At 31.5% G+C, this 72,089-nt stretch overlaps 4 protein-coding genes, 1 long non-coding RNA gene, 1 other non-coding gene and 3 pseudogenes across 11 annotated transcripts in view; 6 read left to right on the plus strand and 3 right to left on the minus strand.

The window, feature by feature from the left end:
• The first annotated feature begins 5,205 nt into the window (after positions 1-5,205).
• LOC111287733 (cellulose synthase-like protein D1) lies at positions 5,206-10,087 on the plus strand (annotated as a pseudogene). The gene is made up of 8 exons (XR_016341885.1): positions 5,206-5,999; positions 6,895-7,325; positions 7,450-7,801; positions 8,117-8,142; positions 8,294-8,669; positions 8,938-9,051; positions 9,094-9,338; positions 9,568-10,087. The product of XR_016341885.1 is annotated as a cellulose synthase-like protein D1 (transcript).
• An 8,438-nt stretch (positions 10,088-18,525) lies between these two features.
• On the plus strand, positions 18,526-21,930 carry LOC111288708 (putative vesicle-associated membrane protein 726). The gene is made up of 6 exons (XM_089759760.1): positions 18,526-18,663; positions 18,837-19,043; positions 20,698-20,839; positions 20,920-21,040; positions 21,226-21,288; positions 21,537-21,930. The coding sequence occupies exons 2-6, from the start codon at positions 18,854-18,856 to the stop codon at positions 21,678-21,680; spliced, it is 660 nt and encodes a 219-aa protein (XP_089615886.1). The 5' UTR covers positions 18,526-18,663; positions 18,837-18,853; the 3' UTR covers positions 21,681-21,930.
• Positions 21,931-22,867: 937 nt separating this feature from the next.
• LOC149519245 (U6 spliceosomal RNA) lies at positions 22,868-22,973 on the minus strand. Its single transcript, XR_016341962.1, has one exon. It is a non-coding gene; the product is annotated as a U6 spliceosomal RNA (small nuclear RNA).
• A 123-nt stretch (positions 22,974-23,096) lies between these two features.
• Positions 23,097-25,176, minus strand: LOC111288935 (protein SULFUR DEFICIENCY-INDUCED 2 pseudogene; annotated as a pseudogene).
• On the plus strand, positions 25,177-28,985 carry LOC149519246 (uncharacterized). 2 transcript variants are annotated; one of them, XR_016341633.1, is made up of 4 exons: positions 25,177-27,206; positions 27,298-27,379; positions 27,579-28,288; positions 28,730-28,985. It is a non-coding gene; the product is annotated as an uncharacterized LOC149519246 (long non-coding RNA). The 2 variants fall into 2 exon arrangements; XR_016341632.1 differs by lacking the exon at positions 27,579-28,288 and having other exon boundaries at positions 25,908-27,206.
• Positions 28,986-36,767: 7,782 nt separating this feature from the next.
• LOC111288709 (uncharacterized) lies at positions 36,768-38,170 on the plus strand. 4 transcript variants are annotated; one of them, XM_089760355.1, is made up of 5 exons: positions 36,768-37,057; positions 37,157-37,248; positions 37,329-37,491; positions 37,582-37,734; positions 37,946-38,170. In XM_089760355.1, exons 3-4 carry the CDS (start codon positions 37,351-37,353, stop codon positions 37,732-37,734), a joined length of 294 nt encoding a protein of 97 aa, XP_089616481.1. In that variant the 5' UTR covers positions 36,768-37,057; positions 37,157-37,248; positions 37,329-37,350; the 3' UTR covers positions 37,946-38,170. The 4 variants fall into 4 exon arrangements, with proteins under 4 accessions (XP_089616481.1, XP_022735447.1, XP_089616480.1 ...); XM_022879712.2 differs by having other exon boundaries at positions 37,582-37,730; XM_089760356.1 differs by having other exon boundaries at positions 36,783-37,057; positions 37,577-37,730.
• A 2,240-nt stretch (positions 38,171-40,410) lies between these two features.
• On the plus strand, positions 40,411-43,285 carry LOC111287661 (amino acid transporter AVT1H-like). The gene is made up of 3 exons (XM_022878334.2): positions 40,411-40,828; positions 41,191-41,798; positions 42,483-43,285. Exons 1-3 carry the CDS (start codon positions 40,573-40,575, stop codon positions 43,020-43,022), a joined length of 1,404 nt encoding a protein of 467 aa, XP_022734069.2. The 5' UTR covers positions 40,411-40,572; the 3' UTR covers positions 43,023-43,285.
• An 11,642-nt stretch (positions 43,286-54,927) lies between these two features.
• On the minus strand, positions 54,928-56,743 carry LOC149519247 (uncharacterized; annotated as a pseudogene).
• Positions 56,744-71,606: 14,863 nt separating this feature from the next.
• LOC111288182 (uncharacterized) overlaps positions 71,607-72,089 on the plus strand; it is a 1,362-nt gene continuing 879 nt past the window's right edge. Inside the window, exon 1 of the mRNA XM_022878957.2 lies at positions 71,607-72,089. This exon is cut by the window's right edge and continues 333 nt beyond it. The gene's annotated coding sequence lies outside the window, so the exon portion shown is untranslated.

The raw sequence follows: 72,089 nt of genomic DNA on the forward strand, positions 1-72,089 counted from the left end.
TATCGATAATCAACTAAGGTTCTTTAAAAATAGTGTCATTGTCCCCACATAAGAGGACGTTGAGGCTGTGTAGAAGTGGCTACCATATGTTTTTTGAGCTGAGATACATGGAAAGTAGGATATACTTTAGAGCCAGATGGAAGTTATAACTTATATGCAACTTATCCAATGTTTTCCAAATTTTGAATCAGGCTAAAATATTTAGCAGATAATATCAAAAACCTCTTGTTAACAATTGATTTCTGTTGATAGGGTTGTAACTTAACATAAATCCAATTACTAATGTTAAACTCTCTTTGGCCTCTTTTTATCTGCCAAGTTCTTCATTTTTACTTGTGCCATTTGAAGATAAAACTTAAGCATGTTAATAGCTGACTCTCTAGCTTGTGAACTTAGATCAACAGAACCAACCAAAGAGTCTCCAACTAAATAAGGTGAATGAACAGAAGCAGGTTGGCCATAAATAATTCCATAGGAGTGGTGTGAATGGTAGAATGGTAATTAATGTCATACCACCACTTCGCAAGGGCTAGCCATTTACTCTCTCAAGGCTTCTCGTTGGTCATGCAATGCAAGTAAGTCTTAAGATATCTGTTGACTGCCTCAGTTTTCCCATTGGTCTACGGATGGTAAGCTGTAAAGTGGTTCAAAATTGTGCCATGGCTCCTGAACAATTCCTGCCAAAATGTACTCACAAACACCTTGTCTCTGTCTGACACAATACTATTGGGCGTCTCATGAAGTCTATAAATTTGGTCCATAAAAACTTAAGACACTGATAAGACTATAAAGGGATAAGCTAAAGCTATAAAATGTGCATATTTACTAAGTTTGTCAACTACCACCAATATCGCATTCTTCCCATAAGAGTTAGGAAGCCCTTCAATAAAATCAAGGGATATGTCAGACCACACTCTTTTAGGAATAGGAAGTGGCTGAAGTAAGCTGGGCTGGCTGTATTGTCATATTTCTGCTGTTGGCATAAAAACACTCTCAAACAAATCTTCTAACTTGTTTCTTCAGGCCTTTCCAATAAAGCACGCTAGAAATCTAGTTCATGGTGGCTTGCACTCCACAATGACTCGCAGTGGGACTACCAGGGAAATAGTGTATAAGTTCCAACAACAATTCGAGTTCATTTCCCACCACAATTTTGCCTTTTCTTTTTAACAATTCTTCATGCCAGACAATTCAATATTGGCCTTGTTAGACGTTTGTACCTCAGCAAGGATTTTCCATATCTGCTGATCCTACACCGAAGTCTACTTTATTCTTTCTAGCAAAATTGTCTTCAAGGTAGACATAGCTATTAAACTGGGTTTTCGCTACCTTGGCTTCCTGGAAAGTAAATCAACAACGGTATTAGTAACACCTCTTTTATATTTTACCTCATAACCAAATCTCATTATCTTAGAGACCAAAGCTGCTGAGTTGGAGTGATGGCTTGTTGATTGAAGAGGAACTTTAGGCTCTGGTGATTTGTTGTAATTATAAAGTGTATCTTTATAAGGTATGTACTCCACTTCTTAATTGCTATAAGGACTGTAAGCATTTGCTTTTCATATATGGACATTGCCCAATGCTTAACTAATAATGCCTTGTTGAGATGTGATATTGGTCTACCTCCTTTCGAAAGCACAGCCCTTGTGCCAATCCCTGAAGCATCTGTTTCAATAACAAAGTCTTTGGAAAAATTAAGGAGAGTAAGGACAGGAGCTAATGTAATAGCCAACTTGAGCTAATCAAACGCAACTTGTGCCTCATCATTCCACCCACAAGCCTCTTTTCTAGAAAGATCAATTAAAGGCAATCTCTCCATAATCCTTAATAAACCTCTTATAATAACCAGTGAGCTCGAAGAACCCCGAAATTCCTCTAGTGAAGCAGGCTATGGCCAATCCAGCACGCATTGGATTTTTTTCTTACACATAGACACCTCATTTCCTGAAATGACATGCCCTAAATACTTAATCTCCTATGCCCCAAACTCACACTTGCTCATTTTTAAGTAAAGCTGCTTGTGTTTAAAAATCTGAAAAATTGTCTTCGAGAGGCTTGAATTGTGAACTCCATTCAGGCGAATATATTAGTATGTCATAAAAAAAACCAACACAAGCCTCCTCAAATAAGGTTTAAAAATGTTGTTCATTAAGCTTTGAAAAGTTGAAGGTGCATTGGTCAAACCAAAGGGCATAATTAAGAACTCGTAATGACCTTAATGTGTTCTGAATGTAGTTTTGTGCCCGTTAGCTTCATACATACGAACTTGATAATATCCAAACCTTAAATCGAGCTTGGAAAATACTTGAGCACCAGCCAACTCATCTAACAACTCCTCCACCAGTGGAATAAGGAATTTGTCCTTGATAGTCAACAAATTCAATTGTCTGTAATCCACACACAACCTCCATAAACCATCATTCTTTTTAACCGTAATTACAGGGGAAGCAAATGAGATGTTATTGTCCCTTATCATTCCATTGCCCAACATCTCCTTAATCATTTTTTCTAACCCATCCTTTTGGATGGTTGGATATTTGTAAGGTCTGACTCATACAGTCCGGTTTTCATCCTTCAATAGAATTTTATGGTTATGGATTCTATTAGGAGGTAAACCTATAGTAGGTCAAACAAAGTCTCATAAGATAGTAGTAGCTACTGAAGTTTGTTGCTGTCATAAACATTTCCTTGCTGTGAACTGGTAATCATATTCAGCTGAGTCTGACAACCTTCAGATATCAGTAAAGTACAGGGCTTTAAGTGGTTATGTACTAACAACGATTGCAGAAGTTTCATAGCTTGTTTTTCATTCACCAGCTGCATCCCCCAGGTTGAATCCCTTGTAACGGTTTCCATGATTTCCCACATATGATCTGCATGGTAAGATTATGAAAATCCCTTAAAATGGGTCCCAGTGTAACCATCCATTGAACTCCCAAAAGCCCATCACACTCTTTCAAAGGTAACATCACAAATTTGGCTTTAACATCTCCATTCTGTTCTGTCCAACATACTTCTTGACATTAAATTTCTTTCAGTTAATAAACTTTCCCTATTACCAACAGTAACTTTTCTTCTACCATTATATTTTGCTATCAACACCAAGGACTTCACAACTGCGCAAATATCGATAAAATTGTGGGTACTACCCGAATCATTAAGCATAATTATTGGTTGACCATTAATGACCCCTTGTATCCTCATGGTTCGATAACCTGTTGTACCACAATGGCATGTAATGTAATTACAGGCTCTTCACTACTTTCAGCTTCAGTAGCCAACACTTTTAGATTGTCCAAGGAATCAGAGAAGACTTCTAATTCATTCTCATCCTCCACAATCTCAGTCAACACCTGGTATAATTGAGATTTCATACATTTGTGCCCAGGGACATATTTGGCAAAGCACCAATAACACAGTCCCTTTTTCCTCCTTTCTTTCATCTCCATGGGTGTAGGTCTCTTCGAAATAGGTTTAGTTTGGTTGTTTAGTGAGTGGGAACTGTTATTTTTAAGGTTGGTTAAGCCCATGGCTTAGGATGGTTGAGGTTTAAGAATTTTGGATTAGAAGGTGCTTTCGGAGTTGGTAGTAAGAGAGGTAAAATATGTGGTTTTGTAAAAAGATTTTGGTTGATAGTGTTTGTAACTGGTTAGGTGCTTTTGTTAGTTGTAAGTGTTTTCTAAGGAACAATATAAATAATGGATTCAAGCTGTTTAGCCAAGTGTAAAGCTTGATTCAAGCTGCTAGGTTTAAAAAGTTTGACAAACTTAGAAATATCCCGCTTCATATTACTAACAAACACACTTTAAGGCATAAGAATCAATAAGCTGTAACAGGTTTAATATTCCAATGAAATCTTCATAATACCGTTCAATAGTACCTATTTGCCTGAGTTTTACCAATTCATCCGTGAACTCGTCTGAAGCGTCAAAACCCCCTTGCGATTTGGAGTAATGCTGATGCCACTGAAAGGTTTTTCCTTTCAGATTTAACATAGCCACCCTCACCTTTGACTCCTAAGGCGCATGCTCAGCTTTAAAGTACTGCTCCATTTTCAAATACCAACCCTTAAAATACTCTGTTCAGGCATTCCATCCTAAAAAATCTCAGATGATCATAACTCAGAGGTCAGTGGTTGCTGGGAACTCTAAGCTTGATTATTGGTGTTCCCTGTCTGAAGGAATGCACTCTTTGATACAAGGAGTCTCCCCACCAGGACTCTTAACATCTCATTCTGCTAAAAACTCCATCAGCATCTTCTTGAAATCAAATTTCATCTCCAACAAGCATCCAGACAACTCTTCCTTCATTTCTAATTGAAGACCCCACCAACTATCCTCCATAGTTTTTCTAGCCGATGAATTGATATCCTGCAACTTAGCCACAGGAAGTTGAGTTTGGTTGATATCCTTCTGAAGTCGAGTGGTAACATTGTCTGCCATGGAGAGTCAATGCTAGGAAACAAGCTCCGATGCCACTGATGCAAGTCCTTTTGAATCAATGGTACAAGAGAGAATCCAGAGAAGAATTTAGAAAAAGATAGAAGGATGAAGATGAGAGAATTCCTTGATTTCCTAGAATGCCTAACAATCTTGCAGCTTTGTTCATTTGTATTGTCAGTAATAGACAATATCGTGACATTTAGAAATATCTGGACTATCCTCAAATGAGCTAAGAACGTGATTCTAACTTAAAATACAATCGGCCCAATTAAACCAATAATTATTTAAATAGACTAAAAACAGTAATAACAGAATTATAAAAGGGCATGCTTCAGTTTTTCATGAGTTGGTGAGTGTTTTAAATTTGGAGGGTTTAAGCTTTGATCTTTTTTTTTTTATTTATCAAATTTGATTTCTGGGTTTGTTTCAAAGTTTGTTTGTTACGTGGAACACCCATCACTATCAAGAAATTAAAGCAACATTTAACTCCCAATAATCCAATTTTAATGTGAAACAAAATAGAATTGCTCTTTTTTTTTTTCCTAACTGTGAATATTGTTTCAATCTATTAGAAATTTTCCATCATTTTTTTTTTTTCATCTTATCAAGTAATGAACTATACACATAGAGGGAATTAAATTTACATAGAAACTGAATTAAAAGGGCCAACTTAAAGTGAAGGAGTAAAGTTCGTTGCACCATTCACTCAAAAAAGAAATCATGTCGTAAACTATTCAACTCGTCAACGAAATTTCTTCACCGTTTCCTTTCTTCAACTCAAAAAAGAAATCATGTTGTAAACTATTCGACTCGTCAACAAAAGCAATTCCATTTTATTCCATTATTCCCGATTTTGGTTCTAACATGAAAATAATTCAAAGAAAAAATATATTTTACATGTTAAAACAAAGCACGCATGGATAAGCTAGTTAAAGCAAATCAAAACAACATAAAAAATGGCAACATCCATTCCAAACAAATCTTCATCCAATGCTGGCCGGCCACCTCATGCAGTAAAATTTACCCGCAGGACATCAAGCGGTCGAGTGTTGAGCTTATCCAGGGACGATGTTATAGACATCTCTGGTGATTTATCAAACCAAAATGACTATATCAATTACACTGTTCTTATGCCACCATCACCCGATAACCAACCAGGGTGAGGGCCCTCTAACGACTCTAAACCTGATGGGCAACAAGTCACATATGGGACATCTCGGTTCACCTCAGACTCACAACGGATAAGTAGGCAAGGAGGAGAGGATGAAGGTGGCGTGAACGAGCCTGGATGAGAGGCAAAATTAAATAGAAGGATGTCAGTAATGAAGTCAGCGAATAATAAGTCCATGTTGTTAAGGAGCCAGACAGGGGATTTTGATCATAATCTTTGGCTGTTTGAGTCAAAAGCAAGGTATAGGATTGGAAATGCGTTTTGGCAAGAGGATGATGATGATCAATATGGAACAGATGGTGGAGTTACAATGTCGGATTTTAGGGACAAGCCATGGAAGCCACTCACTAGGAAGGTTAAGGTTCCGCCTGGCATTCTTAGCCCTTACAGCTGCACAACTTAATTGGACATCTACTTTCATAAATATATATATATATATATATATATATATTAAAAACTATATCTAAATTGAATTATTGATAGATGATTCGTATCAAACAATTTATACATTATGAAGCCTTTTTGCTCATTTAAGGTAGTATATCAATATCAAACAAATTGTGTTTGCTCCTCTTCTTAAAGGAGTTAAACTCTTGAATAAACTCAAATTGCAACAAATTGTGGAGGAGTATACGAGTTTTTTTCATTTTTGGCCTATGGATATTAGTTCCCTTTGGTCCATTAGCATAAGAAGAAGCCAATATCCATAATGAGTAGGTAAAAATAAAATGTTTATAGGTGCAGTGTAATAAATTCTTTTGCAATTTTCTTATGTTGTCCTAAAATAAACTAAAATGTATAGAAAGAAGTCAAATAAGCAGAACTTTCAACCACTTTTTAATTGATAATGAGTAATATGAAGCTTTAAAAAAAATTTAAAAATCTTTATATTTGTGTTATAAATTATGAAATGGTCAAACATTTTTATTTGGTACAACATAGTCATATGATAGCAAATATATTTGATTAAAATGTTAAATTCAATATACATTCAAATATAATTATTTTCTATAAAAATAAAACTATGCATTTTATTATTTCAAAGATTCGCATTAAATGAACTTAACTGTTAATTTATATAATAAGTTTGGACTCAAATTTTAGCATTTTAGCATTGATAAGTTTTTTTATCTTTAAATTACCATTTATTTGTTAAAAAAAAAAGTTAAATTTTTATTTCTTTAAATATACGTATTTCTTTTGTTTCAATATGCCATACCTTGGACCTCCTGCCTAACTTATTTTCATACGAATAGTTAAGATGGCCTTCGCTCTCTATCAATAGATTGTTGATAGTGATCCGTTTGGTAGCTCTATTTCTTTTCCTCGCATGACGTTGGAGAAACCCAATTCTGATGCAGTGTGGCTCTGAGCTATTTCGATTGTTTGAGTGTTGGTTTGCCTTTTCTTGGCTCCTTGACAACCTTCCTAAGCTGAATCCTATCAACCGAGCCACCGACCTTGCTGCCCTCCGTGACAAGTTTGACCAGCCTTCCCCTTCCAACCCAACTGGCCTCTCGGACCTATCCGGCGTCGACGTCTTCGTCTATACCGCTGACCCTGAAAAGGAACCTCCCCTTGTCACTGCCAACACCATTTTATCCATCCCGGCTGCTAACTATCCTGTGGAAAAACTCTGTTGCTATATTTCAGATGATGGTGGTGCAATACTCACATCTGAGGCCCTGGCCGAGGCAGTTCGTTTTGCTGAGGTAAATGGTTACTACTTTTTATGTCAATTTTTTTTTCCAATGATAAAACCCATTTATGTCTTTTTTTTTTTTATCAGTTTGCTTAACGGGTCTTTTTTTTTTTTTTTTAATTATATACAAACAGTTGTGGGTGCCTTTTTGCAGAAAACATGACATTGAGCCAAGGAATCCAGACAGCTACTTCAGCTTGAAAACTGATCCAACCAAGAATAAGAAACGACCTGATTTCGTGAAGGACCGCTGCTGGATCAAGAGAGAGTACGATGAGTTCAAGGTAAGGATCAATGATCTCCCTGAGGCCATACGTAAAACGAGTGATATGTACAACTCCAGGGAGGCAACGAAGGAGAAAAGGCTTGCCAAAGAGAAGAATGGTGGCTCACTGCCACCAGATTTCAATGTCGAGAAGGCCACCTGGATGGCCGATGGAACCCACTGGCCTGGGACATGGTTCGATCCAACTGTTGATCATTCCGAGGGAGTGTTAGGGATCACTATAGCTCTGATACAAGTTGTTAATCAAATAATGAATCAAATACATAAGAGACAATAATTTAACGTGATTTGATTTAACTGATTTATGTGCACAGATAAAAAACAAGATCTACTAGTTGTAAAGAATTACAAATATACATTAAAATATATCAAACTTACCTATTAAGAATTTTTTTCTCTTAGAATTTTTTTTTTGCAAGTCTTATTAACCATCAAATAATATCTAATAAATTTCAAACATATCTCTAATAAATCTCGAACAAATATCTTACGGGATTTGAATAATTATTTCTAATAAGGAGACCATGTTGGAATTGTGCAGGTAATTAATCTGAATAATTTTTTCCTTGAAATTTATTGGTACTTTTCTTTTTTAATCAAACTAATGAAACCAAGTTTTGTGAAAACATTTCTTTTTTTGAGGATTGTTTAATTTTGAACTGTACCAACCTGAATTATGGAATTTGTCATAGGTGTTGAGTCAAGTCCCAGAATATGAGCCAGTGATGGGTCATCCAGATGAGAAAAAGTTGGACTTCACAGGGGTAGACATCAGGATACCGATGTTCTCGTACATTTCAAGAGAGAAGCGGCCAGGTTTTGACCACAACAAGAAGGCTGAAGCCATGAATGGACTGGTCAGAGCTTCAGCAATACTGTCTAATGGACCATTTATACTGAATTTGGATTGTGACCATTACATCTATAATTCTCAATCCATAAAAGAAGGAATGTGCTTCATGATGGACCGTGGCGGTGACCGCATTTGTTACATTCAGTTTCCACAGAAATTTGAAGGGATTGATCCATCAGATCGATATGCGAATCATAACACTGTCTTCTTTGATGGTAATGTTCATAATTACTATATTTTATTCTTATACTCTGCTTGATTTCCAGAAAAATAGAAGACATTTTAATTTGGATAACCTTCTTTATAATACTGACTATATAGGATCAAACAATCAATGGATTCCCTTGTGGTAGCTAGTACTGAAAACTTTAAATTTGGTATCCTCTCTAAACTTTTGACGTCTACTCAATTTACTGTTCTTTCACCTTACAAGTTCTCACTGTGGCTTCTTACTGAATTTTGACCTCTTTTTGGTCACAACAGGAAGTATGAGAGCGCTTGATGGTCTTCAAGGCCCGGTGTATGTTGGAACTGGATGCATGTTCCGACGTTATGCACTCCATGGATTCCATCCACCAAGGGCAAGTGAGTATTTAGGCATGTTTGGGCAAATCAAGTCTCCAGCTCCAAATGTTCCAGCTAAGCCACATTCAGAAGATGATGAATCGCAGCCCTTAAATGTGCATCCTGACCTGCACCTTCCCCAGAAGTTTGGTAATTCAATCATGTTCGCAGAAAGCATAGCCGTGGCTGAGTTCCAAGGACGTCCCCTTGCTGATCATGCTTCTGTGAAGAATGGTCGACCTCCAGGTGCATTGCTTGTTCCACGCCAACCGCTTGATGCACCAACTGTTGCTGAAGCAGTTTGCTGTCATTTCCTGCTGGTACGCCCTTGCTTTCTGATTGCCTTTACTTGTTTATGCTTGTTTTGTTTATGTGCTTTGTTTACTTGTTTATGCTTGTGTTGTTTATGTACTTTGTATGATTATTAAGGTTGAAAACAATCAATTTGTTGATCATATTCAAAATTTTCATCCATTTTCAAAGAAAAAGTTATATAATTGTATACATTGTAATTTGACTGATTTTTTTTTTTTTTATTTCATCTGTCAGGTATGAAGATAAGACCGATTGGGGAGGGAAAATAGGTTGGATTTATGGCTCTGTGTCAGAGGATGTGGTGCCAGGATACAGGATGCACAATCGTGGATGGCGGTCTGTATACTGCGTCACAAAGCGTGATGCATTTAAAGGAACTGCACCAATCAACCTAACTAATCGCCTTCACCAGGTCCTTAGATGGGCTACTGGTTCAGTGGAAATCTTCTTCTCCAGAAACAATCCTTTGCTTGCAACTCGGCGCCTTAAGTTCCTACAACGCATTACATATCTTAATGTTGGCTTCTACCCGTTCACCTCTATCTTCTTCGTTACTTACTGCTTCCTCCCAGCACTTTCTCTCTTCTCAGGGAAGTTCATTGTCCAGGGCCTAAATGTTGCATTCCTTTTTTACCTCCTCATCGTCACTTTAACACTCACCTTCATTTCCCTTCTTGAAGTGAAGTGGTCGGGCATTGGCCTTGAGGAATGGTGGCGAAATAAGCAACTCTGGGTCATTGGTGGCACAAGATAGTTATATGAACCATTTGAGTTGAGTTCCGAATTCAATTAGATTAACTTTTTAATGCCTTTTATTTATAGAAAAAGAAAGCTTGTAAATTTTCCACCTTGTAGCAAGTCAGCTAATGTACTATAAAGAATAACAAGAGACTAAGCTTACAGTGAGCACCTATGAAGAAAAGAGCATAAAGAAAGATGGGGGAAGACTGAAAATTGACATGAAACATTCTGCTACATTCTTATAGCCTGAAATTATTGATGAAAAGGTAGCATCATAATGTTGTTAACCAAAGAAAAAATGGGAATGCAACACAATACTGTGTAAATCACCCCTTTCATCGTAACCAATGAGTTAGTGACCCTATCATTTTAATGCACCATTCATGACATGACCACTCAACCAGGTATTCTACCAGTCAATTACTCATTATCTACATAGTCTAAAGATACGAACAACTCACCTCTTCATTTTGATAAAAGGAAGCTAAATGATTTGGAAATTACCTCATTAAATTTAAATAACAGAATCCTGAGAACCTTTGCTGCTTGGTTTTCTAAACCTGGATTACTATTAGACGAAATGATCAGCAAATAAAAAAGACATACCAGATGAAATTTCTTCATCAATTGGCATTAAACCTACATTTGCAACAGTTATGACTTATGATCAAGACTAATATGCCGACATAATAGTCTCATTCTGATATCAACAGCTATATACAACTGCAAGAGAAAGGATTGGGGGAAGACAGCTAAAGAAACCAGGGAATTTGGTGAGAGTTAAGAAAAAGTGTGTCTAATGCAGAAACGAAACGGTGAGATCGAGATCAATAAGAGTAACCTTCAAATAGATGTTGACTTCAACTTAACCCCGATACTCAATCATCTAGAAAATAAATGCTTCAAAGTCTAATGGCACTAGAGGATGGGTCATAATTTATAAGGCCAACATTCATAGCAAAGAAATAGCAATAATATCAAGTTTAAATAACGTGGACAAATCGTCACTGTAGGAGTAGATTTGGCAATTTATGTATTTATGTTATATCTATTTCATATCAAATATAAAATACAATTTTTGGTTTTTACCAAACCCATATATGATTTTTGTAAAAAATTAAGTATAGCTTTTGTCTTTGTTTTTTTTTTTTTGGTATGGTACGACCGTATCTAGCTTAAAAACACCAAATCTACACATGAGCCAGGGTTTTGTTCTCAAAACTTTTACCAAACTTAACAAAACAATAAAAAAAAATAATAATAATGAAACTGTGGAGGCACTAGGATAACCTTGCCTTGTATTGGATATATTCTTCACATTTTCAGAGTTCTTCTCGCCTGCACCTGCATTCTCGTCAATAGGTTTATCAGATTTTGCTCCACTAGCCCTTTCCCAATGAAGTCCTGGTCTCCATTGCTGCATCCATCTGTTCTATGCACAGATTTTCCGGTGCTTACTTGCAAAATCTTTTGCTTCGCGACCTGAAATCAGAATCAGCTATGAAAACAGGCGCAACTCACATCACAATATAACAAGTTTTTATTCGTAAATAAATTTTCTATTTAATAAAAAAAAAAAGAAAAAATTTGGAAGAATATAACATTGCATTCACCAGTCAAAGAGATTTCAAGTCTAGAGTGGAAATAAGGAACCAGAAAAATATGCCCAAATGCTCAAATATCTAAATCCATGAAAATGGCACCTAACACTGGTTCTAAGTCTTAAATTCTCATTATTAATTTGTTCTACTTTAAACTCTTTTATCATGAGCATATCCATAATTTTTCTCATAAAACAGGGAACCTTACAAAAAAATTATAGGCAACCTACAACGTTTCAAAAGTGACAAAACTGGAACATCAGTGTTCCATCAAATAGCTATGTCTTTACAATAAATACATGTTTTGTTTCACTGGCTAGCTAGGAAAAACAAATATGCTGAAGCACGTCCATCACATCAAGTACATCAAATCTTTGAGATCCATAATATTAATTTTACTTTACTTTGTTTTTATTTTTATATATTTAATAAATATTTTTAAATATTTAAATATTTTAATCTTTTTATACTAAAAATATGTCATTTTTTATTTTTTATTAATATTTTTAAAAAACTTTAATTTATTTCTTATGGAACCCATTTATTGTTAAAGATACGTCACATTTTTTTCTTTTTTTATTATTATTTTTTTCATATATTTAATAAATATTTTTTTGTTTGATATATCAAAGGTACTCATGTTAGGAATCGTGAGGTTCAGCCTCGTTCCATTTGGTATTGGCCAATTAAAGGGGCTTTTTGTTTAAGTCAACCAAGCTTAACTTTAAAACAAAAAGCAGGGGTTTTTGGCATGAATCAGAGTGGCACTAAAAAGGGAAAAAGAAAAATCAGAAAAGATAGAGAAAAAAAGGATAAGGGAGAGTTGCTAGTTGAATAGAAGTTGATTCGTTATTCAATTGAGTTAAAATTTTATCAGTAAATTTATGATTCAATGTTTTATATTCTAAATGATAAAGATCATGTTTGAAATTATCTATGAACAAATTTATGGCATATTTGTTAAGTCGTTTGTTTGTTAAGATTTCTCCAATTATCTTTTTAGTTGTTAATTAGCTTTAATTTTAGCTAGAGAAAACTTCGTATTTATTATTTGATAGTAAAGTTTTTTTATGGTCATTGATTTTTTTCCCTCTATATTGGAGGGTTTTTCATATAAATCTTAATCTACTTTATTTTTTTCATTGTTAATTATTGATTGTTGTCTGTTGTTGTGCAATTATTACGATATATTACTTTTGCGTTATTGTGTTTGTCGCTTCAGGTCCAACAAGTGATATTAAGGCCTTGTTACTTTGAGATATTGATACAAAAGCAGCCTATGACATAAATAAATTTTGTTTGAGATCGGAAGGTGATACAGGTTCTATGATAAATTGACAGCATCAAATTATTCAATTTGAAAGCCTATGATAAAAGATTATTTATAGTACAAAGATTTGTATGAATCAGTATTAGGTGATTAAGCTAAGCCAGCAAATACAAAAGATGAAAATTAAAAGAAGCTAGGCAAAAAGATGTTTGCCATAATAAAAAAATAAATTGATATCAGCATGTTCTATCATGTAGCATAAGAGATAGATGCTCACATCATTTGAGAAAAATTGACAACATTGTATAAGAGAAAAATAGACATGAATAAAATTATGCTTGTTAAAAAAGCTTGCAACTTTACAGTATAAGGATAACCGATCGATTACAAAGCACTTAAGTGATTTTCGAAACATATTCCATCGGATGACTACTATGAAGCTTAAAATGGATGATGAAATGAAAGCATTATTTTTTTTTTTAGGTTCATTACCAACAGCTGAAATACTCTAATTGTGATTATTTTTAATTTAGTTTTTTATTACAAGTTAACATTAAAGATGGTAAAAGATAATCTGTTTAATGAAGAAGCAAGGTGAAAAGATTCAAACTTGGAGAATCAAGCTCTTGTCATAGAGAACAGGATTAAAAATATCAACAAATGTCATAACTCAAAATATCGTAATAAATCTAAACATAGATCCAAATCCAAAGATAAAATGAAGTGCTACCATTATGGTAAACCATGTCATATAAAGTGATATTGCAAAATCTTGAAACAAGAGTAAAAAGATGAAAAAAAAAAGAGTTTAAATGATAACAATGTTATGAAAATGAATTCAGATAGTGATTCAGTTAATTTGATTTGTACACATGATAATTGTAATCATGTTGTTGATCCTGGCATTGAGTGGATAATTGACACAAGAGTAACATATCATTATGTTCCAAAGAGGGAATTGTTTGCATAAGATTAGACATGAGATAACAAAACTTAGAACATCATAGCATAATAGTATAGTTGAAAGGATGAATAGCACCATTTGTGAAAAAAGTCAAATATATACTAAGGATGATAAAATTACTAAAGTCATTCTAGGATGAAGCAGTCAACACAGCCTACTATTTGCTTAATAGATCACTAACAGCTCCTTTGAGCTTTGAAATTTCAAAAAGAGTGTGGACAGGAAAACATATTTCATACTCTTACTTGAAAGCTTTTTGGTATAAAGTATATGTACCAAAAGAGCAAAGGTCAAAACTTCACAGTAAAATTACACAGTGTGTGCTTATAGGATATGGTGATGAAGAATATGGCTACAGGATATGAAATCCAATAAAAAGAAACATAGTCAGAAGCAAACATGTAGTCTTTTATGAAAAAAATAACAAACTTTGAGAAAAAAAAAAGAAGACTACATGAATTACTATTAAGTGTGATGTTTCAACACTGACAAAAGTTTCACTGAAAAGAACCATAGATAGTAAAAATGAGCAAGAGACAAAACTTAGAGATATGAATAATCCAACCCTAGTTAGTGATGAGTCAGATATAATCAATTTTGAGTAGAAAAAGTAATCTTCTCTACCAAAGAGTATTGAGCATGAGGAGTTACCTTTGGCATCAAGTAGTGTAAAGTCTTAGCCTAAGAGATCTACCAAAGAGCACAGGTCATCTATCAGATATCTAAGTTTAGATTTTAGTTTAGTTACTAATAAAAGGGAGCCAAAAAGCTTTCAAGATATATAAACTACTTCGGATAAAGAGCAATAGTTAAAAGCAGTGAAAGAAAAACTTAAGCCATTGTGAAAAAATGGTACATATGATCTTGTTAAACTTTCGAAAAAGAGGAAACCATTGAAAAATAAATGGGTGTTTAAGTTGAAAAAAAATGATGACAAGCTAGTAAGGTAAAAAGCCCGATTGTGGTAAAAAGTTTTTTTTAGAAGCCTGATATCAATTTTGATGAGATCTTTTTTTTAGTTGTGAAAATGAGTTTCATTCGAGCGGTATTGGGATTAGTAACTAGTTTGAATCTTAAGCTTAAGCAACTTAATGTCAAAATCGCATTCTTGCATTATGACTTACATGAAGACATTTATACGGATCAGCTTAAGGGTTTTGAAGTGAAAGAAAAAAGCACTTGTTTGTAAATTGAAGAAAAACTTGTATAGCTTAAAACAGGCTCCGCGATAGTGGTACAAAAAGTTTGTTTCTTTTATAGTGAGTCACAGCTATAAAAGAACAGTAGTGGATTTTTTTGTATATGTAAAAAAATTCTCTAATGATAACTTCATATTATCTTATTATATGTTGATGATATATTGATTGTAGGATAAAATAATATATGATTCGCAAGTTGAAAGAATAATTATCTAAATCCTTTGACATAAAATATTTAGGTCTAGCAAAACAGATTTCGATATGAATATTATTCGGGATAAGAGAGCTAGAAAACTGTAGTTATCACAGAAAAGTATATTGAAAAGGTGCTTAGTAAATTCAATATGCAATATACTAAATCAGTTAGTAATTAACTTGCCAACTATTTTCATTTAAGTAAGAAATCATGTTTGGTGACTAAGGAAATACAACTAGCTATGTCTAGTATTTCTTATTCTTATGCAATCAATTTTTTGATGTATCTTATAGTTTACACACAATATGACATTGCTCAAACAATTGGTGTAGTAAGCAGATTTTTTTATAATCCAAGAAAGGTTCATTGGGAAGTAATAAAATAAATTTTCAGATATTTAAGGGGTATTTTAAAAATATACTTGAGTTATGGAACTATATAACCAATTCTAGAAAGGTTTATTAATGCTGATATAGCATGTGATTTTGATAATACAAAATCTGCTTCAAGGTATTTGTTCACTTTTATAAAATGAGTTGTGTCTTGGTAGTCTAAATTGTAAAAAATTATTATTTTTTATTTTTTAATTTGATAACTTCTTAAGAAAAAGATATTACGAATATGTCAACATTTCATTCGGATTTAATATTTTGTCATTTCTTTCAAATTTTTTATGCTTTTTTAAATCCATGATATAAAAATTGCAAAAAAAAAAAAATCATCACTTATATATATATATATATCTATTATATTAATAATATTATTATTTAATACTTTACTTTAAGAAATCTATGTGCCATTTTCATTTGTTTTCATTTTTTCTCGTTGTTTTTTTTTTAAATTTTTTAATTAAATAAATGATGCAAAAAAAAAATTAATAGATGTATAAATGACAAAACAACTCATATTTTACAAGTTTCGATTTGATTTGATCCAATATATGCGGTTTTTTAAAAATTTGAGATTAAGTCGAAGTTTTTTCTTTTTTAAATGCAATTTTTGGTTTCTCCATCTTGCCTTAAGTGTGTGTATATATATTTATAATTATTTTTTAATTATTTATTTTATTATATATATATGCATTCGTCAATTTTTTTTAAAAACTTAGTATTAAATGGGTCTCACACACAAAAAATTAAAATAAAGAAAAATTATTTCTTATAAAATATATTTTATAAGAATAAGATGGCAATTTATAAATCTACATGTCACTCTTATTTAGGTTTTTTTTTTTTGTATCTTTTGTCTTTTTTTCTCTTTTTCCTAAATTTAAGTAAAATTTTTAACAAAAAATAATGAATAGAAGTAGCAAAACGTAAATATTTTGACTTATAGCAACGTGCAGATGTCACAGGTCGAGACTTAAGCTTCGAACCTGTGCAGGTCTGGGACCTGGGCATTCACCCTTCCAGCATCCCAGATCAGCCTAACCGTCACGGTTCGCACCTTTGAGAGGTATTGTTCGCTCTGACCCCCTCTGATCTCACAATTTTGTCCTACAAAAAGTACCTCACAAGACGGAGGTGGTGTGAACCCTTTATACCCCAGTGACCCTCCTATTATGTTCGATGTGAGATTCATGACTCTTCTTTAGGTCCGTGACACAAACACCCATCTAACTAAATATTTGGCAATTTAAAAAAAATATTTGGCGATAGCAACGTTATTGAGAAGTTCAAAAATTAGACACATGGCATTAAAAAATAACAATAATTTTTTCTATATATGTGCCCTGATTTTGTTGCTTCTTTTGAAATGGATTTGTTATTATATAGGATATACTGTCTAACTAAGAATACAATCTAAAGACGACTAACAGTAAAAAATGTCTTTGAATTATAATTTAATAATCATTTAAATTTTTATATTTTATTGTTATCAATTAAACTTTAATTTTTTATTTCAATTCAATTGAACCTTTCACATAACAAAATTTAATTAATCAATCTTGAGATTATAGTCAATTAAATCCTTACAGGGATCTAGATAAAGAAAATAGAAAAGAAAAGAAAAGAAAAAAAAATTCTTATTTTATTTAATTTATATATATATATATATATATGTATATCTTAATTGGGTGAAATTTGTGTTAGGCTTAGACATGATATTAATAAGTTTTAGGCTTGTCCAAGTCCCATTCAATTCGAATTATATGCCTAATTTTGCTGTTCAAGTCCAACCCATTTTTAAAAGGTATTACCCAACCCTGCCCAAACACACTCATATTTTCATTTAAAAAATAAAATAATTTTTATAATAAATATTAACTATAAAAAGATAAATAATCAACAAAATAAAATCTAAAAAATAACTTTGCTAATTTAATTTGATATTTGAATGGAATTAGTACATATAAATATATGATATTAATGTGAACACATATATTATTTAATTACATATTTATTATATGTAATATAATTATAAATATAAAAAATATATAAAAATTATTCGGGTTGAGTTTGACCCTTAAATGACATGCCCAAGCTTGGCCTATATGTAAGTGGACCTAAAATTCAAGCCTACTCCCATTTAATTTGCCTAAAATCTTTGTCTACACCCTCACAAATTTAAGATAAATTTTTGGATGCAGACATAATTTGATTCTTAAACAGATTTAATTAGAATGAATGATTTGCATAAATTATGTAAACAAATATAATTTTTAAATGATTTACATTATATCTATATATTAGAGCATTATTAAAGTGCATTATTTTGTTTATCCAAACAACAATAAATTTTTTTTTTATATCGACTAAGTTATGCATCTTTTACATACTTAAATGCTTTGGGATAAGTAGGGTAATCATTTTCTAGTGAATTTAAATCCATTACATACTCATCCTTGTTCCAAAAAAACACAAAGATACTTCAAGCAAACATAAATATTTTTTATTTTTTTATGTTTAAAAAACTTCTAACAATTAGCAAATATAATTTTTATATATGCCATTTAGAGAGGTTGTTTAAGAGGTTAGTAGCAATAAACGCTAATTTTTTTTCAAAATTATTATTTAGACCAATTTTTAACCATTTAAAATTGAATATGGACAATTGCCGTGTCGGTAAAAAATACAAGTTTGTTTTGTCATATCAACAAAAATGATATGTGAACAAAATATTTTCGTGTATCATAGGAAATAGATTTTTTTAATTTTATAAATGATACTTATTTAAACAAATCCAAAAATATTTTATATTTATTTATTTAGATCAAATTAAATATTATATCTTTAATTAAAAATTTTGGTTCGTGAAATGAAAATTTAATCGATTTTTTATTAGATGGAATTTATCTTAAAATTCTGTTCCATCCCCTCTCTTTTTAAATATATAAAAATAAAATAAAATTGTCGCAGGTATATATTATAAAGATAAATCGATTGACCGCAAATCCAGCATTTCTTCGTTTTCCTTTTTTCTTCTCAGATCCCATCTCCCAACCTTCGTTATATCCCTTTCTTTTTTTTTTTTCTCTCTGTTTTCATATTTTTATCCATTGGGAATTGAATTTTTGGTTGTGAAAATTTAGGATTAGGGTTTTGAGAGATGGGGCAACAATCGTTGATCTACAGCTTCGTGGCGCGTGGCACGGTGATCCTTGCTGAGTACACCGAGTTCACCGGGAATTTCACCAGCATCGCCGCACAATGCCTCCAGAAGCTACCTGCTTCCAATAACAAGTTTACCTATAATTGCGATGGCCACACTTTTAATTACTTAGTTGAAAATGGATTCAGTAAGAATATTTATTTTGTTTGTAGATTTTTTTTTTGTTTGGTTGCAATTTTCGGCTTGGATCTTCGTTTTTTGGTTGGTTTGACTTTTTTAATAATTGGAGTGATCTTCAGATTGTTTTATTTTTGGATTAATTGTTTAATGATTCAAATATGAATATCGATATGCTATCTTTTTTGTTGTTTAGTTACTATTTGGCTTTTGGAGATAGCTGATTTTTCTTGCCATGTGTTGGATCTGGGCTTAGTTTTGATTTGGAAGGTGTTTTTGTTTGGATTTGTTGATTTCATTTCTGAGTTTGTGTTGTGTTCTGTTTGGTTGCCCAGAAAATGGAGAGTAATGCTATTCTATTTTTTTGAGTTTCGATGTTGACTGCCTTGATTTGCATGCATTTTATTTGTGCATATACCTGTTTGATTTATGTTGGTTTATCTGAATCTTTATGAGATAAGTCTTTGGTGGAATGAATCCATAAAAAGAAGCAAAGATAAATTAAATGTAATCATTGGACGTGTTCATAATTGTTCTTTACAAAGAAACAAGGTTTTTTCAGTGCGAAAAAGATGGCTCAGGGGTGTTAACGTTTTATTTTTCCTGGTTTAACGGAAGATGATGATTTATTTGGATGTATATAGCATATTTAAGAATCAGAATGGTAGTGTTAATGAGGGATATAGTATTGTATCTTATGAAGGTGGTGTTTACTTTTTTTTTTTTTTGGGTCAGGCAATGGAGGTAATATTGGGTGTGGGTGCTTTAATGAGATTTGTGTAAATCAGGTTAATGTATCATCATTTATAGGTTCACATATTTACAATTTAAAAGAAGCATTCTGATCTGAACTATGATTTATTTTAATTGTCGCTTCTATTCTTTTCCCTGTTCTCTTTTCTTTAGGTAGCTGCATTTCATATTGATTTTTCCCCTCCCTTCCAAAAGTTAATGTCTATGTGGATGTTTTCATTCATTGATGTGTATGTGCTGTGCATCTGGATTTGTTCCAATGAACATGCTTTTAAAAAGTTCTATGCTGGCATTACTAAATGAATGCTTAATATATATATATATATATATATATATATATACACACATACATACATATATATATATATATATACACATACATACATATATATATATATAGAAAGTAAATAATGATGTTAGGAAGCAAAAGAATCTTGTGAAGATGTAACTACTTAACAAGTGTTAAACATAGAAAAAAGAAAACTTTTGGTTGCACATTGTTAATTACTTTTATTATCATGATCATCTTTTTCACCTAAAGATCTCACCCTTTGATCAGACTCTTGGATGGGGCAATCCCATGTCATTGTCTCATTTGTTAATTGCAACTGGCTGCTGCTTTTTAGCTACCCTGTGGTGCATGTGCTCGAAAGTGTGTCATACTGATGTTAAATTTAAAGCTGTTCATTATTTGCATAATGGATTGCCTGCAGAGAGAGAAAGTGAGCAATATTTTTCTGTTTTTGAAACTTATTGGTTTTAATCATAGATATGGGTACTGGCTTTTGGTGTGAATTGGTTGAACATAGCTTTAATAGGAAATGAGTCAAGATATGATTGATTGTTTTTATAACTTCTAATTTCTTTAATTCGTTATATACTCATTTTGTTAAATAAATTTGGTGCTGCAGCCTACTGTGTGGTTGCAGTTGAATCTGCTGGTAGACAAGTTCCAATTGCATTTCTGGAAAGAGTTAAGGAAGACTTCAACAAGCGATATGGTGGAGGGAAGGCTGCAACTGCTACTGCCAATAGCCTGAATAGAGAATTTGGGTATTTATTCCTCTTATGTTCTTCACATAGATTTATTCTTTTATTTCTTGGCAACGTGCTTAGCTCTTTAAACATAATAGGTCCAAATTGAAGGAGCATATGCAGTACTGTGTGGACCATCCTGAAGAGATCAGCAAACTTGCCAAAGTGAAGGCTCAAGTTTCTGAAGTCAAGGGTGTTATGATGGAAAATATTGAGAAGGTAATAGTTGCTGCTGATTTTGTAGCTGTTCTAGATGTAATGTGATAGTTAAAACGTGACAAGATACATAACCAGCCTTTGCAAGTTGCAAGTTGCAAGCATGTTTTATAAACAGAATGGTACTTACAGATATATTGTATGTGGCGTGTTGCTTTCATTTGTTACTAACATTTGTCTTTGGCCAGGTCCTCGACCGTGGTGAGAAGATTGAGTTGCTGGTGGATAAAACTGAGAACCTTCGCTCACAGGTTAGTCATATTCAATCTGCATCTTATTGTTGATTGAAACAGTAACTATTGCATTCTGGTGAAGCAGTTTCCTTATGAGACACGGTTTTAGAAGTCATCATAGTTCTAGTCAATCTAAGTTTCTAATTTAAGTACTTTGTCTTGTTTGGTTCTTTATACATCTTTTGTCGTTGCACCAAACAATGCATGTAATGTGTTAAACATAAGATGCACAAAATGATGCATTTGACTTGATATCTGAATTACAGGCACAGGATTTTAGGCAGCAGGGAACTAAGATGAGAAGAAAGATGTGGCTTCAGAATATGAAGATAAAATTGATTGTTTTGGGTATCCTTATTGCCTTGATTCTTATCATTGTGCTGTCAGTCTGCCATGGCTTCAAATGTTGATTTGTCTTTGATTTCCCTCGTACATGCTCTTGCTGCCTCTTTGACTGGGTTGTCTTGATAGGTTGGTTTGCTTTACTTCCTTTTTTTAGGTCACATGTTTCTCCCTTTGCTAGCCGCTTAGGATGGGGAGAAGCTTTGTATCTTGGTTGGCTGTATAGGTATAGGATATAGTTTGAACTTCTTACGGATAAATATTTCTATGGAGGATTTCTTCTTTATGTTGTAATGGAGGGATACTTGGATGCCTGCATATTCTATTTGCCCTTTTGGAATATTGCTGATCTGTCTTTTTTTTAAAATAAAAAATTATATGAGGATTAAGAAATTAGAGGAAGAAGTTGCTTTTTGATAGAAATGAGTGACACAAAAAGATTCAAACTACTACCTGACTAGATTTCAGTTTTGATCTTTCATAGGAGTTATTGGATATAAAGTTTAATTATTGTTGTTTTTGTCTTGTAAATCCTTTTATATAAGTATTTTTTTACTCTCTTTGTGAACCTTTTAGAGGTAAGAGAAGGGTGTGGCTGGTGGAACAAAGAGTTTTGCAATTGATATTTTTTATAAACGAAAATCGAAGACTACAAAGTATTCAAAGTAATCCATTTATAACAATTAGGAAAGAAATTATTCCCATGAACAAGTAAAAGCGATTTACAGATTTTAGAATGTTTTCTTGCTTTCCACAACTACCAAGTAATTAATATTCCCAAGTTCAACACCCATTCAATGCCCGCTAGGGACATCCTTGCAGTCATCCATCACCCAGTGTTGAGTTTGAGCGGCAGCCAACCTACTGTCCTGTGTCTGTGTGTTGCTTTCATGAGCTGCTAACCATACAAATGGTACTCGCTGGCACTATAGCAACCCGATCCTACCCCAGTCAGGGTGGTCATGCGATAATCTTCATTCTTGAAAACTTCATGCCAAAGAGCATCATCTTGTTGTACTAGTCGCCAAGCTAACTCAACAAGCAAAGTAAGCTTTCCCAGTCCAAATCTTCATAAGTGTAACACTGCAATCTCGTATTAAAATATTTTGAATATTTGTTATGATAAATATATATATATATATATATATATATATATCTAAATGCATATTTATAAAACATTTTTTGTAAAATAAAATTATAAATTTTCAATTAAAACAAACAATAGTTATAGGTTAAAAACGTGTCTTCACAACTAAAAAAGTTAAACCATTTCTTAGATTTAAGCTATTCATCTTTGCATAGGGACCAGGCTAATTTTCTTTATATCGTTCTGATTTTATAGGTTTATATCTGATTTTATAGGTTTATAGGTTTTTGCTCATTTAGTAGTTCCAGCTCCAAATTCTACTAGAAGAAGCATGGCGCATCCTTTACATAGAACATAAGAAGAAATATGCAGACATAGTACCTTTAAGCGCTCATAATTGTTACAATGGCACTCCTGAAGAAGGTTATTTTCTATAGCATACTCGCCATCCACAAGCACTCACATTTAAAACTGATGAAGTCCAGGTGGGGTATAAACAAACATAAAATCAACACGCTAACTGATCTCTGAACGAAGAAATTTCTTCGAAGATAGGAAGCCTCCTTGATCTGTATGGAGTCCATTGGCTCATCAACAGGTCAAGACCTTCAAGGAAAGCATCTTCCAAGTTCAACCCTATTGAAGTTGTAGCTAATAACATGGATCCTCGTGACTCAAATTCCTGTAGCATCTCCTTCACACGGTTTCTTGAATTGGGATCAGTGGATCCTGGAAGTTTGTCCTGTATTACATCCTCAAGAATGGATTTGCTTCCAAGTAACGTGCTTGCTTGATCACACTGGCAAAGGTTGCAAGCCTTGTTGGCATCAGGGTCTATTATCTGAGCTTGTACAATAAACTGCTTCTGCTGCTAAATAGTTTTCTTGCTGCATGTACGCCCAACCCAAGTTTCCCTGTATTACACATTTATCAAAAAAATTTTCAAAATCAATGATGTTAACCCAAAAGTGAAGGAAAAAAATTAATATTTCTTTGCAACTTTTGCAAGCAATGTGATCTTATCCAGTAGGAAAAACCTGCTACTTCAAGCCTAAAAACACTGTTGTATCAAACCTTACTGAAAAGCATTCAAAGGCATGGTATTCAACAGTAAATATAGTCGTGGATTGAGATCAATTGGAGAGCACACCAGAAATTGAACACAATTATGCAAAAAGTTATGAATTGCATTTTGATACACTCATGAATGCAGCATTTGACAAATAAGTGACTAGATAAATTTTAGTACCAGTATCTTAGAGGTCTCCTGCTTGATTGTAACCTGAAACTTTTTCCCATGGGGCCAAGCTATCTTGGTAGGCTTCCCTTTGAAGGCCTTACCTTGGTAAATCATTCTAAGCTTCTGCTTCAATAGTTGTATCTGCTCATCAATTCTTCCAAATTTCTGCTAATTTTATTGCAGTTAATATCAAGACTTCATGATAGTACCATATATAAATATGATAAGAGAATCCCTACATATTAAAAAGCTTAGGAATTTTCAAAATAATTTCTTGATTTTTTAATGACAGAAATTAAAGACTTAACCTAAACCACAAGAATTTACAAAATGAAGTGGTTTCTGCAATTCATCTTGACAGAGCCAGTTCTTCCAAAAAATTTATTCCAGGATTTCTGACCTGGCACATGTTTCCTTATTCCAGTGTGTTTAGCTCTTGGAAGATATCAGCTTGACAGCTTGAGAGATTAAACATACCTATATTTCACTTTAATCTTTTAACTTGACTGATTCTTCAATACGTTTTTTAGTGTCTTTTGACTCATTGTGCATATAAGAGGGCATAGATCATGATTAAAACTTATAATTAGTGCTTCTCATGTACTTCATAATTTTAAACATGACATAATAACACGAAATGAAAATGATATAAAAAAACACAAAAAACATAATTTAAAAAATTTTAGCAAAAACCATAATGGGTTTAACAAAAAATTAAAAACTTTATTTCGTGTTTATCATGTAATTTTTATATTTTATACATATTTGATATAAACTAGACAGAAACAAATATACAAATTGTCGCATCTAGCTATCAGCTATCACAAAAGTATTTAGGATGGCAGCTCCTTAATAATTAGATAGAAAAATGCTTAAATATCACCATTATTTCAACTCAAAGCAAGGAGATCATTGGTTGAAATCCTATAATGAGCTAATCTAAATACTTCCAAGAGCACAATGAACTAACTAATTAAAAGCATACAACAAATTAAGGCTCCTTTTTCAATTTTCATTACCTTATACAAGTCAACAAGGATATTGTCGAGTGATTCCTAAGCCTGCTTGGAGCAGCTGTCCCTGAAAGATTTTATGGCTCCAATAGCTTCTTCGGCTCTGTCCTGCTGCTTCATACTGCCATGTCCTTAAGTGCACTGTCTGTTCTATCTCCTGCATTTATCGCCTTCTTAAACAAAACTATTGCCGCTTCTGGATCCTTATCTACTAACTGCAATGCATAAGGATGTCAAATTTAACACCAAAATGAAAATCAGTGCCTAAGCAGTATGAAAAAGTTATATGCGACACATATATATCACTTTATTTTATTTATGGAAAATACTAACAAGTGCTCCTTTGTTAGGATTTTTTTTTTTTTTAAATTTATATCTAAAACATTAACTTTCCCTAAATGTATGAATAGTCAAATGCATTATAAGAAACATGTGTTGTGAATATAAAATTTAACTCAATTGATTTATTCGTTGATTTTTAGAAAGTGATATCTAATGGCTCTAGAAATTAAATTTGCCTCATTTATAAAGACATATTACTAAAATTTAGCACCTTATCCAGTCTCATTAAGCAATTCTTAGTTACATCTCTACCTTAATTAAATTCAATTAACCGAAAAAAAATTAGGGACAAAATCTTTTACAAATTTACCTTTCATTTTATTAAAATTAGACATGACAATTAATATGTGTATCTCCATCTTATTTACTTGGTTTGAAATAAATGTAAAATACAAAACTGATCAAACACACATTTATTTTTAAATTTTTTGTCAAACTCACACGATTTTATTTTATATATAATTTTTTATTTTGTAACATATCATATTTAAAATTATCAATTCTAATTAAAATGCCTTAGAACTGGAAAAGTAGGATAATAAACTACAATTGATGAACAACAAAAGGAAAACTAAAACAAAAACGAAAATAAACTAAAAGGAGAGATAATTATAACAGAATCTAACAAAGACCCTGCATAGTAAATAACTCTCACATTCAAGGGCTTTTCAGTAATTATAAAAAAGTTAAAGAGAAAAGCAGAATAGGTACAGGATGAAAACCTAGATAATTTTATAAAAAAAAGAAAGAAACAAAGGAAAACCCGGATAACCAAAAAAAAAGTATTTAACTGCATTAAAGAAACCCCAGATAAGCAAATCAAACGTAAAGGCTGTCACCAGGAGGAAGCTTGTGAAGGACATGATAAGGAGGAGGAGGTTCTTGAAGCTGTTTCTCTATCTCTTTTCTCTCTTTCGTTTCGTCTTTTCTAATTTCAACTTTTTCTAAGAAAGGGAAAGAAAGGGAGGTTTTGGAGCTGAATTTGAAGGAGTTTTCTTTTGTGCTTTTCTCTGCGACAGAAGAGAAGAGGAGAGCGATGGAGCTGACTATAAAACGTTTGCCGAAGATGGTGGGGTAGATCAGATGAACTTGGACGTTGGTTTCTCCAGGTCCGTTGTGGTTCAGGATCTGCTTTCACAGATTTGATGAGATTGCTTTGGGTTTTGGAGACTTGGCAGCTTTTTATATCTCGGACTTTTTGTATGGTTTTGTTTGCTGCATTTGGGTAGGAACATACATACAATGGGTAAGACAAAATTTGGATTTATTTTTTATAATTTAGATTAATTGTTTTAATTAAAGTTCCAATTTTCTATTACTGGTAATTTAATTTGATTAATCTTTAGCATCACACCAATAAAACACTAAAAAATTTGTTCTAACATCGTTGAAAATTTATCGATAATTTTTTCATAAATAATTATTGATGAATTTTTTACGAATTATCGATAACACATAATTATAATTTAATTCAATGATGAAATATGAATAAAATACTGATGAAATTTATTGATAAAAACTATTTCATTAAAAGGAAAATTTAGTACTCTAAATATCAATAAATAACCCATTAATAATCGATCGATAATATCTTTTTCATTACTGATAAATTATTTTGTCGATAAATAACTCTAATAAAAAATTAAATGAAACCCTCGAATCCTAATCTCATTTTCTCCCCCGCATTCAAAATCTCTAAGCTCCCTTTCTCTCCCCTACCCTCATCTCCGCCGCTCTCTCCTCGTCTTCGCCGCGCCTCGTCTGTTCCCCTCTATTTGCAGCTCTTGCTTGGGAAATATAAGGACGCGAGACCCTGCGAAAGTTGTGGCATGACCCTCTCATATAAAATGGGAAAGAAAATGAAAGCATCAACTCCTGGAGGCCAATTCTTGTGAAAAAAACATGTGTTACGGTTTGTGGCAATGCCTTTCTGGATCTTAAATTATGTTTCCACTGTTTGACCTTTTTTGTTACTCTCACAACCACATGCTTTTTTATTGTAGTTAACTAAATCAGAACATTATTGTGGCATTTGCAAGAAGATTTGGAATTATCCGATTCAGACAAGTGGCAGTCAAAAGCTAAGTAAGTCTTTTCTATTTTGAAACTGATATTTGTCTCTGTGTGAGTATGTATGTTAGGAATAGGGCAGTCTTACTGCTACAATGACTTACCTTGTTTTATAAAGTATACCTATATGTATCAGAAAATTATTCAAGGCATACTGAATGATCGTTTATTCTTCACCTCTGTGTGTCTAACGCTTGTAAAACCTTTTATGCAGATAAAAAAAAATAACGGTCAATTAGTTCTGCCTAACAAGGTTACTGTTCTCTGTTGTGGTGTTGAAGGCATTTATTACTCAAGCTTAAGGGTGTAATCGAGTCGAGTCGAACGAATTTAGTGAGAAGCTCGAGTTCGACTCACAACTCGTGATTCGATACTCAACTCGTGATTCTATACTTAACTCGAACTCGATCGAGTTTTATTTTTCAAATTTGAACTTGATTCGTGATCGAATTCGAGCTACTCGAGTTCATTTGATTAAGCTCTATTAATATGTAAAAATAAGTTCAATTCATATACTCGATAAGAATTCGATTATTTATGCTCGAGTTCGAACTCGAATTCGAAATATTTTATTAATTAAAATAATAAAAATATATTTAAATATAAAAGTTTAACTAGGCTCGCGAGCTATTCAAGTCGGATATAAGAATACTCAAATTCAGCTCGATTGATAAGTCGAACTACTCAGCTCGACTTGATAATAATCAAACCAAATTTGAGTTTTCTTTGAATTGAACCTGAGTAGCTTGCGAGTACTAATGTATCATTTATACCCTTACTCAAGCCTCAACTTACATGGGGAAAAAAATTATCAAAATCTGTTCATCCAAGCAGTTAAAGAATTCGGTTCCTCTTAAATAAAGTCTCAGTTTCAAGTTTTTGAGTGCAGAATCCGATTCAACTTCGAATTAATCGAGACCTAAGGTGGCTATCACAGGGTGACCTAGACCAAGAAAAAAATTATTAATAAATAAATTTCATTTTTCTTTTTCCACTTTGGAATGATACCTTTTTAGACATCTTCAGACTTCTTTGTTTTTGAAATTGTTTGGTCAGCAGATGTGTTGCTAGAAATTTTTTTTCTGAATACCATTGAAATTCAATAGTCGATGATTCCATTGAAGCAAATTTGATGCTGCTACTTCATTTAAATTTTACATTTTCTGAACAAGTAACCTTATAGTCCTCTTACCTGGGATCTATATCTAAACCAAGACGAAATATGCTTAGTTTTATTAGCATACAAATAATGTCAAAGTGTCCTAGGGGAATTTTGTTTGAGTTCTTAACTTGTTCCACGAAAAGAATTTAGCTTTCAGAATTTTGAGTAGGAGACTTTATTCATTATGATATTTTTTGTTTCAGAGTTGTTTGCAAGTGTGGGTCCGAGATGCAAGCACTTGGCGAGTGGGAAAGACACACTAGTTCCACAGAAAGAAATTGGACGATTAGTGTGAAGGTGAAAGTTCGTTGCTACCATTAGAACGACGGGTTTGGGGTATTACCGAATGCTTGTTAAGGATTTGTAACATATATGTATTTTTTTATTTTCATGTAATTAAAATTTATAAATAATTTTGTAAAATATTATTATGTTTTTTATAAATAATTTTGTAAAATATTATCATTATTTTAAAAATAATTTTTAAAATATAATAAAATGATAAAAATTATAAAATAATAGCTAAATATGATTGAAAAATAGATATTTTTGATGAAAATAGTAACTATTACTAACGAAAATAGTAACTATTACCAATAGAATTTTAATTATTATCAATGGATTTTTAAAAAAATTTGATTAATTTTAAAAAAATTATTAAACTAATATATTGACATAAAAATATTTTTCCAATTAAAAATTTCGTCAGCAATTTATCGACTAAATGTTATAATACCAACAAAATAGCATTATTAACTTATACAAATAAATTTTTCTATCCATAATTCCGTTGATAATATCTTATTTTTTAGTAGTGAAATAATTAAAATAAGAATATTTTATTAGATAACAATGATTTATTTCTGAATTTGATTTTTCAAACAGCAAAATATATACACTTATTGTATATAAAATCAAATTAAATCTAATGCTATTATAAATGAAAAAGGAATATACTTGAAAGTTAAACACAAAAAATCATTAATTCATTATTTGGATCTTCAAACAATTAATTTCACTATTAGGGAGAAAAGAACCTTTTTTAAATGTATGGTATGATAGTAGCACTGTCCATTTAAATATAGATGACAAGTTGAACGTGAGAAGAAAAGAACCTAGCATCATAACCAGGTGACCCTAGCCGCCATGCAACTAACTGCCAACATTTAGGATTAGGTGATTGTCGGACTGATAGTTGGTAAGTGTGGAACACAACCAGATAGCAATATATATTTGGTATTATGGATTGGAAAAAAAAATAATGAGATATATTACAAAAATATTAGATCTAATGAGATATTATTAAAAGGAACGAAACCAAATTCATCACTTTCAGTAAACCCAGTTACAGTTACAGGTGCATGCATTTGCTTTTGTTGTTGCTGAGACTGACATTGGTGTTTTGACTACTCTACATAAGAGGATGCTTGATACTTGATAACATAAAAATTTTTCAATAATATGTTGGGAATAGTGACTCAAATCTCATAAGAAATTTGTTTGAAATTGGTTAAATATTGTTTGATGGACAAAAAAACTTATAGAAAAAGAATTCTAAGAGAAAATGAATTCCTAATAAGCAAGTTTGACTTGCAGAAGAAGAATTTTAAGAGGAAAAAAATTCCTAATAGGTAAGTTTGTATGCTTATAAATTGAAAAAGTCTTTATAGATATAAGTATGAGAAAAATATGTAAAAAAATTTTAAGATTTTATAAGATAGACACCCTATAGGACTACAGAAGATTAATATCCTTATGAGTGTATATATTTTAATGGATTAAATGAGACTGAGATAGTCCGCATAGGTATGGGTGCATGAGTATATATGGGTATATATTTGTTTAGAATGACAATATTCTATAGGACTAACGTAAATTGAAAATGTCTATAGATATTGATTGTAAGTGGTTAGTTTGATATTTGTTTGTAATTCTTTATAACTCGTAGATTTTTTTTTCATCTATGAATGTAGGTCGATTAGGTTGAATGATGTTAAATTATTATTTTTTATGTAATTAATTAATTATTTGATTTTGTTTCCGTTAACTTAATTACATTTGAGACTTTTTGCCTAACACAATGTTAATATGGCCAAAAAGAAAAAGAAGTAGAAAATCATATTAACCAAGAGAGTTTTTGTTTAGCTCTTTTGCTTGCCAGAGAAATTGAAACAAGGACACTTGGTGAGTCATGCACAAATCATTTTAAACAAGAATTATAAAATGCACTTTAAGAAAGGAAAAAAATGCCAACTAGACATGCAACGACAATGCCATTTGACACAAACTTATAAAGTGATTGCAACTCCACTAAATGTGTGTTACAATCTAAATTAACCATAAATAGTCACACTTGTAATAGAATTCTGGTTTGCAACTCTTAAACAAATCGAATAAAAAAATTTTTTTTTATAAAAAGGCCATAACTTAAGTGGAGAAAAAGATTGTAAATGTTGATATTTGAATTCTTTAAACCTTTAGATGCTACATTTTAAAAGTGATTGCATGAATCTATGAGATTAAATAAACTTATTTTACTAACTATGAACCATGGAGCAATAGCACCCCCCATAACAAATTTTATAATAAAAACTCTACCAGCAATCTAAATTCCCATACAGATAAAAAAAAACCACAAGCTAATATAAAAGAAGCACACCCCATAAAACTGAAGGTAACGAAGTACTAGTCATAATGGGAAAAACTTTTGAAAAAAATAAAAGATTGAACTATTCATTTTCAAATGATCAAACTAATAAAATGCTGATAACTTAATTACAATGCATAGCAAAATAAGGATCAGGTCTACTAGAGATATTACAAAAGTCCTTATATGTAGGGGTTAATTCATTGCCTTTTCATGCTAATGCAACAATGCATTGATTTCCTTAACAGAAGATTTGGTAAACTTGCTCTATTGAAGTTGATTCATGATTAGATCTTCCACTTCCTTGCATTAAACAAGATTTTTTAATCTTTTTTGCCATTAAAAAGGGCTTAAAATTAAAAGAGATTGACTTGAAATGTAAAAATTAGTTTTTATGCAATAAACGAACCCTATATAATGAAAAGCCCAAATAAAATGTCAGGGAAAAGTAGTAAAGAAGAAGAAGAAAATGACTTTTTTTAGGTAATAGTTGAATAAGAGAAATGGCAAAAGTAATGTAATCTTTAATAGTACCTTGAGCAGTGATTCTAACTTCATTCTCATTGATGGTTTCTTCAAGCTTTGGCCTTTTTACTTTTTTGTACCTATCCATTTTTCTTGCTTATGGAAAGGTATGGACTTTATAGGGATTTTAGAGTTGTGTTACGATTTTGGATAGTAAGTAGGTTTAAGAAGAAGAAGAAAAATTAAAGTTACTAATGATCAAAAGTATGGAATGATTGAAGCAATTACTCTATTTTATTCATAGGGGTTATACAGAAATAGTTAAAGATTTCGTTAAACTTTATTTTATTACTAAAATGGTTAATTTGGAACCCATCCAACCTATCATAACAATTTTTCGTTCGAAGAGACTCAATCATTAGATTTGATGAAAATTTAAGAGTTGTCACAAATATTTTTTTTGATGTAATTAGCCACTCAAAAGATCATCTTTTAATAAAAAGATCTCAAAATTAATTGAAATTTACTAAAAGACTTTTTAGTCTGTGAAATCAAGATCGGATCTGTTAGTATGGTTATGAGTGGAGAAAGAATTAACACTTTCATTTCACCCATTTAAAGAACGGTACTAGTTAACATGTGTTTTCCTTTAATTTTGATAATATGATCTTTTTAAATATTTGAAATTAACTCCATTTAAAAATTTCTTTACGCAAAATATTTTTTATTTTGAGAAATTATTATTATTTTTACATTATATAAATTCTCCAACACTTTGACGAAATGTATAGAAAATATTTTTTATTCAACACTTTGATGGAGTGTATATAAATTCCCCTCTTTTTTGGTTTTTTGGTTCAAGACCTTAAACCTTATTTGTCTCTTGGCCTTTAGCTTTTTTGCCCTCTGCTACTTTTTTTTGTTTTCCCTTTAGTTTTTCCTCCTTTTTTCTTTTGAGCAAACTCTTTTTTTTTTCTTTTTAATAACCTCCCTTTTTTGTTTATGGCTATTCTTTCAAAATCGAATGCTCCTCTTTCATTTTTTTTTACTTTAAGTTTTCTCTCATTTTTATTTTTTTCTCTTTTTTATGGCCTCCTAAAAATCCTCATTTTTCTCTTTTAAAAAGCTTTTTGTAAAACGCGAATGTCCCTCATCTTCTTTTCTCCCCAAGCTTTGTAAAGTATTGATTTTTATTTGTTCTATTGTAAGTTTTTCTTATCTTCTTCATGACAAACAAACTAGTTTGTAGCTGATTATCTCTCATTACATATAAGTTTCACGTGAATAAAAATGGATTTCCTCTTTATTACTTCAACCTTCCCTTTTTGGCTCTCTTTATTCATCCTTTTTTTCCTTTTTCTTTTGTAGTTCACATGCCCTTTTCATGGTCCCATGCAAAACAAATTACCCCTACCCGAATGGGCTTATTTGTCCATCATTCTTTCTTTTTTCCTTTTTAGGCTTTTTTTTTTCATTTGGGCCTAATTTTTTAGGTCATGTTTAACGTCTCATTTGGACTTTTGTTTATAGGCTTTTTATACTTTGGACCATGCTTTGATCTATATATCGGGCCCTTAAATGAGCCATGAATTAAGCTTGTAAGTGGGTTTTTAATAGAGTCACCTTTTGGGCCTGAAATGAGCTTGACTTGGGCTCCATTTGGGGCTACGTAAAAGACTTTTAAAAATGATTGCAATATGGGATGCCCATTAGGCTTTAAATGAGCCATAATTGGGCTATGAATTAAATTTGTAATTAGGCATTCTTTTGGGTTGCAAATGGGCCTTTACTTGAGACTTTTCATTTTATTAGTTTTTAGTCTCATTATTTGGTTTTGGGCCCACTTTTTTTGAGCCAAACTTGATAATTAGTTTGGGCTTTCAATCGAGCCAAAAAATTGGTCATTTTAAATTACCAATTTTGGGCTACATAAAATGAATTGTGTAATAGGCCTAAAAAATAAAAGCTTCGGATCATGTGCAAAAACGAGCCTTGATTGGTGGTGTGAAATTATGTCAAATAAAATTAGGTGTCCACAGTAACTAAATTGAATAGACATTTTCATGCCATTGAAATTGCTTCATAAGTATCATTTGTTCTAGTTTCAAAAAAGTTTGTTTTACCACTAATCATCTATGCACAATGTCAACCATGCCTTCTATTTACGACTTAATCCTTTTCCTAGATAGATCTAATTACATCCTAGATCATGCAACTCATTTCAAAATAAATTCTACTTGTTTGCAAAGTCTTAGGTCTCCATGATTTATTGTTCTTCAAAGATATGAAAAAATACGCATTTTAAAGATCTTAAGAAATATCATCTTGGAGTAGAATAACTTGTCCTATTAAAAAAAGATTATTATTTCCAAAGTTTTTTTTTTGGTACACATGAGGTTTTAGTCTAAGGATAAAAGATGGGTTGTAAGTGCTAAGATTTGAACTTTAGATTTGCTGAATATCACTTTTTAAAGGTTACTACATGAATTAACTGAATTAAGTTTCAGTTTCATAGTTTTCAAATTTTTTTGCTTTCTTTCATGTGTAGTTGGTTATTTGTCAAGTACAATGATTTTAATGGCCATCATACTTTGCTTTCGCAGTCTATTCTATTTTCATCATTGCATTACTTTTGATCTGTTACAACTTTAAAGGAAATTCTTAAATTTTCTTGGTAACAATGGGACAAAATGACTTCTAATACATGCTAATACTTTTCTCTCATATAGTTGCAAGTGCACTTGTTTTCTTTACCTTGGTTCTTATTATTCTTCTTTTTTTTTCTTCTTTTTCTTCTCTTTTGGTGTGTGGTTATGTAATTGTTTTAGTATTTTAATGTCTATACTGATTCTTTATTTGTTATTATATAATCTTGATAATTTTATTTGATTCGAAGAAAACTTGCACCCTCATCTTTTTGCAGTGAAATTGGTTAAAATGATGCTCAAATATCTTATTAGTATTTCAATGTCCATACTGATTCTTTATTTTTTCTTTATTTGTTCTTATACATTCCTCGTGATAATTAGCCATTCACTAAATTATCATGAGGAATGTATGAAAAGGGAAATGCCAATCAAATGTTTGACATCACAGATTATGTTCAGGAGATGTTCTCCATCGTGTGAACCATCAAGGCAAAATAATGTCTTAGTTATTTGGATCATTTTTAAAAAGAAATTAATGTGGACAGATGAGTCATTTTTTCAACCATATTTATACTTTAGCCTTCAAAGTTCAAAGTAGAATCTTTATAATTCTTTCACCTACAAAAATAATAATAATAAAATAAAAATTCTTTATTTTATAAATTACTACAATATTTTTCAAATTGTACTTGTTAGATTAGCTGGTAAATTTTCTAAAGTCAATTGATTATCATTTTATATATGATGATTAAATCTAAAAATATTAAATTCAAAATTTAACTCAATTGATACATACTAATAAATTTATAATCTTTTTCAAATTACAATCTCTTTTTTTTAAAAAAAAAAATTGAACTTTACAAATAAATCTAAAATCTAATATGGGGAAATAAACTTAAACAAGATCTATACCAATAATGGGAATGTAGTCTACATCAAAGTTTATTAAAAGATGCATTTGGCATCAATTTCCCCTATCAAAATTCCAAGTCTACTTTTATTTGTAGCACCATTTTTCAACTGGAACCAAAATTTGGCTTTAATTTTTAAACCATTTAGCACCAGTGATTAATCTTGCTCTCATGTGGTTTATTTAGCACAATCACTTTCCGCCTAAGAGACTACTTATAAAATTCTTATCCAAAGATAATAAAAAGAATACATTTTAAATATCATGAGAATAATGCTAAGGAAAAATAAATCCCTGTTGATAAAGCTCTTTGTTTGCTCCATATAGTGCAGCCATGTATCTCAAATGAAGTCTAATTTCAGTACGCAAAAGTTCCTTTCAAGAGGTCTACTAGAGATTGACAGCCTTTCACACACTATTTTGTTAATGAGTATATGTTACTAATTGATGGGAAAAAACCCATATGTTATGCAAAAGCCATGGAAGATGATACAAGAAAGAGTGGGTTGATGCCATGCAAGATAAAAAAAAAGTCTTTGCATGAGAATAATACTTTTAAGTTGGTAAAGCTACAAAGGAGAATTTTGAAATTTGCCATTCGATCGTTGAAATGACGATTTCCCCCACATAGTCAGAAAATGGTTGATTTGTTGGTCTTGGTTTCCTTCATGTGAAAGTGGCCTAAAATTAAAGTCCATTTACCAAAAACTTTTTAGTCCTTTTATGCTTGATTATAGGGTTTTAAATCCTTATATAATAACTTTATATTGCTGGAAAAGAAGCAAAAGAGGTATGGAGGCAAAATAGAGAAAAAAAGTGATTTTGTGCAATTCCAATCAAGTAGGTTGATTGAAGTTAATTTATGGTCCGATTAAGTTGAAAATTTATCAATGTATTCATGACTCATTATTGTTTAGTTTGAATGGTGAAGATCAAGTTTTGAGTTTTCTACCTACTGATTTCATGAGTGTGTGTTAATTTTTAAATTTGGTAAGACTTCTTCAATTTTCTCTGGCAATATTATTTTTTTATCTCGATTGTTTAATCTTGAAATATTATAATTATATACCTCTAGTTCTAACTAAAGAAAACTTTGTATGCCCATTATTTTTATAATGGAGATTATTTGTTGCTGTTAATGGTTTTACTTCTCGTTTTGGGGAGATTTTTCACGAAAATTATTTATGTACTTGTGTTTGTGGGTTGGTGATTTATTTGTTAGCTCTATTTGGATGATTTCTACTAGATGCACACAAAAGAGAGATAATTTGTTTTCTACTATTTGACATATTTGGTTTGAATATTGTTTAAGGTTATTTCATCCTATCATTAATGTGGATGGTTAAGACATTTTTTAAAAAATATTTATCCTTCAACCTTCAAAGTAGAAATTTTATAAAAAAATTTTCTCCTAAATAATAATAATCAATACTATCCTATATAAAAGGATCTTGGTAATGACAACTAGCTTTCTACTAACTTTTTTTTTTTTTTTTTTTAGCTTTGTAGTAGTTCTATATTAGACTATTTTTGCATGAATTTTACACAAATTGTTTACGCGTGAAAGCCATATGTACCACCTAATGAACATTTGTCCACAAGAAATTCTGAAATTTTTTTCTTATTCACCTTCAAAAGACCTACTTGCTCCCTTACCCAACTACTTGCTCCCATTCCCATTCCCACTCCCACGCTCACCCACCTCTATTTCTCTCATTTTACCTAACTTGCTTTCTCATATACCTGTGAAATTGAAATCGGATGGAGGTGATCCTCTACAACCGGTTCATCACACCCTTCTTACTGTTGTCCTTATGACTGATTGTCCTGTTGACCATTGCCAATGATGTTAGATACTACAGTTAGTCTCTCTAAACTCTAACTCCACCGTTTAATTTTCTAAAATAAAAATTGATTTCTTTTGTTATTCGTTGGAATTTTTTTTTTGTTCGGGTCACAGGAAGGTTAGGTGCTTAAGTCAGACCCGAGAGATGGTGGAGCCTTCTTTGGTGGTTTCGCAATACCGCATGATCCGTCGGAGGAGCTTGGAAGGTGAGGGTATCTGTTATTTTGTAGATTGAGAAATTTGGGAAATTTTCTTATTTTGTTTGATGTTGTTGAATTAATTTTAGGGAAATTAGGATCGGACCAATCATGAACCCAAGAAGGATCCAAAATTTCCAGACTAAACCCAAAATTTTGTTGTCTAAATTCATTTCTTCGTTTAGGGATTCAAATCCCCTACTTCTGGAACCACAGTTATGCTTAAAGAAAAGCACCACCGAAAAAATGCCTGTAAGCCTTCTTCTATGTTTTGACCCAAGGCTCAAAATTATAATTATCAAATTGATGGTTGATGTTGGGTTATGATTGTGTTCAGTGCAGTTCAAAACAATGATAGAGGTTGAACAACCAAGCCTGTTAAAATATATCATCAAAGTGGCAATCATGATGATCGGAATGGTATTACCCGTCGGATACATGATATTCCGTAACAAACGCATCCCTTCCGCTTCCTCTTACTCCAAACAAAAGTAGGTGTGTCTTTACTTAAATGCTCTATGTCCATTCCTTCAAAAAGAATTGCTCTTTTCCCCTGAATTTCAATTGCATATTGCCATATTAGAGGGAAACTTATTATTTATTTTTTGAATTAACTGAATTAATACAAAATGTTTACTTTGTTTGGATTGAAGAACATTTTATTTGTTTGACAAACTAATATTTTTGTTTGGCGTTGGCATTTCAGGAACAAAGTTTTGATATAGTGATTTTGGTGGAAGAAGAGTTTAAAAAAAAAAAAATGTTGATGGGGTTACCTTTGAAGGAAGATTAGGAAAGATTAGAAGAAGGCCTTGAATAAGCTGCGGAGACAAAAATGTAAATGATTTATAAAACTCTCAACTCTGTTTTGTGTTTGTTGTTTGGATATCAATTCAAGTTCATAAAAGATGAAATGTGTTGTTTTGTTCAATTTATGAGTTTACCTTAGCTCAACAATCATCATCATAATATATCCGTTACCATGATTTTGGTTGTTTTGATACTAATTTGAGTTTATGAAACTCAGTTCTTTACTTCTTTCATGTATCTTTGATTGAGAATATCTATCATTTTTGCTCCCCATAGTATGTTTCTTTCATGTGGTGTGTGATGAAAACGGTATTTTGATCGAGTCTTTGTTGTTTGTTTCATGGTGGAAAATGGCTTACATCATATTTGTGCTTTGATTGAAATGGTTTCATCAGTTATAGCAAAAGAATGAGGCTTATGATTGCATGATATATCATTTTCTTTTGATCATGCATGGGTCAATTGTGATCATGCTGCATGAGCTGTGGTTCATAGCTCACATTTTAGAACTCATGTTGAGTTGTTTTCTATGTTTTTTATTTTAGAATTTGAGTATTCCATTTGATTCGGTTAATTTTTAACTCATATATCAATTCAATGAAATATCACTCTAACTTTTAACTCAAATAAATATCAATTCAATAAAATACTATAAATTTTTATAACATACCAGGCGAGGCCGGGACATCATCATCAGTAATAATAATAATAATAATAATAAATGAAGATTTTTTGTTTTATAAATTACCACAATATTTTTCATATAGTACTAATTAGTTTAGCTGGTAAATTTTCCAAAGCTAATTGATTATTATTATATTTGATGGTAAAATTTAAAAAATTAAACCTAAAATTTAATTTATTTGATTCATGTTAATAAATTTACAATCTCTTTTAAAGCAAGGTCTCTTTATAAAAAAAAATCTAAAACTTTACAAATAAATCTAAAATCTAATGCAGGGAAATATACCTAAGCAGGATCTCTGCATATATTCCACGCTGATGTGAAGGCAGGAAGAATCAAATATAGCTTTACCAGTAATGGGAACGAAGTCTACATCAAAGTTTATTAATAGATGCGTTTGGCATCAATTCCCCCAACCAATATTCCTAGTCTACTTTTATTTGTAGCACCATTTTTCGACTGGAACCAAAATTTGGCTTTAAGTTTAAGCCATTTAGCACGAGTGATTAATCTTGCACTCATGTGGTTCATTTGGCATAATCATTTGCCGCCTAAGACACTACTTCTAAAATTCTTATCCAAAGATACCCAAAAAGTACATTTTAAATATCATTAGAATAATGTTAAAGGAAAAAAAAATTCATTGTCGGTAAAGCTCTTTGTTGCAGCCATGCATCTCAAATGCAGTCTAATTTCAGTACGCATCACCTTCTTTGTGGCTAACCTAACTCGTCTCCTTATTTTCTAACGTGATAGCAACCAACGCCCAAGGTAAAACTCATGTTTGACAATTTTAAATAGGATATAATGATACAATACAAAAAATTATAAAAGTAATTCGATTTAAAATTTTAATAAAAATAATCAATTTGAAAAAAAGTCAAAAAATATGTTTTGTTTTTAACTCGTCGACAAGATAATTTTCATATTTTATATGTGTTATACACAAAATAAACAAATATAAATATATGAATTATTAAGTGTAAAAATAGTATTAAGTAAAATTACTGTAAGTAAGGTTGGAACCTTAACAAATTAAGTTTTTCAATAATTAAAGTTACCAAGAATTGAACTTGATTACTAAAATTAAGAATTCAACACTCTACTATCAAACCACACTACATTGCATGGCTATTTGCAATAAATTAATTGAAGTTTTCAGCTTCGACACAAGTATTTGATCTAATATTCTGTTTTTATACGAAACAATTTTTCTTATGTGAGCACAAACCAATTACTTGAACTATAAACTTATAGATAAATTTGGGAGTCTGAAACCAAATTACCAACTCAAAGACCCCCCATACATCAAAATACGAAAAACAGAAGCAACCAGTTAAAAGAACTTGTTCTTTCTGCTTCTATTTTCGGCTACACTTGGAAAATCGATTAATTCTATGGAACTTATACCATACTGTTTCTAGTCCTAGTTAGAGAGATGTATTTTTTAAATAAAAAGCCATCTTTAATGAATAAGTTTCAGTAACTTTCCATGCCATTGGTATATATATGAATGAAAGCGACTTTCAATTCGCATGCCCAGCTTCATTGCTACGGCAAATAGTATCTGCTTGTGGATTCGTCCACTTGATCTCATGCACATGATAGTTATAGTATTACGTGTGATTCCTTCTGTCATATACATATATACACTCATTTTTCTTACAGTCAGATTCTGACTCAAATTGTTGTGAGTGCAATGTATGTCAAATTCCCTTTAGCTATAAATAGAGCCACTCTTTGGCTTCTTTGGTAAAGCTTAATCAAGTATCTCCACGAGGACTGGTGGTTCTGTTTTGATTTTGTTGCACTAGGCTATGTGGAAGTAGGAGCCAAATATGATGGGAAAGCTGCAGAAATCAATGGCAAAATTGCCATGCCCTGAATCAAATTGTCTGTCTCATCACCAAGTAACAATTGAGACAGTCCATGGTGCAAATTTGGCTTTGAGACAGGTGAAGTGTGATGTTTGTATGCAGGAAAATAATCAAGTGTGTAATTGTGGTCATGTCCAGAGAATGCAGGTAAATGGAAACGATGGGGCCGATCATTCTTTTCTTCATGCGGTCGTAAATATGAGTGCAATGCTCATAGGTAAGTTTTTCTATTTCCCTGCATGTTTGCTTCTTCAATCCAACGCAGAAAGATGTAGGAAATGATGCCTCCAAAGGATCTTTGCATTCATTTACACAACTTGCTTTCCTGATGAAGATATTTATATAGAGAAAGTATATCCTTAAATATGGTAAGTGAAAAAAGCCATAAGTAGAGGATTTATTTTTTGCCATCTATTCGTTTAACAAAAAATCTGTAACTCCACAAAATCAACTTTTTTAGTTACAAATGTCTAAACCATATTATAAACATACTTTGAAGGTTTTTTTTTTTTTTTTTTAAATTATATATGCCTTAGATTACAGCACCCAATAACATTTTTTAGTTCACATGTAAAACAGGTCTTGGCCAGTTATCAACTCCATATGCTCTAGAAAATGGAGGATGGGCTTCTGTTTTCCTGCTTGTAGGAATTGGGGTTATATGCGCTTATTGCTCTCATCTGCTTGGAGAATGTCTTAAGAAGAATCCAAGTTCCCAAAGCTATGTTGATATTGGAGAGAATGCATTAGGAAGAAAAGGAAGAGTTTTAGCAGCAACCTTCATCTACCTGGAAATTTTCATGGCCCTTGTGTCTTACACCATTTCACTCCATGACAATCTGATCACAGTTTTCCCCGGGAACCGACTTAAGTTGCCAGGGGCTAAGCTGTCTACATCTCAGCTGATAACTGTGATTGCTGTTTTGATAGCGCTTCCAAGTCTATGGTTGAGAGATCTTTCTTCCATATCTTTCCTTTCATGGGGTGGTGTCCTCATGTCACTTATTATCTTCACATCAGTGGTGTGCACTGCTATTTTTGGAGGTGTTAAAGCTAACCACAGTATACCGGTGCTACATGTGAAAAATTTTCCTGCCATATCTGGACTTTATATCTTCATTTATTCTGGCCATGTTGTTTTCCCCAACTTGTACAAAGCCATGAAAGATCCATCCAAGTTCACTAAGGTAGATAGCTATTAAGATTATTTTTCTTCTGTTATTTTTTAACACATGAACTCTTATTGCCTATTTTTTCATCACCCAAGTCAAAAATGTCAGGTGCTTTTTTAAGCAAAATTTTGCCTGTTCTATTTAAAAATTAACTTTTCTTTTGGGAGAATCATATATCATATCCTATACATTTTTACACTTCTAAGAAAAGTTTCTATGATATTTAATATTAAAATATCTATTCTCTAACTCGAGACTTATCCTAATTGATTAATGTAATCACCCTTAAGAGATGGCATTTACTGGATTTTAAATCCTAACGTCTGCAATCATTTTTCCTATCCCTTGACAGTGACTTCCTTTGTTTAAAAAAAAAAAAAAAATTCTATTCTTCCTAATTAACACTCATCTGTTTCCTTTTCCATCTTAATCTCCTGTGTTTTCTCCTTCTGTTTTTTTTTCATTGATGCTGTTGTAGCACTTGTACTTCATCAAATGGTATCTGCTCCGTGTCGTTTTCCATTTTATCAGTTTGTTTCATTAGCATAGAATCTGCCTACGTTTCGGTATTCCTTGATTCCAAACTTAAACTTGAAGTAGAACCTAAGAATTAAATTTTTTTTTGTATTCGAAGCAATTGCGTATCTGCAGCTAGAATGAATATTGTAACTGACCAACTTTTTCTGCACTTGCTTCCAGGCATCTATTGTCAGCTTTGCATCAGTCACTTCACTTTACACTGCTCTAGCATTCCTGGGTGCCAAGTTGTTTGGTCCACAAGTCAACCCTCAGATCACCCTCAGCTTGCCCCAACACTATTTTGTCACAAAAATTGCATTATGGGCAACTGTATTAACTCCCATCACTAAATATGCGCTTGGGTTTGCACCTATTGCTTTTCAGCTAGAGCGTAACTTACCAGATTCTCTGAGTTCACGGATGAAGTTGATCATAAGAGGCTGTGTAGGCTCCATTCTTCTTCTAGTGATACTAGTTCTTGCTCTTTCTGTTCCATATTTCGAGCACGTGGTTAGCATCACTGGCTCCCTCGTAAGCGTCTGCATTTCCTTGATTTTACCCTGTGCCTTCTACATCAGGCTTTCTTGGCCTCAGATATCAAAAAGCCTCCTCATTCTTAACCTTTCCCTCATTGCTTTTGGTTCACTTCTTGGGGTACTTGGAACCATTTCATCAGCAAAGTTACTAATAAAAAGCCTCGTGAGAGATCACTCAACTTGACAGGGCAAGTCATTCTGGTCGGAATGCCATTTCCTCTTGTCTGCTTAGTATGGAAAATAATTGAGTCCTTGTGACAGATTAGTTAAATACCGGAAAGTAAATTGGACTCTGAAGAAGACTGCGGTTTCATTTTGCACCATGAATTTCTTATCTTTTACTACTATTTATCAAACATGATAGTGTTAACATCTGGCAGTTGAAGAGATGAGTTGTTAAACTCTTCTTCTATATTGAAATTCATAATACACCGCCTCTTTCGTATATTCTTCAAAAGGGTAGTTTTGTTTTTAGCTTCAAGAAATTCTAGTTCATGCAAATCTTTGTGGTTATGGTTGAATTGAGTTTTTAAAACAAAACGAAACAATATATATATATATATATATATATATATATATATATTAGTTTTTGGTACTGTGTGATGTACTGTATAATTTTTCTCTAAAAATTTATTTTAATAAATAATTTTTTTATGTTATATAATATATAATAAAGATAAATAATAATAATTTAATTTTGATTTTGATATAATATAAGTAAAATTTTATAACTTTTGATATAATTTTATTTTATCGTAGTTAATCTTCATTACTTAAAAATAGCATCAACATTGAGTATGGAGTCTGGTAGGTGTTGCCACACCAAAACCTGACCCTTTGAACAACCAAGTCTAGCAATATTGTAAGCTAAATTGTTAGTAGCTCTTTTGGTATGAGTAAAAGAACGAAGTCTAAATTGTGCAGCTATTCTCAAGAACTCTAAAGTTATGCATAAGCCATCTTAATTTGACTCTTTTCCCTTAAGAATCTCTTGGATCACCTGTGCCGCATCTGTTTCTACATCTACTTCAAACCCTCTCTCCCTAACTATACCAACCCCGAACAGGACTGCATGCATCTCAATGTGGATCAGACTTTGGTTGTTTGAAGTGCATGTTGCTGCACCCAGCTTCACAACACCTCTGCTATCCCGGGTCACCATACCCAGCCTTGCAATTCCAGTTTGGGTTTTAAAAGCATCCACATTAATTTTTACAGCCTTATCCTTTGGTAGTACCCAATTCACTACTGAGCTACCGCTGCCCCTGTTGCTTCCCGGTCCTGGTGCCAGTCTCCCCTCCCGATCCATGCGTTCTGCCCTGTACCTTAGTTCTTTGGTTGACCCACAACTAACCTCATACAAACAACGATTCCTATTTAACCACAGCAGCTATAAGATATACAAACACAGTTCAAAGGCCCCCTCATGTTTAGTCTTGGTTACGAAACTTAACCAAAAGTCTGATGACATTACTCCCGATTCCACCCAATCAGAGAACCAACTACATAAACCTTCCCATAGCTTACGGTTAAACTCTCACTCGAAGCACAGATGTTGGATTGTTTCTCCAGATTCTCCACAACCACAACATGCTTCATCCACTGGATTTCTCAAGAACCATTTTCACTGGAACTATGTCCAAAATCAATCTCCACATAAAGAATTTGACCTTAGGCAAGACTTTTGCTTTCCACACCATCTCCCATATCTGGGATCGGTTACTTCTATCCCCCACTTGTTTCCCCAGCAGTGATCTAGCCAAATGGTAGGCAGATCTCACTCAAAAGTCTCCACTATTTGCACCAGTCCATATTAACTTGTCTGGAATGGTACAACGACTTAAGAGAATTTGGAGTATCAAGTTTACATCCTCTTCTGAAAACAGCTATTGAAGCAAGTCCTCATCCCACCGTCTCTTGTTGACCTCCATCAACGAAGCTACTTTAAGGTTTTGGCCATCTTGATTAGGGAAACCTACATGTTTGAATAGAGGCGGTTTGTTGATCCATTTGTCCTCCCATGCATCTATACTCATTCCATCTCCCACCCACCACATTAATCCCTGCATTAGGACTTGCCTTCAAGCTAACAAGCCACCCATGCATAGGAAGGGTTGTGGCCGCTTCCACGTGTGAGAAGGAAGTGTTATGAAAGTACCTGGCTCTTAAGATCCTGTAGCATAATAGGGATTCATTTTGCAGAAAACGCCATTCTTGTCTAGTCAACAGAGCCAAATTAAACGCTTTAAGATCTCCGAACCCAAGATTACCATCCAGTTTTGCTAGGCATAGAGAGTCCCAGTCTTTCCAATGTACTCTTTTCCTCTCATCTCCATTATTCCACCAAAACCGGGTCATCATCATATTAATATCATGTAGAAAATTTTTGTTAAGTAAGAAACAGCTCATGCAGTACGTGGGTACCGCCTGAGCCACTGTTTAATTAAAATTGCTTTTCTTGCATGAGAAAGGAGTCTCCCTTTCCAACCTTGTATTTTCTTCCACACTTTTTCGTTCAACCTTTGGAATGTCATTCTTTTCGATCTCCCTATTATAACTGGCAGCCCAAGATAGCAATCCTGGATAAAATCATTTGTGACCGCCAGCCTTGCTATGATTTCTTCCCTTAATGTAGCATTTGTATTTGAGCTAAAAAGAACAATAGATTTTGTAATATTGACCATTTGCCCTGAAGCATTCTCGTAAATCTTCAGAAGATTTAGCACTGCTTGACATTCTGCAATACTGGCTCCTAGGAAAAGCAGACAATCATCTGCAAATAACAGAAGTGATACCCTCGGCGCCATTATTGTCACTGCGACCCCATGAATTTCACCTCTTAGTTCAGCCCGATTCAGTAGATATGACAACCCTTCTATGCAGGAAAGGAAAAGATAAGGTGATAACAGATCTCCCTGCCTGAGCCCCTGCTCGGATGAATCCATTCACATTTGTTACCATTCACAATCACGGAATATAAGACACTATGTACACACGTCATGATTCTTGAGACCATTTTGCCAAGAAACCAATCTTTCCCATCACCCTTTCCAGATAGTCCCATTCCACCCGGTCATAAGCTTTACTGATCATGTCACGCCCCGAATCGAGACATAACACGGTCATATTACTTTGAAGTAAAACCCCAAAGCAATAAGAAGCCTAATCCATAACCATTGAACAACTGTCAAATATAAAATATTCTCATTAAGTAACATAGCTAGATAACAAGTCTCCAAAGGTTCAAAGTAGAGTATTACAACTAAAATAAACAATACTTCATAAAATCCTATATTTCTAAGTAGTTCTCCAATGCTCGATTCTTCTAGCTTTTCTCAAGCTAATCATACTTATCATTCATAACATCTGTAAAAGAAAAGAAAATAGGAAATGAGCAAACCACAGCTCAGTAAGTAAAGGCTCACACACCTTATCGGATCAAACATCGTTTCATACATGTCATATAGATCATTCAAAACATTCGTCAAATCATAATGTCAAAACATCTCAATATCATCGTTCTATCAAACATTTCATAAATTCATGAATCATTGTAAAATATGTTATCATTCAAATATCGTAATCAAACCAAATCATTGATCAATCATTAAAAATCATTGTAAATCATCATTATCTTTCAAATTGTTAGCTACGGTCACTACTATAACCCGTGATATTGGTCGTATCGACAATTTCATTATCATGATCATTGCTAACTATTATAACCCGTTAGCCAAGGCTTACGCTAACTACTATTACCCGTTAGCCAAGGTTGTATGATCATGTCTTTGCTAACTACTATTACCCATTAGCTAGAGTCGTACAACTAAGTTCTGGTGTCGATGATCCCACTTCCCAGGGATATAAAAACGTAGCTATCATAAAATCATTCTTTAAACATAAATCATTTTCTCATTTCATTCATAAGCATGATCCAACATTTATATAGAGAAACACAAAATAATCATATGCTTGATCCTATTTTCATACACTAAAAATAATGAAATAAAACATTCTTTCATTTAGAAACATATATATATATACATAGATTCGAAAACAAACAAAGTGTGTGAGGTTCTACTTACCTTCTTCTGATTCCACCACCTAATTTTTCTCCCTCAAAATTTAGTGGCCTATTCAAGAAAATTCCAGCATAACAATAATTAATTAACCCATTTGAGGCCACTTATACCAAAACAATTAAGTTAAACAAGTAATAACTCGAGTAATTAATTCTGGCAGTCTGCGCTACTTTCACTAAAACGACCATAACTCAAGATATCCAATTCGGAATGAAAATATTTTTAATGCGTTAGAAACTATACTTGACAAGCTTTCTAACCATATATGGCCCATCTCGTGATTCTTTGTGGATTAATTATAACAATTTTTGTAATCCACATCATATGCTGCTGCCAAACAGCCTGTATACCTTTTCATAAAAATTACGTATTTATTCATAGGTAACTCCAAATTCAATTCCACTTATTTCATTGGAAAGTAGACTTAATAAGCTTTCCAAACATATATGGCTTAATCTGTAAATCCTTGTATAAAAATTAAGGAAAATTTCGTAATTCCCCCTTACTGCTGCTACTAGGCAGCCTGCACCTCCTTAGGTAAAAATTGGATAACTCTTCATAGAGAACTCGAATTCGACTCCCGTTTGTTTCATTAGAAAGTAGATTCAAAATTGCTTTCCAACCATATATAGTAATCATAGTAGTATTTAACCCTTTAATATAGAATATAACCTTAATTCATCATTACAAACACATGATTCATATCAGGATTTATACCAAACAAAGATTTTCCTTTCTATTCCTATCAAATTTTTGTTTCAACAATAAATTCACATTACCAACTTTCTCAACACTTAACTTGACTCTAATTAAAGTTTAAATCATCTGCCTAAAGAGGGATAATGAAAACCCTAAAATTTTAGGGTTTCTCGATTATAAATTATACCTTAAGACTTAACCATCAATACTCCAAAATTGAAAGAGATTATTTACTTACCTCTAACAGATAATTTCTCCTTGTAGATTTGTTCTTCCCTTCACTTAGAATCCTTCAATTGATCTTTTCTGTATAAGAAACATATGAGAAATAAGTTTATGTTTTTATTTCGATTAATCGTCGACTGAAAACTGAAAAGTTAACTCTATTAATAAAAAATTAGGTTATTTATCAATAAGTCCTCTGCAGTTCACATTCTTTATTAAAGAGTCCCCCCACTTATAAAAATACTTAAAATAGTCTTTTTTTTTTCGGGTATTACAATCTCCCTAACTTATAAAAAGTTTCATCCTCGACACTTGATTTACTTTCATTTTCGAATAACTGAGGATGTCGTTTCTTCATATCATCTTCCATTTCCCAAGTTGCTTCTCTTGGTGTATGATTGCTCCATTGGACTTTTATAAAGGGAATAGTTCTATGCCTTAAGACTTGCTCTTTTCAATCAATTATTCGAATAAGATATTCCAAGTATGTTAAATCTTCTTGAACTTTTAAAGGTTCATACTCTATCACATGGTTTGGGTTAGAGACATACTTTCTCAACATGGACACATGAAAAACATTGTGCACACCAGATAGTTGAGGTGGCAAAGCTATCCTATATGCAACTTCTCCCACCTTATCAAGAATTTCAAATGGACCTATATAACATGGGCTTAGCTTTCCTCGCTTCCCAAACCATAGAACACCTTTTGTGGGTGACACCTTTAAAAAAATAAAATCTCCTTGTTGAAATTCTAACTCCCTTCTCTTTTTATCTGCCCAACTTTTCTGATGATCTTGTGCTGCATTAAGTCTCTCCTTAATCACCTTGATCTTTTCTACAGTCAATTGCACCATTTTCGGCCCTAGGAGTTTTCTTTCCCCAACATCATCCCAACATAAAGGGGATCTACACTATCTACCATACAAGGCCTCAAAAGGAGCCATCCCAATACTAGATTGATAACTGTTATTATAAGCGAACTCCGCTAAAGGTAAGTAATCATCCCAACTACCTTTTAGATCAATCACACATGCTCGAAGCATATCTTCTAAAATCTAATTTGTTCTCTCTGTTTGCCCATCTGTCTGAGGGTGAAAGGTTGTACTCAATTTTAAATTTATCCCCATAGCTCGCTGTAAGCTTACCCAAAACTTAGAAACAAATCTAGAATCTCTATCTGACACAATACTCATTGGAACTCCATGCAATCGAATAATTTCACCCGTGTACAATTGTGCTAGTTTATCAAGTAGAGTAGTCGACTTGATAGGTAGAAAATGAGCTGATTTAATGAGTCTATCAATAATTACCCATACTGTATTATTCCCTTTAGATGACCTAGGCAACCCCATCACGAAATCCATAGAGATGTGCTCCCACTTCCATTCTGGTATTTCCAAAGGTTGTAACAACCCTGATGGTTTTTGGTGTTCAACCTTAACTTGTTGACACACTAGACATTGGGACACAAACTGAGCTATGTCACGTTTCATATTATTCCACCAAAAACTTTCTTTCAAATCTTTATACATCTTAGTGCCTCTGGGATGTATAGTGAATCGAGACCCATGTGCTTCTTTCAATATCTCTCATTTTAGATCAAGATCATTTAGTACACATAATCTATTTCTAAAACGTAATGTGCCATCCTCGTGAAGATTAAACTCTGGCCTCAAACCATTTTGCACTTCTGTCTTAATTCTGTCTAACTCACTATCTTCTTTCTGTACAGTTTTTATCTTTTCGATTAAAGTTGGCTGAACCACCAAACTAGCCATAACAATACCTTTTCCCTGTATAATCACCTCGATTTGCTGCATATCAAGTTCTTCCAACAATTTTTGTTGCAAAGTAAGCAAAACAGCCATACTTCCAATGGACTTTCTACTAAGAGCATCAACAACTACATTAGCTTTGCCCGAATGATAATTGATGGTCAAATCATAATCTTTGATTAATTCGAACCATCTTCTCTGTCTCATGTTCAACTTTTTCTGCGTAAACAGATACTTTAAACTCTTATGGTCCGTATAAATTGCACAAGGCTCCCCATACAAATAATGTCTCCATATTTTCAAAGCAAACACAATGGCAGCTAACTCTAAGTCATGAGTCGGATAATTCTGCTCGTAGGTTTTTAATTGCCTAGAAGCATAAGCAATTACCCTATCATTCTGCATTAACACACAACCCAACCCCTCACTATAAATGGTAAAACTACCAATATCAAAAGGTAAGGTAAGGATAGGTGCTGACACCAATCGTTGCTTTAGCTCTTGAAAACTTTGTTCACATTCTTTAGTCCATTCAAATTTTGCTCGCTTTTGAGTTAAACGAGTCAATGGTACAATAATTTGAGAAAACCCCTCAACAAATCTTCTATAATAACCTGCCAAGCCTATAAAACTTCTTACTTCTGTCACATTTGTCGGGCGAAGCCAATTCACCACTGCCTCAATCTTTTTCGGATCAACTGAAATCCCATCTTCAGAAATAACATGACCAAGAAAACTAACACTTGTCAACCAAAATTCACATTTGTTAAACTTTGTGAAGAGTTGTTTATCCCGCAAGATCTATAATACTATCCTCAAATGTTTCTCATGTTCCCTATCACTCTTAGAATAAACTAGAATGTCATCAATAAAAACAACAAATTGATCCAGATATTGTTTAAAAATTCTATTCATCAAGTCCATGAATGCAGCAGGTGCATTTGTTAATCCAAAAAGCATAACCAACAATTCATAATGGCCATACCTAGTTCGAAAAGCAGTCTTGGATACATCACCTGCCTTAATCTTCAACTGATGATATCCACACCGTAAATCAATCTTTGAAAAGACCTTTGCTCCTTGTAACTGATCAAACAAGTCATCAATTCGAGGAAGAGGATATTTATTCTTCACAGTCACTTTATTTAACTCCCTATAATCAATGCATAAGTGCAAACTCCCATCTTTCTTTTTAACAAACAATACAGGAGCTCCATAAGGTGACACACTAGGACGAATAAACTTTTTCTCTGACAATTCTTGGAGTTACACATTTAATTCACGTAACTCAGATGGAGTCATGCGATAAGGAGGCTTAGATATTGGTCCAGTTCTAAAGATAAGATCGATTTCAAATTCAATTTCTCGATTAGGAGGTAAGCCAGGCAAGTCTTCAGGAAAAACATCAAAAAAATCTCTAACAATCGAAATATCTTCTAATCGTGAGCCTACATTCATTTGAGTGTCTTTCACATAGGCGAGGTGGCCTAGACACCCTTTCTTTAGAGATTACATGACACTTGAGATCGACACAATTTGACACAGAATGCTTAAATGATGACCTTCATATACAAGTTTTGATTATCCTAGACACTGAAACACTACTCTCTTTCTGTAACAATCAATAACTGCATGATGTATAGATAACCAATTCATCCCTAAGATCACATCAAATTTTAACATCTTTAACTATACCAAATCTGCTAGTAGTTCACAACCCCTTATGTGTACAACACAATTCTTATAAACACTATCAGCATACATAATTTTTCCCACAGAAGTAGCAACATATAAAGGCTCATTCAACTTCTCAGGTTCAATACTCAAAGATGTAGAAAACTTGATAGAAACAAAGCTATGAGAGGCACCAGAATCAAATAAAACATTAGCATGGACACGATTAATAGGAATAGTACCTGTCACTACATTATCATTTACATTAGCATCTTGGCAGGTTAAAGTGAAAACTCGAGCATTTCCCTTTTATGGTTGTTCCATCGGTTTAGCTTTAATAGCATCATTCTTCTTGTTTAGGCTATTTCGAGCAATATGCCTATATTTTCCACATTCAAAGCAAATTCTTGTTTTCCTAAAACATGGTCCAGAATGAAATCGCTCATAAAAATCACATTTCTCGAGCTTAATACCAGATTTCATCTCCCACTTCTTACTTATGTTTTTTCTGACATTCTTTTGGTGATTAATCTGATCTCCTTCAAACCTTAAGCGTTTCTTATCACCCCTCTCTTGCTTATATCTTTTCATGTCTGACTCAATCTTTAATGCTCGTTGTAACATATCTTTATAACTATCAATTATGTGAGAAGACAAACGAGATCGAATACTTGGCTTCAACCCATGCTCGAATTATATTGCCTTATTCTTATCTGAGTCAATGATGCGAGTACAGAAACGTCCCAGCTCATTAAACTTGTTGGCATACTCCAGCATAGACATATCATGCTTTTGCTGTAATTGCAGAAACTCATTCTCCTTCTCTACTTTCACTGATTCTGGAAAATATTGATAAAAAAAAATCTCTTTAAACTTTTTCCAAGTTAGAGGCTCACCTGAATCTTTAAATGTGGGATTTATGGTATCCCACCAGTACTCAGCATTTCCTCTTAATTGAATGACAGCCAAGCTCAATTTCAAATCTTCAAAGATACGCATTGCCTTAAAGAGTTTTTCTAACTCTTTAACCTAAGCTTCTGCAACCAAAGGATCAGGGTCGCCTTCAAACTGAGGTGGGTTGACCTTTCGAAATCGTTCATTCTCTTGTGTTTGCTACTGTTGTTCTATCAAATTAGACACCACCTGACACACTCCAACTAAATCATCCCGCGTCACCGGAACATTAAGAGCATTTTCAATATCAATTTGCTCATCTCGAACATTGGTGGTTTTAGATTCATCCCTTCTCCTGTCAGTTCTTTTCCTTCGACCCGCAAGGTCTACTAATGTCTCATTTCTACCACTCACTCTTACCTAATTTAATACCAACAAAGAAAAAATTCGTAAGCGATCAAAATAAAATAATCAAATCTTATCAGTGTAAATGCTAAGAATACTTAAGTTCTACACTATCTATAACTCAATTCTTTCCTTTCCTGGATCTTAAACCTTCGCTCTGATAGCACTTATATCACGTCCCGAATCGAGACATAACACGGCCATATTATCTTGAAGTAAAACCCCAAAGCAATAAGAAGCCTAATCCATAACCATTGAACAACTCTCAAATATAAAATATTCTCAGTAAGTAACATAGCTAGATAACAAATCTCCAAAGGTTCAAAGTAGAGTATTACAACTAAAATAAACAATACTTCATAAAATCTTATATTTCTAAGTAGTTTTCCAATGCTCGATTCTTCTAGCTTTTCTCAAGCTAATCATACTTATCATTCATAACATCTGTAAAAGAAAAGAAAATAGGGAATGAGCAAACCACAGCTCAGTAAGTAAAGGCTCACACACCTTACCGGATCAAACATCGTTTCATGCATGTCATATAGATCATTCAAAACATTCGTCAAATCATAATGTCAAAACATCTCAATATCATCGTTCTGTCAAACATTTCATAAATTCATAAATCATTGTAAAATATGTTATCATTCAAATATCGTAATCAAACCAAATCATGGAACAATCATTAAAAATCATCGTAAATCATCATTATCTTTCAAATCGTTAGCTACGGTCACTGCTATAACCCGTGACATTGGCCGTATCGACATTTTCATTTTCATGATCATTGCTAACTATTATAACCGTTAGCCAAGGCTTACACTAACTACTATTACCCGTTAGCTAGGGTCGTATGATCATGTCTTTGCTAACTACTATTACCCGTTAGTCAGGGTCATAGAACTAAGTTCTGGTGTCGATGATCCCACTTCCCAGGGATATAAAAACGTAGCTATCATAAAATCATTCTTTAAACATAAATCATTTTCTCATTTCATTCATAAGCATGATCCAACATTTATATAGAGAAACACAAAATAATCATATGCTTGATCCTATTTTCATACACTAAAAATAATGAAATAAAACATTCTTTCATTTAGAAACATATATATATATACATAGATTCGAAAACAAACAAAGTGTGTGAGGTTCTACTTACCTTCTTCTGATTCCACCACCTAATTTTTCTCCCTCAAAATTTAGTGGCCTATTCAAGATAATTCCAACATAACAATAATTAATTAACCCATTTGAGGCCACTTATACCAAAACAATTAAGTTAAACAAGTAATAACTCGAGTAATTAATTCTGGCAGTCTGCGCTACTTTCACTAAAACGACCATAACTCAAGATATCCAATTTGGAATGAAAATCTTTTTAATGCGTTAGAAACTAGACTTGACAAGCTTTCTAACCATATATGGTCCATCTCGTGATTCTTTGTGGATTAATTATAACAATTTTTGCAATCCACGCCATATGCTGCTGCCAAACAGCCTGTATACCTTTTCATAAAAATTATGTATTTATTCATAGGTACCTCCAAATTCAATTCCGCTTATTTCATTGGAAAATAGACTTAATAAGCTTTCCAAACATATATGGCTTAATCTGTAAATCCTTGTATAAAAATTAAGAAAAATTTCGTAATTCCCCCTTACTGCTGCTACTAGGCAGCCTGCACCTCCTTAGGTAAAAATTGGATAACTCTTCATAGAAAACTCGAATTCGACTCCCATTTATTTCATTAAAAAGTAGATTCAACATACTTTTCAACCATATATAGTAATCATAGTAGTATTTAACCCTTTAATACAGAATATAACCTTAATTCATCACTACAAACACATGATTCATATCAGGATTTATACCAAACAAAGATTTTCCTTTCTATTCCTATCAAATTTCTATTTCAGCAATAAATTCACATTACCAACTTTCTTAACACTTAACTTGACTCTAATTAAAGTTTAAATCATATTTCCAAAGAGGGATAATGAAAACACTAAAATTTTAGGGTTTCTCGATTATAAATTACACCTTAAGACTTAACCATCAATACTCCAAAATTAAAAGAGATTATTTACTCACCTCTAACAGATAATTTCTCCTTGTAGATTTGTTCTTCCCTTCAGATAATTTCTCCTTGTAGATTTGTTCTTCCCTTCACTTAGAATCCTTCAATTGATCTTTTCTGTATAAGAAACATATGAGAAATAAGTTTTTGTTTTTATTTCAATTAATCGTCGACTGAAAATTAAAAAGTTAACTCTATTAATAAAAAATTAGGTTATTTATCAATAAGTCATCTGCCCTTCTCATTCTTTATTAGAGAGTCCCCTCACTTATAAACATACTTAAAATAGTCTTCTTCTTTTTTTTCGGGTATTACAGATCATGTCTAGTTTTAATGCCATCTGACCCATTCTACCTTTCCTTTTGTTCAGCATAGCATGAATTGTCTCGTGCGCCATTATTGCATTATCGAATATCATTCGGCCGGGCACAAAAGTACTTTGATTCTGCCCTTTAATCTTTGTGAGAAAATTTTCCATCCTAATCACCAGCATATTTTAGATAATTTTATACAAAACATTTCACAGACCTGTAGGACCAAGATCCGTGGTAGATTTTGGAGTACCTACTTTCGGTATAAGTACTATTTTGGTGTTATTAATATCCATAAGCTATCCTCCGTGTTTCAAGAAATTCAGAACAGTATTAGAAATGCCCTCCCCTACAACATGCCAATATTTTTGGAAGAAAAAAACATTCAAACTGTCTGGCTCGGGAGCTCTGCTAGGGTGCATCAGAAATAGAGCCTCTTTTACTTCTGCTGCCGTAAAATCATGTTCAAGCTGCAGATTAATTTCGTCTATGACCCTTGCCTCCACAAAATCAACAACTCTTTCAAGCTCACTAGCCTGAGAAGTAGTAAAATTCCCTGGAAATACTCAACAAAGATTCGTTCAATCTCCCTCCAATCTGATATCCACCTTCCTGTATCATCTCTTAGCTTGGTGATTAGATTTTTCCTTCTTCTATTAGATGCAGATGCATGGAAGAACCGTGTGTTCCGGTCGCCCTCCACAAGCCAGACTCCCTTTGATCGTTGCCTCCACATTGTTTCTTCCCTTTGTAGTAAGCCACTCAGAACTTCTTTGCAAATTTGTACTCTCCCAGATTGTTCTCCACTTTGTTCTTTGCTTAGCGGGTCTCGCAATTCTTCTTGTTTATGGTTTATTTGGTTCTAGACACGCCCAAAAACCTCTTTATTCCATGATCCCAGCATATTACTACACTTTTGCAATGGATTCGAAACTTCTGCCAACGAATTTGGCTGTATTCTATCCCAACACTCCCTGATAACATCTTCGCATTCCACATGTTGTGCCCAATGTTTTCAAATCTGAACATTCTTTTCTTTGCTTCACACCTTTGAGGTGGTTTATCCTGTATATTCAACAGTATGGGCAAATGATTAGATGTAGTTGCCGCAAGGTGATCCTCCCACGAAAAAAGGGAAAAGGTTTAGCCAAGCAGTTGACGCAAGACATCGATCCAACCTCTCATACACGCATTCCTCCCCATTACTATGTTGCCATGTTAATCAAGGGCCCTTGACTGGTATCTCATTTAGTTCACAATCATCAACGGCATCTCTGAAATCTTTGATCTACCATGCAGGTTGTTTCATGCCCCCTACCTTTTCATCATCTGATAACAATTCATTGAAATCCCCCACACACCCATGGAAGCTCTGATGTCTCGTAAAGGGACCGTCAAAAATCCCACAACTTCCTTCTCTTTTGTGTCTCTGGATGTCCATAGAAACCAGTAAGCCTCCAAACGTGACCACCACCTTCCAAACGTAACTTCGTGCCCACATGCCACCTTGAAAAAGTCATCAATTGTAAATCAATATTATTCATCCACAACAACGTCAAACCACCACTTCTACCAATTCTATCCACCGTTAAGATATTATCAGAACCCAATCTCACCTTTAACCTCTCCATTTCACCACTCCTTTTTGTCTCAATTAGGAAGAGCACAAGGGGACAATGTTTTCTGACCAATTTGGTCACTTCATGAACTGTTCGAGGGGCCTCCAACCCTCGACAGTTCTAGAGTAAGAGTTTCATTGTTGCTGGCTGTTAAGTCATTATGAGCACCATATTCGTCCACTTCCATAGTGCACTATTGTTTCTTATTCCCATTCTCTATTAAAAATAATGACTTAAATTTTATAAAAAATTTATTTGGGATTAGTTAGATATTACTTTATAGATAAAAAAACTTATAAAAGAAAATTTCTATAAATTTATTTGTGATTAGTTATATATTATTTGATAGATAAGAAGATTTGTAGTAGAAGAATTCTAAGAAGAAATGAATTCTTAGTTGGCAAGTTTGACTTGCAGAAGAAAAATTTTAAGGGACAAAGATTTTTAATAAGCAAATTTGTATGCTTATAAATAGGTAAAATCTCTATAGAGTTAGATATGAGAAAGAAATGTAAAAGAGTTATAAGATTTTATGAGATAGATACCTAATAAAACTATAAGAATTTAACATCTTTATGATGGTGTGAATGTTTATGAGTGGACTAGAGGAGACTGAGATGATCTACATAAGTATGATGTATGGGTACATATGGGTATGTGTTTATTTGTATTGAAAAAGTACACATGAATATATGTATGTTTAGGTTGAGAATACTCCATAGGACTAGAGAAGATTCAGAGAGTCAATGGGTATTGATTATGAGTGCTTGATTTGAATGTATATTTATAATTCTCTACAATTAGAGGATTATTTTTCTCATTCGTGGACGAAGGTCGATTGGACCAAACTATGTTAAATTATTGTCTCTTGTGTGATTAATTGATTGTTTGGTTTTACTTTCACTAGCTTGACTGGATATAAGCCTTTTGCCTAACAAGTGGTATCGAGCTGAAGGTTCGAGCTATGGGAAGAGGCAAGTTCAAACGAACTCAATTCAAGAAAAAAGTTCGAGTTCATGTTTTAAATATTGATTTGCCTGAAGCGTGAAACATATAAAAAAAATGATTGTGAGACTTCCATTACATGTGAAGCAAAACATGTCTAGTATGAATATAGATAATTTGATAAAATTTAAATCAAGGTAAAAATTGTTAGAAATAGTAACTCAAATTCTATAAGAGATTTGTTTAGAATTAGCTAAATATTACTTGATGGACAAGATAACGTTACAGAAGAAAAATTCTAAGAGAAAAAAGATTCTTAATAGGCAAATTTGACTTATAGATAAAAAATTTTAAAAGAAAAAAGATTTTTAATAAGCACATTTGTATGTTTATAAATAGGTGAAGTCTTTATAGAGTTAGATATGAAAAAAATATGTAAGAGAGTTGTAAGATTTTATGAAATAGACGCCCCATAGGACTACAAGAGTTTAACGTTTTTATGGTGATGTGAATATTTATGAATAGACTAGAAGAGATTGAGATGGTCCATATAGGTATGATGCATGAGTGCATATAGGTATATGTTTGTTTGTGTTGAAAATGTGTACATGAGTATGTGTATGTTTGGGTTAAGAATACTCCATAGGACTAGACAAGATTGAGAGAGTCTATGGATATTAATTGTGAGTGCTTGATTTGAATGTATGTTTGTAATTCTCTATAATTAGTATATCTTTTTTCTCACCCATTGATGTAGGTTGGTTGGACTAAATCACGTTAAATTATTATCTCTTGTGTGATTAATTGATTGTTTAATTTTGCTTCTACTGACTTGATTGGATAGAAGTTTTTTACTTAACACCATCCCCATCATGAGTATATCGTAGAAGTTGTTTTCTATTTTTTCCCAACCGACTCTCAACATCTTCTTGTTTTAAAATAATCTTCTTACTCATGCTCCTTGCAACCCATTTCCACTTTTTAGGGCTCCCCTTATAGGTTGGGCTGGTTACATTCTCATGTTTATTCTGCCCTCTTATATGCCCTTCTCAACCAAGATTTTTTTTCCTTTGGTTTTGGCCTATAGCAGCAAGATCTGAATTTTGGCACTTCAAATTTTCCTTACTAATCTCCTCTTCAACCAAATTTGATTCAAAAGTGCCCTTTTCCATAGATTCGACCTCCACCTTAAATCCCCACTACTAATCAGAACACCTTTATCAGCATTATTTTTGAAATGAGATTTCACCTTATCTTTAGCCATGCATTAACTTCTTTTTTAATTTTTGCCTCCCCTTTTATGTTTCCTTGGCACAGATTCTTGGCTATCCCTCGTTGACCCAATGCTTGCTAGTACTTCCATCATCATCTTCTTAGTTCTAAGGAGCTTAACCTACGGATTATAACCAGAGTTATTATTCTCACTACAATCGCTTGGACTATGTCCCTCCAATCTAATAGACCGTAACTTCATGGATTTTGCGCGCATCCATTGACCATATTCTTTTTAGACTAACCCACTTTTTTTTTTCATTATTGCAATATTGCATTAATTTTCCTAGTGATCAAGCTTACCGTACACAAAACAAAAATTGAGAATTCTCTCATATTTGAACATCACTAAGACTTTACCTTCATCTTTAACTGAATCCTTATGCCCCTTTTCAAAGGCATATTAACATTTAAACTAAACCTAATTCTGAGGTATTTGCCCCACACAGCATTATCATCATTCAAGTCGATGTTTTCTACATCACCCACTATTTCTCCTATGACTATTCCCACTTATTTGTTTCATCATGTTCAGTGGCAACCTAAAAACTTAGATCCAAAAAGGACGCCTACTCATATCAACGGACTCCAGTGGGACCGAGCCTGCAAACTCTCTAAGCAAAACTAAAGCTTTATTAAACATCCATGGTTGAGTTACTAGTACCTTGTTCTTTTCCATCATATCCTCAAAATGAAACAGATAAAGTTTTTTTTCCTACTTCCGTTATCTATAAACCTTTTTCCAGTTTTCATATTTTGTTTAGGACCACCCTCATGGCTTTCATATTTACTCCCTTCTTGGACAGAACCTTCCCTATGAGGCAAGCTTTACCCTCCACCTCAATGGATTCAATCCATCTCTTTTATTTTTTTATAAATTTCTAATTTTTCATTATTTATTTTTTTAGAATTTTTTTAATTTTTAAGAATGTTTTAGGTTTTTTTGAAATTATTTAATCTTTCAAAATTTTTAAAAATGTTTGAATTTTTAAAAATCTTTCAGATTTTTTCAAATTTTTTTTTATTTTTAAAATTTTTAAAAATTTTCAAAAAATTCTATATGTTTTCATTTTTCTGTTTTTTAAGTTTTTGTATTGTTCTTAAATTTTAAGAAAAAATAATTTTTATTAAAATTTTCATTTTTAAAATTTTTTTATTTTTATTAAATTTTCAATATTTTATATTTTTATAATTATCATTTTTTTATAATTTTTTAATTTTTTATAATTTTTTTAAATTTTTTAGAAAATTTAAAAATTTTCTAGAATTTCTTAGAAATTTTTAAAATTTTTTCAGAATTTTATAGAAAAAATTTTAGCTTTTCTAGAAATTTTTTTTAAGATTTTAAAATTCTTTTGAATTCTTTAATTTTTAAAAAAATTTTATAACTTTTTAAAACATTTTAGAAAATTTTTAGAATTTTTTATTTTTTTTATAGTTTTTTATGCTGACATAGCATTAAAGATATAGAGCTGACTAGATTTTTTGATATGTGTCAACATCATATTAGATGTTCATATCATGTTAGCATTTTGGATTAACGGCGTTAATCTAATGTACTATCGTAATAATGGAATGAAAGTTGAAGTATTAATCTGATAATTTTATTTCTCTAAGTACCAAACTAGTAGAAAGTGTAGAGTTTGTAGGTCATTTTATATTTAATATTAAATATTATGTTATCGATGATATATTACAAAATTATACTAATTTACTTTTAATTTTTCAATAATTAACTATTAAATTATTAATTTTTATTACTAATTTATCAATGATTTACTACTAACTTATTAATGATTTACTACTATCAATTAATTACTGTTAAACTGAAATTGATTTACTTTCAAATTGTCTCTATTTTACTATTAAGTTATCATTGATTTATTACAAAATTATCAGTTATTTTTTTGTTAAGTTATTTTTGATTTAGTACTATGTTGTTATATATTTACAATTATATTATAATTGATTTACCATTACAATATTATGCATTTATTATTTTATTATTGCTAATTTATTAAAAAATGATCAATTATTGACTATTAAGTTATCATTTATTTACTATTAAGTCGTCTCTAATTTACTACTAATTTATACTAATTACATTTAAGTTTTCAATTATTAATTACTAAGTTATTAATTATCTATTACTATATTACCATTGATTTGTGTATATGCAAAAAAAAGTAACCACAATGTATGCTAGATGATATCATTTGTAAGATAAAAAAAGAAAGAAGAAAAAGTTCAAGTATAAATATCTTGAAAAACATGAGTAAATCCTTTTAATTTACTATAGTTTAACACTTAATAATAAGTTAAAATTATAAATTTTATACTAACGTAAGTATTAAAACTAAATTAAATAAATATATACAATATATATTAAGTTAATATTTTTAAGATATTCTTCAAAATTTTTATTTCATGGTAAAATAATACATATTAAGATAAGTTTTATTGATGATTAGATTAAATTATTAATATATACATTTTCATACTTGTTAGCAAAGTACAACTTCATATACAACGATTGAAATTTGAAGTATTCTGTCAGCAATAGAAGTAATAAACTTTATCTTATGTTTGTATTGTTAAGTATATAATTTTGGATAAAAAATTTGTTATATATATATATATATATGATAAAAATAATGAGAACAAATTTATGAATAAATTTTATAAAAATTAAACAGACAATAATTTTTAAAAAATATTAAATTCATAATAATTACCCTCGAAATTTTCATAAAAATTTCTTATACTAAATAAAAAAAGATGGTATATTTTTAATTACTATTTCATTTTTGTTACCATCATTCAAAATGAATTTTTTGATATTTTGATGCCAATTAATTTTTTCATTTAAAAAAATAAAGAATGTTCTAAAGGGTCATAACAACCCAAATAATGTTTTACACTATGTTACTTTATGAATGGGTGTGAACTATGATATATCTTTTAAATGGAATGTTTAAATTATTTTCCTTAACTCATATAGCAATAATTTAATTAACAAATAAACGATTATAAATTCATTGATTTAAATTAATATTTCTACAATACAAACTTCAAAATCCTCAAAAAAAAATTATATCATTTAATCTCTGCAAAACTTGGGTATAGGAATTTTGATCTAAATTTATGATTAGTATATCCATTACTTAAACACTTAAATTTTCATTGTGTTGTGTTTTTATTCTATAATAAAATTTATTATTGTTATCATAAAAGTTTAACTAAAATAATATGAATTAATCAACTCATACTTGAAATAATTCAAAACTCAAATTGAGTATAAATAAATTTTTTACTCATTTTAAATTTTAATTTAATTAAAAATAATATAATACACATAATTATAGAAATGAATTAACTTGACTTTATTTCAATTGATTTTAAAAAATCAACAACTTAATAGTTATTTAAAATTTGAAATAGTTGAACACAACTAAAATTTGAGGTGAAATAGTAACCCAATCAAAATCTAATATTTCTTATTCATCTTCCATAACAATTTAAAACTTTCTTGTTTAAGCTTTTTCCCTCTTCATCTTCAATGTCTTATTTTTATTTTCTTAGTGGTTAAATTAGTTAATTAATATTAAGATCATTTCTAAAGTAGAATTACAATTATAAGTAATTGAGTATATATATTTTTTATTTAGATTTAAGACGATTTGAATCCAACTTTTTAAACAAAAAAATACATGTGTCAATTATTAAGTCAAATTTGCTTAGGTCCATAAAAGAATAATTGAGTACACTATGAATAAAAGTAGATAATAAAACTTAACTTAACCTAATTAGTTGTTAATCCTAAGTCTAAAATCTAACTCGAAATTATGAAAAGTCAAAATTCAAAATAATTGAAATACTAAATACACCATTAAATAAAGATTTATCAAATGAATTTTAGTAATGAATGTCCTTAAATTACTTTTAAGTTTAGTTAAATTATAATTTATAATAATATTTTTTAAATGTAGCAACGATAAATAATTTTAATGAATTTCAATTCTTTTGAACAAACATTACCTAATATGACAATCTTAAAAATTTTGATACAACAATGAATATTTTTTAATTGATATAAAGGAGAAAATGAAAGAGTATACAATATTTCTCTAGATAAAAGAGTTTCATATTAATATTAAAGAAATTTGAAACGAATACAACTATATATTTTTCATTGAAATATCATATAGCATTAATTTTTTTGTCCTATGGAGAAAATAGAGTTATGTATAACCAATCAATCTTTCATCTCATTTTTTTATTTGGAATAATCTTTCATTGGTGTTTCTATCAATTAAATATAATTGTACATTCTATCAATTGAAAGTTTAATTTTTCTTTTATTTAAAAATTATTATTTATAATTTTTTATTATATAAAAATATTAAAATACATAATTTTTAGAAATAAAATAAAATAAATTAAATTACTAACTTTGATACTTGTCATGTTTTTTTAAGAAAGTTCAAATTCTAAGAATAACATACTCGTTATGTAATACTTATATAATTGATAATGGTTTAATTTTCAATATTAACAATATAAATTTTCATGAATGAATGTAATTTTGGCATAAAGACATTCAAAAGATAGTTCTAATGAATTTTGTCACACCTCAAAAGAATTCACCAAAATAATTAATTTTACTTCAATTATAATATTTTACTTAGAATAATTACATTAGGTTGTTTAATCACATGGATGCCAAAAAAAAAAGAGCAAGTTAATACAATTAAGAAAGATTAAATAATCTTAACATATAAATTAATAATATATATGCATATTTAGATAAAAATTGAGAGAAAATTAAATTAATTATTGTTTTAATCAAAGTAAACAATTCTTATTGCAATTTAACCAGACCCAATCCTAAGCTATTGGTAACTCTATCACCTTATAAATCATAAAAAAAAATCCAATTAAAGTATTTAATAAACCACATAATACTAATTATTGGTAGAGAGGTGCAATTGATTTGCATCTGATTTAATAGTGATTTTTGTTTTTGGAAATAACAATTATAAAATTCTAAAAAGATATATATAAAAGAACAATTAATTATAGAGATCAGACTAGACAGTAAAAATGATATATTAAAAACTTATTTCTAGAGACTAAAAAGATTTAATTATGTTATCAATTATCAAATGATCAACTCATAAAACATATAAATAATAACATTATTAACATACATATATAGTTAATATATTAAAACAAAAAATTAAAAGGTAAAAACTAGAAAAAATAAATATTCTTCAATGACATAATTATGATTATTTTTAATGAATTTATTTATCAACATAAATTATATATACAATTGTTTTTACAACAACTAATGAAACAAACTCCATATAATTGTTTTATTCCTATGCTCACTAAGCTTTGATCTCATTCTATTTGTATTTTCATTTGATGTAAAAGCTTATTCTTTTTATAAAAAAAAGGTCTAATAATCAAAAAATAATTTAAATTAAAATTTATAAAAAAAAATTACTAATGATATTTTGGTCAACTACTTTTAACATTTTTGGAGTTAAAATTTTATTTAAGTTATTTTATCAATAACTTTAAGCATTTTTTTAGTCTAATTATAGAAAATCGTCTAATAATAAAAAAATTATTTACATCAAAATTTATAAATACATTTACTAAGGATATTTTAGTCAATCATTTTTAATATTTTTGGAATTAAAATTTTAAAATTTTAAGTTGTTTAATTTTATATAAATTTTTTTAAAATTTTAATTGATTTAAATTAAACTTAAATAAATTAATAAATGTTATATATTTATAAATGAAATTGTTAATTTAAAATTTTATAAAAATATTTAGATCGATCACCGTTAATATTTTTTGAATTTACACACATACACACACATATATATATATATGTGTATGCTAGTTTACGAACTACATTTTCTGCCATGGCTACTGTCGTTAAAACTAATAAATCTCCTCTTGTCTCCAATAATTCTTACATTTTTTGAGCTTCTACACCAATTGAGAGGACTTTGATCTTTGGAAAAGTTGCACTCCATCCCTTCTTTATCACCATCTCACATCGTTTATGCCCTATCCATGTTATTTCGTACTTGAAAGGCTTAGGAGATTTTTTGTCACAAAAATTTGAATCTAGAAAGATAGGTGCATGATTAGAAACTATGATAGGGAAATTGAAGACTTGTGTCCTAGGGAACTACTCTATCTAATCCACATTCATCAGGGCTCTATCAAGCATTTCTTTTATTAGGTTCCCATCTCTATTAATATTCATCCATGTAAACATATATCCTTGAGTTCACTAATTAATCAAGCTACTACCTTCAATCATTTGTCTGAATCCATTAACCTTTCTGACAACTTTCATCTCATTTTTTTAATTAGAATAATCCATTAACCTTCTTGACAGCTTTCAACTTCCCAACTTCCCAAATTTCTTGCCTCTCATCAAAATCAAGAAGGCCGTATATCCAAAAAAGTCTACACCTCATACCAGAATCATTTTTAGCAACTTCTAAATCAATACATTTCTTATTGGTCCTATTTATTGTCACATGAACTTAACTTTACCGCCATAAAGCTAAAACACCCCTCAATCCTTTTGGCTCTACATAGCAATTCTTTTAAACTCTCAACTTGTCTCTTTATTTTTCTAACATGTCTTCTTTGTTGTTTGTTTCCATAAAAAAGATCTTAAGGGCTTGAACTGTCACGGGTGATCCATCGCCTTAACAATTCCATGATATAAGCCTCAATGCTTTGGGGTGGTTGACATACTCTCCACATCATCTGTCATGCAACACATCTTATTAATTCCTTCAAGCACTTTCTTTTCCAAGACTAGATTCCTATCATATACCTTTTCCTGTTCCTATCATGTATAATTTCCTGCAAAGCATTCACCTCATTTTTATAGTTATCTATCCACCTTTTGTTTTTTATTCATGCACATCTCATCATTCTCGAATACAACCTTATCCCTTCCCCTCTTAAGATTTAGCCTTTGAAAATCTAAAAATATATTATTTTCTGTCAAATGAGACAGCTATTTTCTAGGGATATATATGTATTTTTTATTCTCAATTTTCCCAGTGTTGGGGAATCAACATGCGTGCATAATATCGGCACACCTAAACAATAGAGTAAGTCCAAAATAAAAATAAAAACAAAAACACACAATATATTCAGCTTAATTCAAAATGACCTACTTCAAACACAATCCATTAACAAATAAATCTTTACAATTATAAGACTCTTAGAATGAGAAAAGTCACCAAAAACTCTTTACTCAAAACTTAATCCAAAACTCAATTACACACTTTTAATAGCTTACTCATTTAGCTATTCTTTTAGTGTCTAATTATCCGAAATTACCAAATTAAAACCAAAATATTTTATTTATAAGGGTGAAGACAAACTAACTCTTATAACTTCACTTCACTTCTTATGTGGGATTAAGAGATTTAAAGCAAATCACAACAAATTCTTCCTTGACTTGAATCTTCAAATACTTCAACACTATTTGTAAATCTGATACCTTGCATTTCTTCTTTTTCCTTCACCACAGGAATCTTAATAATTAAGCTTCCAACAAGCATGTACAACTGATTTTTGACCTTATTTTCTTGTAGAATCATACTATCATTCTTGTATACTTTTAACCAATCATTACTACCATAGTATATGTACCATTGAGAAACTAACTCACCCAAAGCAATCAAATTATAGCTACAACTTGGAATATACCTTATCTGATGAAAAGTCCTAACAACACCATTGTAAGACCTAAAACGACCACTCATAATACCTTGAATCTGTACCTTTTCTATGTTGGTAGCCACAATATCTCTATACTTCTCATTATTTTTCAACTTTACAAAATAACTCTTATCATTACAAATATGGACTCTAGTAGCTAAATCTAAAACCCAACTTTTATCACCTTTCAAATTTTGAGTCTCATCCAGACAAGTCATCAAAACAATATCAGCATAATCAAACATAACAACAACAATATTACTCTTTCCTTTATCTAATTTCTTCTCGTCATTTGCTCTTTTATAAATAGTCATATCCTTTCTCAGCTTCTTGTAGTGCATTTGGATATGTCTTTTTTTTTACCATAATAATAATATTTTATGTCACTATAATCTCTGTCTCTTGACTTGTATCTCTTTTTTAATCTATCAATCCTCTTTTAAGTTCTCTCTCGATCAGAACCTTCTATAATTAGTGCACTCCTTCTAGGTGTTGAGTTTTATGTTCCCATAAACCTTTCATTCTCAGACAATAAGACAGTCACATCATCCAACTTTAGAATAGACCTATCCACCAACAAAGTCTAAACTAAAAGTTTATAGGACTTCGGCAAAGATGACAATAGAATTAAAGTCTTTTTTTTCTTTTCTAACTCATCAACAAAAATAGCCAGCAATTGAGAAACTAATATATTAAACTTATTCAAGTGACTATAAAGACTCGTACTTTCTTTCATAATCAGATAATACAGATCCATATTCAAATATAATCTATTAATCAAAGACTTTGAAGCACAAATACCCTCAAACTTATCCCACAAACTCTTTGGAATACTTTCAGTTAACACACTGTACTTTATCTCTAAGGCTATTGTCAATGTAATAGTACTAATAGCTTTATTTTTTATTTTATTTCAATTATTGTCAGACATTCCCTCAAGCTTATTACTATCTAATGCCTAATCCAATCCTTTTTGTACTAACAGATCTTGAATTGCACTTTGATATAACATAAAATTATTATTTCCATCAAATAGTACAATCTTAAACTTAGGCATAGGCATACTAGATATACATTCTTCATACATCTTGAAATACTTGTTTCACAGTCTCTTAGCCTGCTTTTTTTTTTTTGACATTTCAAACCTTGAATCTTGTTCTGATATCACTTATTAAAAATTAACATATATGCACAACATCGGCATACATAAACAATAGAGCAAGCCTAAAATAAGAATAAAAACACACAAATATATTCGACCTAATTCAAAATGGTCAACTCTAAACCCAATCCACTGACAAATAAATCATTACAACTAAGACTTTTGGAATGAGAAAAGTCACCTATAACTCCTTACTTAAAACTTAACCCAAAATTCAATTACACCATTTTAATAGCCTACTCACTTAGCTATTCTCTTAGTGTTTAAGTATCTAGAATTATCAAACTAAAATCAAAACATTTTATTTATAAAGGTGAAACTCCTTATAACTTTACTAAACTCCCTATGTGAGATACAAGATAAATTCTCAACTCTTATAACTTCATTTAACTTTCAATGTGAGATTAAGAGATTCAAGGTAAACCCTAACACCTATCAATATTTCTTTATTCTCAATTTCCTCATCAATATCTTATGACAGAAGTTCCACAATATAAGGTAAAAGTTTATTCAAACTAGCTTCTATGTAATGAGATGGTAATGGTTAAGGTAAAGTTTATTCAAACTAGTTTCTATTTAATGAGATGGTAATGGTTCCTCGGCCTTTTGTTATAATCATAACAATTTTGATTCAAAAATAAAAGTAGGTAATCATATTGTTATAATCATAGTCATTCAAAAATCAAACTCTCAAATAACTTAGCTAAATAGAATTTCACAAAAATCATAAATTTCGAAAGTCTCCTATCCCATGTTATAGCCATACCTAATCCAGGTGTCCTCAAAAACCACAATAAACACTGGTAGCACAAGCTAGATATGTCATAAGCAACAGAAGAGTTGCACTTAACAGAAAAAACCTCTATGCCAACAAAATGGCAGCTTTTTGTTCATGCAAAATAGAGTGAAGCTGCTTTGCAAACTCGCTCTGAAATGCCAAAGAGAGACTCGTTAAATTTTGAGGGTGGTAACGAATCAGGCAATTGGACTCACGAGCACATTGGATTGAGGATGTTGCCCAAAGGCCGATTGGATTTAGCTTACTAGGTCCACCATAACCATTGCAGACTGCCCAAGGCCTAACTTAAACCTATTTATCATGTGAATGGTGGGCCTTGTGCAAGCCCATTAATCAATTCCTGTGATTGATAATAGAATGTCATTTGACCAAGTAAATTTCATTGGTAAATTTCATATTTTCTTACAAAATATAATAATCAAATGTAATATCTGTTAAGTTTCCCTGAATCTTGCATAAAACCAATTATAAGTCATATAGGAAACAGTCAAATAGTTTAATGTTTTCTTCAAAGTGTTTGAATTCATGAACCGATCCACCAAGAAAAAATTATGGTTCAATGTATCTGTCTGATAGGGGTGAAACGTATAATCTGATATAGCTACATTGTCCAAAGGCATTTTTAAAAGCAAAAATAATATGGAATTGCATTGCCTTTAATGGGGTATATATTATTGCTCGTGAAAGGGCTAGATCGATCGTAGTAGCTGATGTTAGAACTCAAATGGCAATGGTCTTGGATTTAAACCATGCTTTCCTGCAAACATTATTGAGAAATTTGCCTAGATATTTAAGGTTTTGGTAACCTCATCAACAACGATTCATGTCAAAAATTGACCACTCACATGTCGGTTGCCATATGATAATTTATGGTGGTTTGGATCAATTATTAACTTCTATAGCACCATTAATCCATCATCTAATTGGGGTTTTTTTTCTTTTAATTGTAGATGAAATTAATTATATGTGCAAATAAAAATTACAATTACAATTACACTTAAATAGCTTTCAATATGTGATATGACTATTACATTTGGTATAAAAAATCAAGGAAATAATCAATCAATAAATTAACGAATTAAAAAACTAAAATCTTACTTATAAATTTAGATCAAACTTACAAATGATAGAATTTGAACCTGAAATTTAAGGTCTCAGGATCTCCTACTCGCGGTTTGGATCAAATAGATGCCTAAGTTGAGTTATTTTGTTTGTACCAGGGCATCTTTGTCCAAATGTGCCTAAAAAGACAGAAAATAAGTGAAAATGAAGTAGACTTGTTTTTTGATAATGAAATGACTTACTATTGAATTGAAGAGACTGCTAAATTAAGCTCCTAAATGAAGAAAAGGAAAATAATGAACATATATTTTTATAAAAAAAAATTGAAACACAGATCATGACGAAGTGGTAATAAGTTTTTTGACTTTGACACTGTAATTATTTTAGTTTGGATTATTTTGAATTTAAATTATTTATTTTTAAAATTAAATTAATTTAATTCTAATTAATATTTTAAATTATTTGAATCTAATTGAATTATTTGGAATTCAGTGTGGATGGTTTTCGTTGTTGATTTTTTTTAATCAAGTTAAGTTAGGTTCAACTTTAAATAAATTGAATAGATTTTTTTAGCATATTATTTATAATTATTATAGTATAATTAATCAATTATAATTTAGTAATGCATAAAATATATAAAAAAAAATTATGTAAAACTCACACTTTTAAATGGTGGATCCCTACATATTTTTTATTGCAATTGACTAATTACATAATTACAGTAAAAAAAATTATAAGTGAAATGTTTGTGATTTTCTTAAATTCAAATAAGCTTTATAGGCTTTCATCTCATAACATCTCTAAATCAATAAATAAAGATTAAAACTAATATATGAGGAAAGTGGGAAAATCAATAAATAATCTCCTTGACAAGCTATAGATATCCTTTCCTTTTGTTTTAATTAAAAAAAAATCAAACAATAAATGATGCTTATAATAGCAAAAGAAAAGAAAGACTTTAATTTTTTAATTAAATATACCCAATTATGATGTCTAACTAGATATCAAGTCATAATTGTTTAATTAAAATATAAAAAAAAATTAATTATGACATTTGAAGGAGCTAAATGTCTTATTTACTTTTGTAAATATATTAAAAAAAAATTCAAATGAGACGTTTATTCAAACAAATACCTTATTTGCTTTTATAAAAATTATAAAAGATCATCTATCAAATAAAACATTTATAAAAGAAAAAACACACTTTATTTGAATAGATAAAATAAGGCATTCGTAGGAAAAAAAACTCTTTAATTATATCTATTAAAGTGTTAGTATGAAGAAATGCTTTAATTGATATCAATTAAGGCATCTATAAGATGAAACGCCTTAATTGATATCAATTAAAATTGAATTAATAATAAAGCAAATTTTTTAAAATAAAACTAAAATTGAGTCTCAAACTTATTTTTCAAAAGGGTAACGAATATATGATAAATTTTTTATTTAGATCAAATTTAGAAATAAAATAACTTTCCACCCCGAAATCCTAAAATACTAGAGAAAAATGTGTGTTTATGATTCTAAGACTTTAAATAATGTTGGAAATCTAATATTTTCTCCATAATCAAATTACTTAAAACCAAACATGAAAAACAAATATTCACCATCAAAATTTCAAAAAAAAAAAAAAATTGTAGATTCCCCTAACCAAATGCACTCTTAAAGCATTCCTTTAAGCCCTAACAAATTAAGCCGCCCTCAACCCGAAAACACACTTACCGGAAAAAAAAAAAAAAAAAAAAAACAACGCAAAGCAAAAGCACAATGAATTTATATAATGTAAACAAAAAGAAGTTTTAGATACAATTCTCTCTTTATTCCTTTTTTCAACAATAATGTCCCGTGAAACTATAATTTTTCCTTTCTTGCCACTTGTTGATTGCAGGCTCTCATGCCATGAAAAAAACAAAACAAAATGAGAAAGGAAAAGAAAAAAGATTAACTCAAACAATGAATACATATTCTCCCCACAAAACAGTCAAAAGCTGGGGGTGATGAGCAATCCAATCCTTTTTTGATTCACCTCATTTTCACCTCAATAATGAGTGCTGATGGCAAAAGCAAAAGAAAACAACTTTGAGTGGGGGAAGCTGCCCATATGAAAACATAATTGCACTTGCCTTCTATATCCTGCCATCCATCCATCTTTTCGCAACCTAAAAATTCCACCACATCTTATTCCTATTCTTCTATGTAAATCAAAGTTGTCCTCATAAATCGTACATATTTACATATACATGAAGCTGTTTCTTCACCATTTTTATTTGGTTGATCAAATAGATATAATAATCAAAGCAGGGTTCATGGTTATGGTATGATGAAATAAGACATATATATAAGCTTGTTTTGGGTGGGGCTGTACTCCTGGCGGCGTCGGCACAGAACAGGTGCACTGCTCTAGTCTGCTCTTGCTATGTACCATCAGGGAATCTGGATAGCAAAGGTGAAGAAATAAACAACAGAAG

The sequence above is a fragment of the Durio zibethinus genome, chromosome 4 (assembly GCF_047325235.1).
Source record: "Durio zibethinus cultivar Kanyao isolate XHJ-2024 chromosome 4, ASM4732523v1, whole genome shotgun sequence".
NCBI lineage: Eukaryota > Viridiplantae > Streptophyta > Magnoliopsida > Malvales > Malvaceae > Durio > Durio zibethinus.

Coding starts and splice junctions, on each gene's coding strand:
- LOC111288708 (XM_089759760.1), top strand. CDS start 18,854: ATGGGGCAACAATCGTTGATCTACAGCTTCGTGGCGCGTGGCACGGTG. Junction 20,840..20,919: donor AGCCTGAATAGAGAATTTGG/GTATTTATTCCT, acceptor TAAACATAATAG/GTCCAAATTGAAGGAGCATA. Junction 21,289..21,536: donor CTGAGAACCTTCGCTCACAG/GTTAGTCATATT, acceptor TCTGAATTACAG/GCACAGGATTTTAGGCAGCA.
- LOC111288709 (XM_089760354.1), top strand. CDS start 37,351: ATGAACCCAAGAAGGATCCAAAATTTCCAGACTAAACCCAAAATTTTG. Junction 37,492..37,581: donor GCACCACCGAAAAAATGCCT/GTAAGCCTTCTT, acceptor TGTTCAGTGCAG/TTCAAAACAATGATAGAGGT.
- LOC111287661 (XM_022878334.2), top strand. CDS start 40,573: ATGATGGGAAAGCTGCAGAAATCAATGGCAAAATTGCCATGCCCTGAA. Junction 40,829..41,190: donor TATGAGTGCAATGCTCATAG/GTAAGTTTTTCT, acceptor CATGTAAAACAG/GTCTTGGCCAGTTATCAACT. Junction 41,799..42,482: donor ATCCATCCAAGTTCACTAAG/GTAGATAGCTAT, acceptor ACTTGCTTCCAG/GCATCTATTGTCAGCTTTGC.